Raw genomic sequence first — 64,918 nt, forward strand, 5'->3', positions numbered from 1 at the left:
AAACTTCGATACGGTTTCGATACTGTGCACCCCCAAACGGTTCGATACCGTTATTTCATGTATTTCGATACTGAGCTGTGCGACCGCACAGCTCAATATTGTAATACATGAATGTATGGGAGCGGAGTTGCGGCTGTGTAATACAGTCACGGCCCCGCTCTGGATTCCTGACATGTGCGCGCCGCCAGGATTATGTGATGCGGCCAGCACTGCACTAATGAGCGGCGGCACTGAAAACAGAACATGGCGGGCGCACTACAAAACACCCCCACATGTTCTGTCTTCAGTGCCTGAACCGCCGCTCATTAGTGCAGCGCCGCCCGCATCACCTCGTGCTGACCGCGTGCGGGGCGGGGCAATGGTTGTATTACACAGCCGCAGTCCCACCCTATAAAGGCAGAGATCAAAGAAACCTCTCATCTCCGCCGCTATTCTCCTGAATACTGCGCTCAAAGCCGACTGCAGCATTCAGGGGAAAATAAGAAGGGGGGATGCCCCTTGGATCACGTCACAGGAATCCCTGTGACGCAATTGAGGGACATACCATATATGGGCAGACAGCCCAAGGTCCAATGAAGGACCCCAGGGCTGTCTTACCATATTTCCTGTTAGGGCATACTCAGGTCTGTCCTAACAACTGCCTGTGTACTATCCGTATATAGATATATGCCAGTACATTAAAGTTTAAAAAAATAAAGTAAAAACATAAAGTAATGTTAAATTTTAAAAAAATACACATACACCTTTTTTACAAAACACATTAAAATAAGTCTCAATACATAAAATATACACATATTCAGTATTGGCGCGGCCGTAATAACCTGCACAACAATTTTTTTGCATCATTTATGATGTGTACGCTGTAAAAAATAAAATAAAAACTTCTTTCACTTAATAATGTGGGGCACGAGGTGTGATGAATTTAACCTCCACGTGCCTCACATTAATAGTAATTAACCCAATCATGTACCTTACACATTAACCCATTATAATTGAGGAACATGATGGGGTTAATTACTATTAATGTGAGGCACATGGAGGTTAAATTTACCATCACACCTCGCACCTCACATAAGAAATGGAAGAACTGTTTTGTTTTTTTATTACTGTTGGCAAAGTATCGCTTTGTTATCGAAATCGCAATACTACACAAAGCATCGGTACCGAAGTCCAAATTATGGTATCGTGACATCCATCCACTGGAGGAGGCATTATACAATGGGGGGGGGTAATAATTGGGTGAAAAGTGATGATATCTGAAGGGAGGGGAGAAATTATACATGGGGAGGGGTAGAGGAAGGAGAGAGTATACCTGGGTAGGGGGAGAAAGCTTATACCGGAGGCATAGTTAGCAACAGTCCTGAATTTGCAGGAACTGTCCTGAATCTACAGAGGCAGTCCCGGCAAATTACTGTCCCAGACGTGTCTCAGCCACTGCCATATTCAATTGTATCTGCGTCCACAGGATGCAGATACAATTGAATACTATAGCAGAGCAGGAAAGTATCAGCTTCCTGCTCTGCCATTCACCCATCCAGGAGCGGAATCCCCGGCCAGAGAGTTGCCGACATTCTGGCCGGGGATTCCTCTCCTAGAGGTAGCCCCTGAGGTCACGGTCCATATATGGACAGTGAGGTCAGGGTCTCCTCCTGGACTGGAATCCCCTGTAGAAAGTGCCACACACTCCCCTGTAGTTAGCGCCGAACATACCCCCTGTAGATAGCGCCACACACACACACTCCCCTGTAGATAGTGACACACACTGCCCCCTGTAGATAGCACCACACAATCCCATGTAGATAGTGCCACACCCACCCTGTAGATAGCGCCACACACCCCCCTGTAGATAGCGCCACACACAGCCCCCTGTAGATAGCGCCACACACAGCCCCCTGTAGATAGCGCCACACACAGCCCTGTACATAGCGCCACACACACCCGCCTGTACATAGCGCCAAACACACCCCAGTACATATTGCCACACACACCCCTGTAGATAGTGCCACACACCCCCTGTAGATAGTGCCACACACCACCCCTGTAGATAGCGCCACACACCACCCCTGTAGATATCGCCACACACAGCCCCCTGTAGATAGCGCCACACACAACCCCTGTAAATAGCGCTCCACACCCCCTGTAGATAGCGCCACACACACCCCCCTGTAGATAGCGCCCCACACCCCCCTGTAGATAGCGCCCCACACCCCCCCTGTAGATAGCGCCACACACCCCCCCCCCTGTAGATAGTGCCACACACACCCCCCTGTAGATAGTGCCACACACACCCCCCTGTAGATAGTGCCACACACACCCCCTGTAGATAGTGCCACACACACCCCCTGTAGATAGTGCCACACACACCCCCCTGTAGATAGTGCCACACACCCCCCTCTGTAGATAGTGCCACACACAACCCCCTGTAAATAGCTCCACACACAACCCCCTGTAAATAGCTCCACACAGCCCCCCTGTAAATAGCTCCACACACTGCCCCCTGTAGATAGCGCCACACACACTCCCCTGTAGATAAAAGTCTAAATGCTAAACTCTGGCCACAGGTAGGGGTCTGGTGGAAAGGTGTCTGAATTACCTAACAGGTCTGGTCTAGGATCTGAATTTTTTTCTGGTTTGGTGTCTGAATTAATGTTGTTGTGTGTTTTTTACACAGATAACGTGTGTGCAGCGTGTGAAGAGAATGCAAAAGCCTCATCCAGACATGCCCGTGGCGGTGGGAGATCTTAGGGACTACATTTTGGTGAGTGACTCTGCTGTGTATAGGGCTTCAGTGCAATGATTTTTGTTTATATTGCCCTCCTACACCCTGACAGATTCTATACACACACATATACACACACACACACACACACACACACACACACACACACACACACACTCACTTTCCCTTTTTGCCCCCCACAGAGCCGCTGTCTCTTGTCTCTTCCCTGTCACTCCACAGAGCCCCTGTGAGGTTGCGTCTCCCCCCTGGCTACCACTGCTACCTTCAGTTCTCCCAGCCCTGGCACTTAGTCTCTCCACTTTGCCCTCCGACACCCACCTCCTGTCTCTGCCCTGCTCCTCCAAAGAGTTTTCTTTTTAATGTGCCCTACCTCCTGCCCCTTTACATTTCACCCCCCCTCCTAATAACGAGGGGGGCGGGGGCCCAGACTCATTGGCAGTATGGGGCCCAGAAATTCCTGATGGCAGCCCTGCACACATATACACCGACATACACCAACACACACACACACACACACACACACACACACATATATATATATTCAGGGGCGCTGTGTATAGTACTATTATATTCAGGGGCACAGTGTATAGTACTATATCCAAAAAAGAGAACGTGAAGCAGCACTCAAATAAAGTGAATTTATTCATCCAACATGGAACCACAACGTTTCACCTCCTCTATGAAGGCATTTTCAAGTTTTGTGTGTTAGGAATACATACGTGTATATATAAGGGGTACAACCCAAACCAGTCAGTGCAATCAATCAGTATACAATAATACAATAAAAGGATTTTTTGTCATCATACAATGATATAAAGTGACTAGTGACATAAGTATCAATGGTGCAAAAGATAAAACATGATATAACATATTGCTTTTCATAAAGTGTAATATCCTCGTGTTACAAAAAGTGTTAAAAAGTTAATTAAATATAAGCAATGTAATTATTAAAAACATCAACAGCTGGCACTCACCAATCTAGAAAGAGAGGAATCATTGTAAGTGTATAGTACTATTATATTCAGGAGCGCAGTGTATAGTGCTATTATATTCAGGGGTGCAGTGTATAGTACTATTATATTCAGGGGCGCCGTGTATAGTACTATTATATTCAGGGGCACAGTGTATAGTACTATTATATTCAGGGGCGCAGTGTATATTACTATTAGGCTGGGTTCACACGACCTATTTTCAGGCGTAAACGAGGCGTTTTACGCCTCGAATTACGCCTGAAAAGACGGCTTCAATACGTCGGCAAACATCTGCCCATTGCTTTCAATGGGTTTGCCGACGTACTGTGCCGACGAACTTTAATTTTACGCGTCGCTGTCAAAAGACGACGCGTAAAATGACTGCCTCGGCAAAGAAGTGCAGGACAATTCTTGGGGTGTAATTTGAGCCGTTTTTCATTGAATTCAATGAAGAACAGCTCCAAATTACGTCCGAAATTGACGCCTTGCAAAACGCGAGCACGAGCAATTACGTCTGAAATGCAGGAGCTGTTTTCTCCTGAAAACAGCTCCATAAGTTCAGACGTAATGGTCGTTATCGTGTGCACAGACCCTTATATTCAGGAGTACAGTGTATTGTATTATTATATTCAGGAGTACAGTGTATAGTACTATTATATTCAGGGGCGCAGTGTATAATACATCATAGTATCATACAATGAATATAATAGTACTATACACTGTACTCCTGAATATAATTCAGGAGTACAGTGTATAGTACTATTATATTCATTGTATGATACTATGATATTTAGAGGCATAGAGTGTGGCATCACGAGAATTTTATCTTCGTTTACAGGTGCGGAAATTTTGGAAAAGTGAGGAGCCGAAGACATCTGAGCTGTGAACTGCATAAATGGACCGTGCCCGAGAGAAGTCATCATAGAGGTCTGGACCGGATGGACAAGAAAAGAGCAAAAGAACGAAAAAGAATCTGAGACATCACCTGTGAGTCACTCAATGTAAATGTTTATTCTCCCTGTGACTGATCAGTATTGTAGTCACTCTATGATCTGCAGCGAGATGACGGATGTTAGCATTCTTTTTTGGTAAACAGCAACTCCCAGCATATCCTAACCATTGCTCAATCTATACTGGGAGTTGTCGTTTTATGTCGTACAAATTTATACAGCAGGGGTTAAACTGAATTTTCAAATGATCTCTGTACTGAACTGTATTTGTTTTGGTGCTATATATACACTGCCGGTCAAAAGTTTACGGTCACTTAGAAATTTCCTTATTTTTTAAAGAAAAACACAGTTTTTTTCAATGAAGATAACATTAAACTAATCAGAAATACACTCTATACATTGTTAATGTGCTAAATTACTATTCTAGCTGCAAACGTCTGGTTTTTAATGCAATATCTACATAGGTGTATAGAGGCCCATTTCCAGCAACCATCACTCCAGTGTTCTAATGGTACATTGTGTTTGCTAACTGTGCTAGAAGGCTAATAGATGATTAGAAAACACTTGAAACCCTTGTGCAATTATGTTAGCACCGCTGTAAACAGTTTTGCTGTTTAGAGGAGCTATAAAACTGACCTTCCTTTGAGCTAGTTGAGAATCTGGAGCATTACATTTGTGGGTTCGATTAAACTCTCAAAATGTCTAGAAAAAGAGAGCTTTCATGTGAAACTTGACAGTCTATTCTTGTTCTTAGAAATTAAGGCTATTCCATGCGAGAAATTTCCAAGAAACTGAAGATTTCCTACAACGGTGTGTACTACTCCCTTCAGAGGACAGCACAAACAGGCTCTGACCAGAGTAGAAAGAGAAGTGGGAGGCCCCGCTGCACAACTGAGCAACAAGACAAGTACATTAGAGTCTCTAGTTTGAGAAATAGACGCCTCACAGGTCCTCAACTGGCAGCTTCATTAAATAGTACCCGCTAATAAAAGGAAAAGATTAATATGGGGAAAAGCACACAGACATTGGACAGAGGAAGATTGGAAAAAAGTATTATGGACAGACGAATCGAAGTTTGAGGTGTTTGGATCACACAGAAGAACATTTGTGAGATGCAGAACAACTGAAAAGATGCTGGAAGAGTGCCTGACGCCATCTGTCAAGCATGGTGGAGGTAATCTGATGGTCTGGGGTTGCTTTGGTGCTGGTAAAGTGGGAGATTTGTACAAGGTAAAAGGGAATTAGAATAAGGAAGGCTATCACTCCATTTTGCAACGCCATGCCATACCCTCTGGACAGCGCTTGATTGGAGCCAATTTCATCCTAAAACAGGACAATGACCCAAAGCACACCTCCAAATTATGCAAGAACTATTTAGGGAAGAAGCAAGCAGCTGGTATTCTATCTATAATGGAGTGGCGAGCGCAGTCACCAGATCTCAACCCCATAGAGTTGTTGTGGGAGCAGCTTGACCGTATGGTACGCAAGAAGTGCCCATCAAGCCAATCCAACCTGTGGGAGGGGCTTCTGGAAGCATGGGGTGGTATTTCTCCCGATTACCTCAGCAAATTAACAGCTAGAGTGCCAAAGGTCTGCAATGCTGTAATTGCTGCAAATGGAGCATTCTTTGACGAAAGCAAAGTTTGAAGGAGAAAATTATTATTTAAAATAAAAATTATTGTTTCTAACGTTGTCAATGTCTTGACTATATTTTCTAGTCATTTTGCAACTCATTTGATAAATATAAGTGTGAGTTTTCATGGAAAACACAAAATTGTCGGGGTGACCCCAAACTTTTGAACGGTAGTGTATGTACTGAGCTTGGTTCTGGTGATGTATATATATATATATATATATATATATATATATATACTGAGCTTGGTTCTGGAGTTATATATATGTACTGAGCTTGTTTCTGGGGATGTATATATGTACTGAGCTTGGTTCTGGTGCTGTATATATATATATATATATATATATATACTGAGCTTGGTTCTGGAGTTATATATATGTACTGAGATTGGTTCTGGCAATGTATTGTGAGGGTTTAGCATCAGGAGAGGTTGGTACAGCGGTTTCTTAGTAGCCAGAGACAGGGACACCGTGCATTAAAGTTCATAACAGGGCTTTGCCTGTGTTTTATTCTTGTCAAAGAAACAGCCTCTTGTACAACAAGGCAAAATACAAAATAAATCCTGCTCGTCTGAGCACTAACTAAACAAGATATTATCTAACTATACCAAGTGCCTTCCTACCAGGCACTGGACACAAAGTAACACAGGTCTTTACTCACATAGAATACAGGCTACTCCAGACTTAGTAGTCTCCGGTCTGAGTCAGGGGTGAGACTCTCACACACTGTGTCTGCACCTTTTTATACACAGGCTGCAGGTGCAGCTAATTGAGCAGCAGCCTTGTCCTACAAACAGAGATGGACTAGGGATTGGGGAACCCGCCCTGCTCTTCCCCAATCCAACTCCAGGCCCTTTTTCTGGCTTTTCCTTAAGCCGAGATTGGAAAGCTAGAGCTTTCTATTGCAAAAAATACTCATTCCCTGGAGCCTAGGATACATATGACAGGATTCTAGGGGAAATGTACCTTCCCTCAATGACTTTACCTGTCACTGTCTCACATACCCTCTTCCTCTGTTCGAGCCCGTGGGATCGGACACATTTAGCTACAAGGCAGTGTGTCCTAGACAAAGCGTCAGCATTGCCCTGCAGTTTTCCTGCTCTGTGTTCCACAGTATATTTGAAGTTCTGCAAAGTAAGAAACCACCGTGTAACTCTTGAATTTCTCTCTTTAGCTTGACACATCCACGTAAGAGGAGAGTGGTCTGTAACCAACCTAAACTGACGACCCAATAAATAATATCTCAGGGACTCAAGTGCCCACTTAATTGCCAAGCACTCCCGTTCAACTATGCTATAGTTTTTCTCAGCCAGGGTAAGTTTTCTGCTCAAATAGGTCACAGGATGTTCCTCACCACCCACCTCTTGTGACAGAACTGCTCCGAGCCCCACATCAGAAGCATCAGTTTGGACAACAAACTTTTTTTTGAAGTCAGGAGTGACTAAGACTGGTTGGTTACACAGGGCCAGTTTTGGATAGCCTCAACTTTGTTGACCTGTGGCTTTATCACCCCTCTCCCAATTATGTACCCCAGATACCGTGCTTCCTCCAAGCCTAAGGAACATTTCTTTGGGTTTGCTGTTAACCCCGCGGCTCTGAGGGAGTTTAGTACTGCTTGTACTTTTGGTAAGTGGCTTTCCCAGTCATCACTAAAGATTATAATGTCGTCCAGATATGCCGAAGCATACCGACGATCGGGTTTGAGGACTATGTCCTTTAACCTTTGAAAGGTCGCTGGAGCCCCATGTAGCCCAAATGGTAAACAAATATATTGAAACAGACTATCCGGGGTGATGACCACAGTTTTCTCTTTGGCGCCCTCCGTGAGGGGTACTTGCCAATAGCCTTTGGTTAAATCAAGTGTTGAAAAATACCTTGAATGGCCCAGTCTCTCTATTAACTCGTCAACTCTTGGCATTGGGTATGCGTCAAACTTTGACATCTCATTTAACTTGCGGAAGTCATTACAGAAACGTAATGACCCATCTGGTTTCGGAATCAATACAATGGGACTTGACCATTCACTTTTTGACTCTTCAATAATCCCAAGGTCTAGCATTTTCTTGACCTCCTCAGATATGGCTTGTCTACGGGCTTCAGGGACCCTGTAGGGTTTCAAGTAGACCCGAACCTGAGGCTCGGTCACAATGTCATGTTTTATTATACTAGTCTGTCCTGGCAGTTCTGAAAACACGTCTGTGTTTCTCTGCACAAACTCTTTTGTCTCCTGTTTCTGTGGCTTTGCGAGGGATTCTGACACATACACATCTGGGTTAAGACTATAGGGGGTACTTACTGCCACGAGGGTCTCTCTTTCTTTCCATGGCTTAATTAAGTTTACATGGTATAACTGCACTGTCTTCCTTTTACCTGGTTGGTAAACTTTATAATTTACATCCCCCACCTTTTCAATTATCTCATACGGCCCTTGCCATCTAGCAAGAAATTTGCTTTCTACGGTCGGCACTAAGACCAACACTCGAACACCAGAGTTAAAATTTCTAACTTTAGCAGTTCGGTTATACACCCTGCTCTGAGCATCCTGAGCTTGCTCCAAGTGTTCTTTAACTAACGGCATGACCGCAACGATTCGGTCTTGCATCAACGTGACATGCTCAATTACACTCCTATAAGGTGTGGACTCTTGCTCCCAGGTTTCCTTGGCTATGTCCAGGAGACCACGGGGTTGTCTGCCGTATACAAGTTCAAAAGGAGAAAACCCTGTGGATGATTGAGGAACTTCACGTACAGCGAACATCAAATAGGGCAGAAGACAGTCCCAATCCTTACTAACCACCTTCCTCAACATGCCTTTTAATGTCTTATTGAATCTTTCGACAAGACCATCAGTTTGAGGGTGATATATAGAGGTACGCAGGTGTTTAATTTTCAGCAGTTTACATAATTCCTTGGTGATTTTGGACATAAAGGGAGTTCCCTGATCGGTAAGGATTTCCTTAGGTAAACCAGTACGGGAAAACATGTAAAACAACTGTCTTGCAATGGCTTTTGAAGAGGAATTTCGCAAAGGGACTACCTCAGGGTAGCGTGTGGCATAGTCCAACACCACTAGGATATATTAATGTCCTCTAGAGGATTTGACTAAAGGGCCGACCAGATCCATGGCAATTCTTTCAAAAGGGATCCCAATGATAGGCAAAGGCACCAGCGGACTCCTAAAATGTGGCATAGGAGCCGTTATCTGATACTCCGGGCAGGACTCGCAAAACCTCTGAACTTCCCGATATAAACTCATGGCCAGAAGAATCGTTGTAAGATACGCTCTCTGGTCTTTTCGCAACCTAGAGGTCCACCCAGCACGTGTTTATGAGCCAGGTCCAACACCGTTCTACGATACGGTTGGGGTATCACCAGCTGTTCAACAACCTCCCCACGTACGTTATCTATCCGATACAGCAAATCCTGTTTAACCGCCATGTGTGGAAACACCTTATCAGCCCCTGGATGTTGAGGCACTCCATTTAATACCTTAGTATTTTCCCTGGCTTTTACCAATGTGGGATCGCTAAGTTGAGCAGTCTTAAAATTGTTACGTGATACATTTAACTCTGGTATATCAGACATTTCCTCCTGCTCATCTGTTTCACCAGCAAAAACAGCCAGAGGAAATTTATCAGGCTCAGTGGTCAGCCCTACTGCTGGCACCTCAGCATCCTCGTTAAAGGGTTCTGGGCTAATCACAGCACACACATTAATACCATCATTAACATTTACAGTGGGGGTTACATCTTTCTTCCTCCACAAGTCCCAGAACACTGGGAAGTCTCTCCCCAGGATCACACTGTGCATCAGGGACTTGACCACACCCACTTCATGGCGAGTGGTTCCACAGGAAATCTCTAGAGTGACCAAAGCGGTGGGGTATTCTTTAGTGTCCCCATGTATGCACAGGACCCCTATACTATGTCCTCTGAATGTTCCAGGGTCTATCAGGCTGGCATGCACCAGGGTAACCAGACTCCCAGAATCCAGCAAGGCACTCACAGTACACCCTTCCACTTTTACGACACACATTTGTTTTTCAGTCTCGTAAACCGTCTCAGCAGAACAAACAGGACGTGCAAACAAGGATATTCGCCTTGCTGCATCACACTCCATTGGCTCAGTAGTCAGGGGACAATTGGCAGCAATATGCCCAGGTCCATAACACCGCCAGCACTGTATGCGGTCCCCAACTTGAGACCCTGGTCTGGCCTTCAGTGTCTCTCTGGGATTTCTTCCCTCCGTCTGCTCCCCTTCTGAGCCACCTCCCTTAAAGACATTTCTCACCCCTCTAGTAAATGGAACAGTCTTACCGGGTGCTCCGCACGATTTGCTGTTCCTGGGGTTAGAACATCCAGGCGGTACTTCTTGGAGTAGATCCTGAAGTACCTTTCAATCAGGTTCACCAGCTGTTCCGCATCTGTAGGATCTCCTTGACCGACCCAACGCTGAACCTTCGGTGGTAAGGAGCGGATGTATTTGTCAAGCACCACTCTCTCCACGATCTGCGCAGGGGTTGATTCCTCTGGCTGTAGCCATTTCCTTGCAAGATGGACAAGATCATACATTTGTGATCGTGCAGGTAGGTGTTCCACAAAAGTCCAGTTGTGCACCCGTCGAGCACGCACATTCATATTAACACCCAGACGGGCAAGGATCTCACCCTTCAGCTTGGAGTAATCCTTGGCATCCTGCTCATTGAGATCAAAGTACGCCTTTTGCGGCTCTCCGGTTAGAAAAGGTGCCACCACTGCTGCCCACTGATCTGAAGATAACTTCTCTCGTTCTGCCACTCGCTCAAACACCATGAGATAGGCCTCAACATCGTCGGTGGGTGTCATATTCTGCAGAGATGTCTGTACCGCTGCACGAGTGGTTTGGCGCAAACCATGAGGCCCCGCTGACCTCTCCACTGAGGCCTGAATTTGGTCTTGCAAATGGCGATTAATTTGCTGCTGTTCTTTTAAGGCCAGTCTGTGGGCTTCACGCAGCAGAATATTGGTTTCAGCCTGTGCACGCATGGCTTCCTCATGCACCATTCGCTGAGTCGCGCTGACTTCTTGCAGAGCTGTGCTTATCTTCCCCTGGTTGATATTAGGCTGAATCAGCTGTTTAAGTATTTCATCCATTTTAACAGTCTCTTTTTCTAGCTCTGTTGCCGCCTTCACCCAAGACATACACTTCCAAGCACTCTCGGGGAGAAATAAATTGTGTTGTTGCCCCTAGCAACGATTTTCCGCTTGGAGCAGCAAAAGTCCTTTTAAATAGGTGTATGTCTCTTTAAGACCGTGCCCGCATCTGCCACCATATGTGAGGGTTTAGCATCAGTAGAGGTTGGTACAGCGGTTTCTTAGTAGCCAGAGACAGGGACACCGTGCATTAAAGTTCATAACAGGGCTTTGCCTGTGTTTTATTCTTGTCAAAGAAACAGCCTCTTGTACAACAAGGCAAAATACAAAATAAATCCTGCTCGTCTGAGCACTAACTAAACAAGATATTATCTAACTATACCAAGTGCCTTTCTACCAGGCACTGGACACAAAGTAACACAGGTCTTTACTCACATAGAATACAGGCTACTCCAGATTTAGTAGTCTCCGGTCTGAGTCAGGGGTGAGACTCTCACACACTGTGTCTGCACATTTTTATACACAGGCTGCAGGTGCAGCTAATTGAGCAGCAGCCTTGTCCTACAAACAGAGATGGACTAGGGATTGGGGAACCCGCCCTGCTCTTCCCCAATCCAACTCCAGGCCCTTTTTCCGGCTTTTCTTTAAGCCGAGATTGGAAAGCTAGAGCTTTCTATTGCAAAAAATACTCATTCCCTGGAGCCTAGGATACATATGACAGGATTCTAGGGGAAATGTACCTTCCCTCAATGACTTTACCTGTCACTGTCTCACAGTATATATGTACTGAGCTTGGTTCTAGTGCTGTATATATGTACTGAGCTTGGTTCTGATGCTGTATTTATGTACTGAGCTTGGTTCTGGAGTTGTATTTATGGATTGAGCTTGGTTCTAGTGCTGTATATATGTACTGAGCTTTGTTCTGGTGTTGTATATATATACTGAGCTTGGTTCTGGGGCTGTATATATGTGCTGAGCTTGGTTCTGGGTCTGTATATATTTACCTTCTCTTAAGGTAAAAGTATATGTTAAATCTACTTTTACCTTAAGAGATGGTAAATACATACAGTAAAAACTAAACCCAAAAAACCATGGAGGAATCTCAGTTTTTTCCAATTCACCCATCATATGGTACTTTACATGGTGCCAATAAAAACTATAACTCCTACCGCAAAAAAATAATCCTTCACACACGACTCCATTGACGTAAAAATTAAAAAGTTGTAGAGCTCCTGACCACTTCAGTGTCTCAAAGTATTCTGCTTTCTCTCTTCTGTATGGCTCACTCTGCTTTTACAGCTAAATTAAAACCAGGCCAGATCTGTGGCCGCCTAAACAGAAATCTGCAAATATATACGGTACAGCGTCTCCAGAGTTGGGGGGGGGGCAGACCTGAAAAAGTGCCCGGGGCCCATGGTACCCTTAATCCGCCCCTGGTCCCAGCACTGAACCCTGGGGTAACGACTTATAACCGGGGACCATTCAGAGTAGAAATCATTGACTACAACTCTCTGGATACGGTTCTTGAGCCAATTTCCTAATCCAATGACAAACGATACTTTCTAAACCTAAAGTCCTTAATTTACCCATTAGACGTCTATGTTGGTTTGACAATTATTGTCCTTTGTAAACCTGTGCTGGTTGTCATTTATAATACTTTTTTTGCCACATACTTCTGTAAACAGTCCCTTAAGAGCCCCTAAAACATTTTCCCCACAATGGATATTAAGCTTACTGGTCTGTAATAACCCCGGGAAGAACTAGAGCACTTTTTAAAAATAGACACCACATTTGCCCTACACCAGTCCCTTGACACTATAACAGGCAAATAATCAGCAGAATACAGTTTGTACATTGTAGAAATGTTAGCCCAGTCTGGCTCTAGGAACGCAAACCCTTCTCCTTTACACCATGACTTCAGCCATGCATTTAACCCCCTGAGATTCTGCTGTCTTTCCATGCGCATGGCACAGGCAGTATTCCAGAGGATACAACCGTGGAGGTAATTCCCTTCAGTTTGTAGCCTAGTTCTTTAAAATTATTCTTAAGACTTCTCCACCTAATACAATGTAATTTGTCGTTGGTTCCCATATGAGACATAAAGTGGCTTATATTATGTATCTATAGATAAGTTTGTATGGTCCCGATTGCAGGTGGTTGCTATACTTGTGCTCCTCCTGTAACACCTTTGTCTTTGTTTAGATTTGATGGAGGGTCTCAATAAATTATCTGCTCCATATCCTAGACATCCTTAATCTGGCCCAGCCCAGACTAAACCCCCTAAATAAAAACCTCAGACTAGATCACCTAAATAAATACAGACACTAGGCCCCCTAAAATAATATAGACCTCAGATCAGAAATCCAGAAACTCACCTCTCCCCGTTCCTGCAGTCATGTTCTCTCTTGGGAGAGGTGAGTATATTTTAAAGCAGAGGCTGTACCTAGGAGACTTGCCTGCTCCTTCAGTAGGTCTTGTCTTTTTCAAGGAGTCTCCCGGAGATTCCAGGAAAGTATGGCAAATATGCCATTGTGTCATCTCCCTCAATATTTTAGAAAGAAAAACTACATTCCAGCTGTCAAGCAAACTTGGTAAAAAAAAGTTATTTTTATTTCTTCACATTAAAGATGAAAACATTGAAAATTTGCTGATGCATTTCGGGAAAGGTCCTTTCTCATTATATAAGAAAACATGGTCTATACTCTACTTAAGCTACACTTAATGATATTAGTAAAATCCCCCTGTGAGAAAAAGTTTATGGTAATGTAATATTATATTACATAGTTATAGTTTATGGTAAAAAAATAAAAATTTACAGTGCTCTTAGATCCTCGGGTACAGAACATTTGTGGAGTTTTTTTTTTCCTTCAAAGCTCAGCCGTTGTGCTGCAAATCACATATTCTTCCTCCTAATTTATTGTCAGGAATTTGTTACAATTGTCTGCTACATCACAGATCCAGTGGAGACACAGTCCAGTCCCCAGTCACTGTTTCTACAAGCCTGGTAGCTAACATTACACCTGCTACTCCCCTGTTACTACAATACTCTGCTGGAATCAGTGCTGATGCTGCTGTGATCACAGGACTTTATTATCTAGGAGTCCATTTTTCTACTGAAACACAGACAGCATGTCATTCCCTAAATACCTATATATAATAAAACCTACAATAAGCTCCTATATCCTCTATAGGCCAACAATAACACAAAAATTGCTGATCATCCAAATATCTTTTTATTAAACTTGGACACAACCATTACACACGTTTATGGCCGGCCTTAGCTATGTATGACACGTGCGGTCGCACAGGGCGCCGGCCGCCATGCTGTAAGTGGGGCGCCAGTGGGTACGAGCCGAAGAGAGGAAAAATGTTCCTTCCTCTCCACTGCTGTGTGAAGTGAGCGCTGATTGGAGGAGCAGCAGAGGCCTCTCTCTGCTCCACCAATCAGCACAGCCTGTACTGCACAGTCACACAGACTCAGCACCTCACGAAGCTCCTTCCTGCTGTGCTGCTGCTACAGTGAAGACTCCTCCACGGAGCTCCGGAGTCTGGTAAGAGCAGCAGCTTTAGGTTAATCTATGTTTATTTATGTGCTGTGTGAGGGAGGAGGAAAGAGGGAGCTTTAATTGATGTGTAACAGGATGTTGTTTTTGCAAAGATCGATTTTGTGGGGGAGGGGGAGACTAGGTTATAGGTGCTTTGTGTGTGTGTATTTTTTACAGATCGATTTTGAGGGTGAGGGGACATTGCCCCAAATGCTATAGGAGTGTGGGGGGAATCTTTATAAATGTATTTTGTGGGGAGGTGACTTCTGTATACAGGGTGGGCCATTTATATGGATACACATAAATAAAATGGGAATGGTTGGTGATATTAACTTCTTGTTTGTGGCACATTAGTATATGGGAGGGGTGAAACTTTTCAAGTTGGTTGTTGACCATGGCGGCCATTTTGAAGTTGGCCATTTTGTATCCAACTTTAGTTTTTTCAATGGGAAGAGGGTCATGTGACACATCAAACTTATCAAGAATTTCACAAGAAAAACAATGGTGTGCTTGGTTTTAACGTTACTTTATTCTTTCATGAGTTATTTACAAGTTTCTGACCACTTATAAAATGTATTCAAAGTGCTGCCCATTGTGTTGGATTGTCAATGCAACCCTCTTCTCCCACTCTTCACACACTGATAGCAACACCGCAGAAGAAATGCTAGAAAAGGCTTCCAGTATCCGTAGTTTCAGTTGCTGCACATCTCGTATCTTCACAGCATAGACAATTGCCTTCAGATGACCCCAAAGATAAAAGTCTAAGGGGGTCAGATCGGGAGACCTAGGGGGCCATTCAACTGGCCCACGACGACCAATCCACTTTCCAGGAAACTGTTCATCTAGGAATGCTCGGACCTGACACCCATAATGTGGTGGTGCACCATCTTGCTGGGAAAACTCAGGGAACGTGCCAGCTTCAGTGCATAAAGAGGGAAACACATCATCATTTAGCAATTTCAGATATCCCGTGGCCTTGAGGTTTCCATTGATGAAGAATGGCCCCACTATCTTTGTACCCTATATACCACACCAGACCATCAATTTTTGTGTTCCAACTGTCTTGGAGGGATCTACCCAATGTGGGTTAGTGTCAGACCAATAGCGGTGGTTTTGTTTGTTAACTTCACCGTTCACATAAAAGTTTGCCCCATCACTGAACAAAATGTTCTGTGTAAACTGAGGGTCCTGTTCCAATTTTTGATTTGCCCATTCTGCAAATTCAGTGCGCCGATCTGGGTCATCATCCTCGTTGAGATGCTGTAGCAGCTGGAGTTTGTAAGGGTGCCATTTGTGAGTAGCTAATATCCGCCAAAGGGATGTTCGACTGATGCCACTCTCCAGTGACATGCGGCGAGTGCTACGCTGTGGGCTCTTGAATGAAGCTAGGACAGCCACTGATGTTTCTTCATTAGTAACAGTTTTCATGCGTCCACATTTGGGCAAATCCAACACTGAACCAGTTTCACGAAACTTGGCAAGCAGTTTACAAACTAGCATGGGAGATGGGTGGTCTCGTAGGGTGTCTTGCATTGAAATCTGCTGCAATTACCCGGGTACTGCATTCACCAGACATCAACACAATTTCTATCCGCTCCTCACGTGTTAACCTCTGCGACATGTCAATGGCTGTAAACAAAGAGAAGCTTGTAAATAACTCATGAAAGAATAAAGTAACGTTAAAACCAAGCACACCATTGTTTTTCTTGTGAAGTTCTCGATAAGTTTGATGTGTCACACGACCCTCTTCCCATTGAAAAAACTAAAGTTGGATACAAAATGGCCAACTTCAAAATGGCCGCCATGGTCAACAACCAACTTGAAAAGTTTCCCCCCTCCCATATACTAATGTGCCACAAACAGGACGTTAATATTACCAACCATTCCCATTTTATTTAGGTGTATCCAAATAAATGGCCCACCCTGTAGTTTATTTTGTGGTATAGGAGCTTATTATGAATCATGGGGAGGGGAACTTGGCGTTATGTATGAGGAGAAAGGATTCTTTTGACGCGGGTAAACCGTCCCTTTATCTGCAAAATCGTGCGGCCATGAATTAATACACCCTTTATGGCCGCACAATTTTGCAAATTACAACAGCTTACCCCCTATCCATTCTCTATGGGAGCGCCGGAAAAAGCCGAACACTGCACTCGGCTATCTCCGGAGCTCACATGGAGAATGAATGGAGCGGCAGTGCGCATGCGAATGTAACTGGATTACGTGCAGCCACTAACAGGCTGTTTGACAGCCGCACTGAACATGGTGACGGCGTGGTTGTTAGCTGCGTTGCGACCGTGTCAGGGCCACTCCGTGTGGCCTTACCCTTAGAGATAATATTTGTGTGGGAGAGCAACTTGATTATAAGGGTAGGAACACACAGGGCGGATACGTAAAACTACACAGTGTATACGTTCTGAGAACCGCAGGGAATATCACCTGAAAAACTGCACCAAATTTTGGTGCAGTTTTTTGGGCGGAAAGACTGCAGAAATAAATGTAAAAAAAAAAGCGAATACTCCAGCCTTAGTCCCTCTCTCTCTCTCTGAGCGTAGCCCGGCCTCCTGCGATGACGCTGTAGTCCATGTGACCGCTGCAGCCTTTGATTGGCCTTTGATTGGCTGCAGCTGTCACATGGGATGCATCGTCATCCCTGGAGGCCGGGCTACGCTCAGAACAGAATATGCATCGCTATGACTACGGCCGGGTGTATTTACCTTTTTTTTTTCTCATTTGAGATTAACGATAAGCAAAGTTTTTATCATTGATCTTCCCCTTTGTTAACACTGACCAAATATCATTATAATTAGTCAGAAACTAGCGAATCATAATGATAATTGGCTAAACTAAATAGGCCTGTAATGGGGGTATATTCAGACTGCATGTACTAATGTTATCCCCATATTAAGTGTCGCTGATGCATCATTACCCAATTTAATAAACAAATAAAGCAACGAAACCTGTTTCTTGGAGGATGTGGGAATGGCCACAGCTTTATTTAACACAACCAAACATTTTTGTATCACATGGCCCTGAAGTAACCACTTAATTTATTCACATCTCCTGTGATGCCGCCCACTGTGAAGCGGCGCGCATGTAGGTTCTTCTCCGGATTTTACTCTTCAGAGCCTATCTCCGCCAAGGAGGATACCGCGAACACCTACGCGGTACTCCGACCACCCCCACCACACAATGCCAAACCAGCCTCCACTCCATCTTGCAGACCCGACAGCATGATGTCGATCCCAATGTCATTTAAATGAACGCCGTCAGATAACAATAAGTCCCCATTGTCACCTTCCAACATCAAATGACGAATTGCTACCCCCCCAATGGAACGAACAAACCTGGAAATACGAACATTCAATAGCCGTCTTGACCGCTCGATGGCCACAGCACTTCTAGCTCCTCGCCAATGAATTCGTGCAATCGCCTCGGACCAAACAATCACACAATCAGAAAAAAGCTGTTTGAAATGACCCAAATCAGCCTTGATAAGGGACAACAACTCAGACAATTTCACATTCCCCAAATCATTTCCCCCAACATGTATAACGAGCACAATTGGACCGCGGCATTCCCGACTAACTTCAACTATTAACGGCAACAGCTGAACCCACCTCAGCCCTCTGATACCTTTCCAGTGCACCTCGGCCGATGACACCCCAAGACTGAGGCCTAAAGGCCGATACTCAGCCCGACGAGCTGCCCAGAAAATAAAAGAATGGCCAATTATCCATACTTGCGGCCGATGTTCTGAAATGACAAGGAAAGAATCAAAACAACACCAGATCAGGACGCACATAGGACCTATAACAAGTTGAACTCCACCTACCCAGACGTTTAATATCTTCCTCCCCCATACCTAAAGCATTAGCCTCCGTGGCTGCCCCTATTCTAAACGAATGAGTCCCAAACTCAGAAGGATCAACGCCCAAATGCTCCAAACAAGACTTAAGAACGGCTCCAAATTGAAATCGAGTAAGCGGCAAAGAATTAGAATGTATCAAGAAAGGAACCCCATCAGCTCGAAAAGACAAAAACTCACGCACCAAACGAACTGGACAGAATTCACCACCCAATGAATTCACACACAACCAAACACCAACGCCCATCTGATCAGTCTTGGACCGTCTCACACATACCCGAACCACTTTTTCCTCCAATAAAACATCCGCAAACAGAAGACCCCCAAACCGCTTTGCACTCGGTGACACCAATTCACTCACCCGCAATGCTGCGAAAAAGGCCAAAGAAAAAGCAGTACGCAGCAAAACAGACTCATAAGGATCAAAGCAAACTGCCGGAACAACCGTCAGAATCCTTAGTAATAAAGCATACGTAATTGGCCTCCTAGCATCCTTCACAATATGCTCCTTCTTCCACCCCTTCAATGCCTGTCTAATAACAAACATTTTAGTCACATCAGTAACACCCCACAACTTCAACATAAACGCAATACCAGTCAAACCTTTTGAAACCGTGTACACCGAAGAACCATTAGTACGCATCCGAGACAAATACTCCAACGTAACCTCATAATGCTGCTCATCATTTGTAGGAAAAACCCTGCCAGATAATTCCAACCACTCCGCCCAAGACTTATTATGGCTCCGCCATGTACCTGGTACCACAGAACCTTGAACTAGCCGGGCAAGTTCCCCTCGACCAGGGCCCATAAGTGATCCGGGCAACGCTCCCCTTCCAGCCGTGCTCTCGGGTGAAGCTCCCGAAAGACCCCCATCTGCAAACGAGATAAGGCATCTGCGATTTTATTCTCAACACCCGGCACATGTGTGGCCCGAAACCAAATGTTCCATTGCATGCAACGTAGAACTAGATGCCTAAGTAACGCCAAAACCGGCAATGATCCAGAAGACAAATTGTTAACAGCCTGCACCACTGCCATATTGTCCGTCCAAAAACGTATGCGACTATTCAACATCTTTGAACCCCACAATTCTACTGCAACCACAATGGGAAAGAGTTCTAAAAGTGTCAAATTCAATGTCAGACCCATACTACTCCAGCCCACAGGCAAATGTGCAAAACACCACTCCGCTCCAAAAACCGCACCAAAACCAACACTGCCAGCAGCATCTGTGAACAGCTGTAACTCAAAACTGGAAACCTCCTCAGACGGACAAATCGCCCTACCATTAAAAGATTGCAAAAAAGTCTGCCACACACGCAAATCATCTTTCATATGCCTAGTGACACGAATGAAATGATGTGACCGCTAAATACCCCTAGTCGCCAATGATAGGCGTCTAGAGAAAACGCGACACATGGGAACGATCCTGCAAGCAAAAAACAACAACCCTAACAGTGACTGAAGATGCTTCAGGGTAACCTTTTTTGATAAAACAAATTCGTCAATGGTAGAAAGCAAACGCGCAAGCTTGTCATCAGGTAATTTGAAAACCATCTCTTGCGTATCAATTTCAATACCCAGAAACGACAAAATCGTGGCCGGACCAACCGTCTTGTCCTCCGCTATCGGGACACCAAATTCTGACATTAAAACTCGAAAGTTTTTCAGCAAATAACCACATATTCCTGAATCACTTGGACCTACAAATAAAAAGTCGTCTAAATAATGAATGGCTGAAGAAATACCTGTCTTGAAACGAACTGTCCATTCCAGAAAGGAACCAAAAACTTCAAAATAGTAACATGAGATGGCACAACCCATAGGCAAACACATGTCTACAAAAAACTGCTCATCTAGACGACATCCCAACAAATGGAAACAGGCAGGATCCACAGGCAACAAACTAAAAGCTGACTCTATGTCCGATTTAGCAAGCAAGGCACCTACGCCTGCCTCCCGTACCAACCGCACAGCCACATCAAAAGACGTGTAAGACACTGCAGCCTCATCTCTGGAGATCCCATCGTTGACCGAATCCCCACGAGGGAAGGAAAGGTGATGAATCAACCTAAACTTCCCCGGTTCCTTTTTGGGGACCAAGCCAAGAGGAGAAACCTGTAAATTCATATAAGGTGGCTCCCCAAAGGGGCCCGCCATCCTGCCTAAAGACACTTCATTCAGCACTTTTTCCCGTGCCAAACACATGTTTTCTTTCACCGATTTTAAATTATCTGACAACATCAAAACCGAAGAAAAAACATGCGGAATGAAAAAACCTTCACTGAAGCCCCGACCTAACAGGTCTGCTTCCTGTCTCTTGGGATACCTGGCGAGCCACGGCTCCATTGCGAGAGCGCTCACTGGAGCTCTCCGCTGCACCGGCAGGACCCAATTTGGAAGGTTGTTTTGCCCGTCGGAAACAGCGAAGCGCGGAATGGGCACCCCCGCAGATGGAGCACTCATGACGAAACTTGCAGGAAGAATAGAACCTGCAATGTCCCTCATTGTAGAGCCAACATGCTCCTGTTGGGCGCTGCGCCGCAATACCGGGTGCTGAACCCGAAACTGTGGCTCCTGCCTGAAAGGGCCGAGCCTGCTTTTGAGCCAAAATTAGCTGTAACCACACATTCGTCGCCTTTGACGCCCAACCAATGTCAGGCGTCAAAGCCAACCGACGGCGAAATTCCTCGTCATATCTCCACCAAGCTGCACCTCCGTGCAATTTGTGGGCACTGAATATAGTGTCTACATACACAAACAGTTCGGCCCCTTTTTCCGGAAAACGTTGACAAATGACATGAGCCAAGGTAGAAAAACCCTGGAGCCAATTGCCAAAAGTTTTCGCAACTTTTACCTTTTTCTCCGAACCTCTTTCAAAAACACGCTCCTTATCTATCGTCACATGATCGACCGACACCAAGGACCAAACATCCACAAAGTCATGTGCCCATATCTTGTCCTTGATCTCGGCCGACAGGTGAGTACCTAAAGGAGCAACACCACAAAACAGCGAATCACGGAATGTCAAGCCAGACATACTGGCCGCCCGCTCAGGCGGAGGCTGAGCCCCCCCTGGCGAAACCAACGGAACCGAAGCTCCACCTTTTGTACACAAACCATCCAACAAGCTTTTTAATGCAGAAACTAAATCAATAGCAGATAAATCACCGTTAGGTAGCCATGCATTCCCACATGGAGACTCACCGGAAAAGGGCGTCCTCGTCACTTCCGAGGGTGCATCAACTCTCCCAGACACCGGAACCACAGACAGATCCCCACCAGGTGGACAGGCTGAGGCGACTTCTGGAACTGGAACCAGCGAAGACGAATGACGATCCCTGTGCTCCCGACGACGACTCCTCGTGTATCTCCTTCCCGTGCGGCTGGGTGTACTGGCTCCCGACGACGACTGGGACGGCGAAGAAGATGCTGTACTGGAAGACACACTCCTACTCCGGGAACGGCGACGTCTCTCAACCTGATGGCGTGGACGCCCGTGACCACCACGACGATGTCCTCTCCCATGCCGTCTCCTTCGCCGTCTGCGTCTCGCCGACACCGCACCTGGAAGAGAAAACTCCGAAAGAGAAACTGGCAAATCACGTTGCTCCGCAGACTGCCCGCACGGCAACAGATCACTGCTACCGCACGACAATCCACCCAGCGAACTCCTCTCATTCACAGTGCCTGTGCCTGGTAACCACAGGCCACTCACCAGTTCTCTCCCCAGCTCTGTGTCATTTCCAGAACCACCAGCAGGTGGCAGCAACTGCACACTTAACCTGCTGGTGCCTGAGGCCTGCGTCTCTGCTCTCCTGAGACCGCCCCCTCCAGCTCCCCTCTCAACCACGGCCTGCTGTGAGAGGGAGAAAGCTGTCGGGCCGGGAAGAAGAACCAGCGGTGCACTAATAACGGCCCTGGCTTCTGCGGCTGCTTGCGGCCTTGCACTGCCTGCAGCCCGGATGGGGAGAACTGCAGAAGCTCCCCCAGCCAGGGGAGTGGGTGGCACGACGTCGGGACCAGGTGAAGGGGAGAGCAGGCGACGGCGCCTCCGTCCCGCTCCTGAAGAGCGAACGGTGCCGGCCCGCATCTGGGTGGCTGAAGGTGGACTGGGGCTCAAACGGTGAGGAGGCCGAGAAACCCGGCGCGGCCTACCTCTAACTGCTGACACCGACAGGACTCCATCGCTGCTGACACCGACGACTGCCGCAGGTAACACCTCCTGCCTGCGATCCCCTGCCAGGAACACCTCCAGCCAGTTTGTACCCTCCGTGGCAACCCGCTGTGCCACCTGCCTCATCAGCTCATCCGCCATCTGCACTCCGGAAAACGCCCTGGACCGCAGAGGAAGATCTCTCACAGGACCAGACGTCTGACGTTTGCAGCTCCAGCAGATAAGATGGTGAACTGCCCTTGACCTCAACTATTTATCTGCTCCTAACCCCTCCTCCATCCCCTTGTCCCACCAATCCCTGCTCCTGATTTTTCCCGCACTTTTCCCCCCCTTCTTTCCCCCTATCACATACAGTCCCAGGCACTTTCTCTATTTGATTTAGTGCCTCAAGGCTTAGTGCCTAGGCCAGCGTGAGTTGTAAATACGGCCCTGCTAAAGACGCAGATACTATTCAACACTATAGCGGAGCAGGGAGGTATCTCCCTTCTCTGTGATCCACTAGGCTGGTAGTTCCCAACATGAGGTTCCCATGAGAATCCTCCAGGGGTGCCGCGACACTCCTCTGGACAACTGCCACGGACGTGCTTTCTCTCCTCCTCCTCATAGCGCGAAGTGGATGTGAGGAGGAGGAGATTTTTTGCAGAACCCCTGTAGATAGCACCCCCCGACTAAATGGACAGAGACGTCAGGGGCTACTCCTGGAGTGGAATCCTCGGTCACAGCGTCTGCAACGCTGTGGACAGGGATTCCGCTTCAGGAGTTAGTTGCCCCTGATGTCACTGTTCATATATGGACAGAGACTTCAAGCACTCCGTCAAGGAGCAGAATCCCCAGCCACAGGGAGCTACAGTGGCGCTATCTACAGGAAGGGAGTGCTACCTACAAGGGGGTGTGTGGCACTAAAAGGGATCTGTGTGGCTCTACCTACAATGGGGCTGTGTGGCAAGGGGGGATTTGTGGCACTACTTACTAGGGATGCACAATGCATCGAAACTTCGATACTGTTTCGACACTCTGCATCCCCAAATGGTTCAATACCATTGTTTCATGTATTTCGATACTAAGCTGTGCGGCCACACAGCTAAGTATAGTAATACATGATGAATGAGAGCGGGGCTGCGGCTGTGTAATACAGCCATTGCCGCACTCCTTAGTCCTGATAACAAGTGCGCACCGTCAGGATGATGCGATGTGGCCAGCGCTGCACTACTGAGTGGTGGCACTGAAGACAGAACATGGCGGCCGCACTGCAAAACACCCCCATGTTCTGTCTTCGATGTCTGCGCCGCCGCTCATTAGTGCAGCGCCGGCCACATCACGTATTACACATCCGCAGCCCCGCTCTGTAACGGCGGAGATCAGAGAAATCTCTTATCTCTGCCGCTATTCTCCTTAATGCTGCGATCAAAGCTGACTGCAGCATTCAGGGGAAAGTGAGGAGGGGGGATGCCCCTAGATTGCGTCACAGGGAATTCCTGTGACGCGATCGAGGGTCATACCATATATGGGCAGACAGCCCAGGGTATATTTCCTGTTTTTAGGGCATACTTAGGTATGTCGTAACAACTGCCTGTGTACTATCCGTCCACAGGCTAATGTACTGGCATATATCTGATATATGCCAGTATATTAAAGTTTAAAAATAAAGTAATATTAAATTTTAAAAAATGCACATACGGCTTTTTTTTACAATAAACATTAAAATAAGTCTCAATGCATAAAACATACACATTTGGTATTGGCGCGGCCGTAATAACCTGCAGGACAATTTTTTTGCATCATTTATGATGTGTGCGCTGTAAAAAAAATACAATAAAAACTTCTTTCACTTATTAATGTGAGGCACAAGGTGTGATGAATTTAACCTCCATGTGCCTCACATTAATAGTAATTAACCCCATCATGTACCTCACACATTAACCCATTATGACTGAGAAACATGATGGGGTTAATTACTATTAATGTGAGGCAAATGGAGGTTAAATTCAGCATCACACCTCGCGCCTCACATCAGAAAATGGAAGAACTTTTTTTTTTTATTACTGTTGGCAAAGTATCGTTTCGGTATCGAAATCGCAATACTACACGAAGTATCGGTATCGAAGTCCAAATTCAGGTATCGTGACATCCCTACTACCTACAAAGGGGCTGTGTTGCACGACCTACAGGGGGCTGTGTGGCACGACCTACAAGAGGGCTGTGTGGCACTACCTACAAGGGGGCCTTGTGGCACTACCTACAAGAGGGCTGTGTGTCACTACCTACAAGAGGGCTGTGTGGCACTACCTACAGGGGGCTGTGTGGCACTACCTACAAGGGGGCTGTGCAGCAAGGGGGGATTTTATGGCACTACCTACAAGGGGGCTGTGTGGCATGACCTACAGGGGGCTGTGTGGCACGACCTACAGGGGGTTGTGTGGCACGACCTACAAGAGGGCTGTGTGGCACTACCTACAAGGGGGCCTTGTGGCACTACCTACAAGAGGGCTGTGTGTCACTACCTACAAGAGGGCTGTGTGGCACTACCTACAGGGGGCTGTGTGGCACTACCTACAAGGGGGCTGTGCAGCAAGGGGGGATTTTATGGCACTACCTACAAGGGGGCTGTGTGGCGTGACCTACAGGGGGCTGTGTGGCACGACCTACAGGGGGCTGTGTGGCACAACCTACAGGGGGCTGTGTGGCATGACCTACAAGGGGGCTGTGTGGCACGACCTACAAGGGGACTGTGTGGCACGACCTACAAGGGGGCTGTGTGGCACGACCTACAAGGGGGCTGTGTGGTACTATCTACAGGGGGCATCTGTGAGTGGCGGGCTGATGGTAATTTTCCTGTGAGTGGGGGGTTGATGGTCGTTTTACTGTGAGTGGGGGACTGATGGTTGTTTTACTGTGAGTGGGGGCTAATGGTCATTTTACTGTGAGTGGAGGGGCTGATGGTTATTTCACTGTGAGTGGGGGGGGGGGCTGATGGTCTTCAAGTGGTTTCCACCTCTGACCTCCAATTGAAATTAATAGTGGGAAGAAAATAGCTTTGGCGCTCTTTTGGAGCTTTTTTTGCTGCGTCTATTGCATTCGCTTCAACGGCTTAAGAAAAAACGCAAAAAAAAACCCCATCAAATAACGCTGTCAATTCAAAAGCAGATTTTTTTTCTGCCTTACAAAAAACGCTGTGTGAACATACCCTAAGAATGTAGTGCTTATTTTTAGCTATTTTCTGTCTTTCTCTAAACAATTTTTGGTAGGGGGGCCCTGAGGAATTTTTTTTTTTCCCAGGGGGCCTCAAGTCCGGAAAGGTTGGGAAACTCTGTACCAGGCTACAGAGGCGCCTGCAGCCTATGAGGCGCAGGGACAGGATCCCTGCGCAGTCGGCGCGATGACATCTCTGGATCAAGCCGGCCTACGCAAGGTTCCTGTCATCGGCATTGTGGATCAGCTCCATTCGTCGTGGGAACGGGGCCTAGATGACTAAACATTTTTTTGTTTGGGGGGCACTGTCTACAAAGGAGAGGTGGGGGCTGTATGGCACCGTCTACAAGGGGGAGGTGGGGGCACTTTGTACAAGAGGGAGGTGGGGCTGTTTGACACTCTACAAGGAAGTGGGGGCTGTATGGCACTGTCTACAAGGGGGAGGTGCGGGGCTGTATGGCACTGTCTACAAGGTAGTGGGGGGGCAGTATGGCACAGTCTACAAGGAGGATGTGGGGGCTGTATGTCACTCTCTACAAGGGGGAGGTGGGTGCTGTATGACACTGTCTACAAGGGGGCGGTGGGGGCTGTATGACATTGTCTACAAGGGGGAGGTGGGGGGCACTGTGTACAAGAGGCAGGTGGGGGCTGTATGGCACTGTCTACAAGGAGGAGGTGGGGGATTATGGCACTGTCTACAGGGAGGCTGTACGGCACAATCTACAGAGGGCACTTTCTACAAGGGGGGCTGTGGGGGCATTATACTCTGTGGAGGCCACTAAGCGGACATCATACTGTGTAGGGGCACTACAGGGGGCAATATAATGTGTGTGGCACTTAGGGGGCATAACACTGTGTGGGCACAATTAGAGGACAAAATACTGTGTCCTTCAAGGCGTTATTATATATTACATTATTAAATATTATTATTATACTGTGTGTGGGGCACTAAAGGGGCATTACACTATGTGGGGGCACTGCATAGGGCATTATACTGTGGGGAGGAATTATGCTTTTTTATGGAGCATTTTTTATAGTGGCGTGGGGCGCCAAAAGATCATTTTGCACGGGGCGCCATCTACCTTAAGGCCGGCCCTGCACACGTTTAAACACTCATAAAACCATGTGCCACATGTGTGCAATAGTAATGTTAATTTTTCTATTTAACAATAAAATATTTGTATGATCAATAATTATTGTGTTAGTGTTGGACTCAGGCTTTTTGTAGGTTTTGCTAACATGTAATTCCCTGTCTGGGTAAGATATTCAAGTTAATTAAGCTATCTATCTATCTATCTATCTATCTATCTATCTATCTATCTATCTATCTATCTATCTATCTATCTATCTCATATCTATCTATCTATCTATCTATCTATCTATCTATCTATCTATCTATCTATCTATCTATCTATCTATCTATCTATCTATCTATCTATCTGTCTGTCTGTCTGTCTGTCTGTCTGTCTGTCTGTCTATCTATCTATCTATCTATCTATCTATCTATCTATCTATCTATCTATCTATCTATCTATCTATCTATCTATCTATCTATCTATCTATCTATCTATCTATCTATCTATCATCTCTCTGCTCATCCAGCTAACATCAGCAGGGAGGAAGTAAATGGCTGCAGTTTAATGTCTCTTTCTACACTATCCCATATTAAAATAAATGGATAAATGGAGAGCGCAGCCTGCAAGTAAACAAAGCTACCAAACATCATAAAGCTCTTGAATTTACACACTAAAAAGCAGAACCTAAGAGGTTTTTAAGTGGATCGCTGGAGGTGTGCTTTAATACAGGTGTAGACAGCAAAGCATAATACCTACAGTACAATGCATAACCAAAAGTGAAAATATATATAAAAAGAGCAACTCTAATTTATTGGTTTATTTTCAAGAGTATTTCAACAGTAAACCAAGATCAGTATGATATATCATTAATCTCTGATAGGCTGGGGTCCCAGCTCTAGGAGAAAGTATGTCCTATGATGTCCGTTAGCCAAGCAAATGGGTCAAGAGAAGGAGGAGAAAAGGAGAGAGTACAGTAGGTCAAGCATTCACCCTGCTCTCTTAATTACAGTCTATGGGAGTAATATAATCAATTTATTGTTCTTTACTTGTGGTTTACTAAAAAAAGAAACTGTATTTTCCATAACAGACGTCACAGACACACCATGTCCTAGGTGCGAGATATGGCACAGATTTCAAAAGGTTTGGGGGAATTTGTAATCCCCAGTGCAGGAGTAAGGTCCAGTTTAGCTCCAGGCAGCGCCTTGAATGTGAAATGTTGCAAAAGTGATGTGAAAAACAGAAAAAGCTCCATTTTAGCCAATATCTCACCAGCACAACTTCTTCTACCTAAAAATAATGAAATATAAGAGGAACAACATAGAAATATAAATGAATAAAAGATATAATAAACATATTATAATTCTACTTGCTAATCGCGCTTTTGTTTGATAACTTTAACATTTAATACGTTTCAGCAATATTTGGGCTATACATGGGGTGTAAATGAACCCATACTGTGGTATAGACCTTCATTTGCACCTGACATCCCAAGCAGTTACATAATTTGAAGTTTGTGGGCCCTGATGCAAAAAAATCTATAAAAAGGCCCTCCAACTATTACACATCTATAATATTACTGGTCTCCTCAGGCTTTAGTGCCTGGTTCACTGTTCCCCTCATGCTGCCTGGCTCCGCCTGCACGCAGCTTGGAAACTACCCGTCTCAGGGAAAATCTGCTCCTGTGCAGACTCACTGAGCTCTCCTCTCTAAAATCGGATAGATCGTTTATGAAAGAAACACTTTGCCCGATCATAGAGAAAACTGTGCGGTTCCATCCTCTCTATTCCCTCCCTGCTCTCATCTTTGTGATCAGTGCACGTAGGAAACAGGAAGTTGAACAATCAGTGATCAGCTTCCTGTGACCTCCGGGACAACACTGAAGCCTGGGAGGTGAGCAACTCATGGGACACAAGCTATAAAGGATTAACCCCTAAACCGCCCTAGATCACCCTAGACCACCAGGGATACTGGCATTAACCCCTTCTCTGCCCTAGACCTACAGGAATTTTGCCATTAACTCTTTCTGTGCCCTAGCCCAACAGGGATATTAGCATTAACCCTTTATTTGCTCTAGACCACCCGAGTTTTTTTTACATTAACCTTTTCTCTGCACTAGACTACCAGGGATTTTGACATTAACTGCTTCACTTCCCTAGATCCCCAGGATTGCAAACATTAACCCCTTATTTGACCTATACCCCAGTTACCATGAACCCATTAACTACCTAGCTAACTATTGGGCGCTATACTGAAGTATTTATTTGCTGCTGCTTTGAGGGAAACTCACATCAACACTCCCCCACAAAGAGTTGTTCTCCACTCATTGGTTGTCCTTATTCTATCCTGATTAGTTATGTCTTTAGATGTAGTAATCTTGGCACCTAATTGAAGAGAGTGGCCCTTAAATTGATAGTTGTTTTGAGGAGGCAGGAATTTGAGGTGAGGTTTGGATTTCTGGTTTTAGTCAAAAGTCCTAAATCCAATTTTCAAATATTTAAAAAAGAAGGACAACAAGGACGGGTTACACACAGATAGAGGGGATCAAAATGAAACAAATGAAAATGAACAAAATGCCTTACATGACACCTATTCAACCCCCCATACCAGAAGTGGAAGTTCTTGACATACCTTGATATCCATTGCTTAATGGTTCGGATGGTATGGATTTTATCAATTAAAATTCAACTTAGTTAGCCGGAAATCAGGGCTTCTCTTTGCTTAATTGCAAATTAGTTATATTATGTGCTATTCTAATGCCTGCTGGCTACTAGGGAAGAGGTGTAGCTGGGTTCTCCTGCACACGGGGCAAAGATTCAGCTTGGCGCCCCCCCCCCCCCCCAACTCTTTCCCGACATCTCCTTCCCACTCACCATGTTTGTTTTCTCAACCAATCAATGAGGTGTAACTTTTTTTTTCACTTTTATTTTAATGTAACTGAAGCATAAAGCCATTTGTACATTTTACAAGCAGTATAGTTCTATGTGCGGTCCTTGTTTTGTGGATCTGTGATATGCAGCCGTATAAATGGCAATGGATATGTGCTTGAGGCCTTAGGCCTCATGCCCACTTCAGTTTTTTCGTCAGGGTGCTATCCGTTGTTTGAACTGATAGCACCCTGACAAATTTATTTCAATGGGTCCATGCACACATCCGTTGTTTTAACAGAACCGTGCCGCCGTTCCATCAAAAATAGGGCAGGTCCTACTCCTGTCCGTTTTTGACGGAACAGTTTCGGCATTTGCATTGATTTGGTCCGTGAAACAACAGACTGCACTTGGAAGCCATCCGTGTGAGGTCCGTGATTCACGGAACCGTCATTAGCGGCAGTACAACGGCCGACGGAAGTGTGCACGAGGCCATACAGTCAAATCCTTCCTCCCCACTAAAACAATTTATACAGAATCCCCTCACCCCACACATAATATTTACAGTCAGATCCCCCCTCCCACACAAAACCGATTTATAAACACACACACTGTATACACACACACAATGTGTATACACACACACACACACACACACACACACACACACACTGTATACACACACACACTGTGTATATACACACACACACACACACACACATCTCCACCCACACACACACCTACACACATACACACACACACACACACACACACACCACCACACACACCTCCACACACACACACACACACCCCTCCCCCTACTTGCGCATACACAGATGTACTTATCAGTCTGGAGCTCCGTGGAGGGATCTTCATGATATGAGGGGTCACACGTTGCAGGTAGGAGGAGAGCTGTGTGTAAGACTGCTCCTCCCCAGCCCTCTCTTCCTCCATCCTCCCTGCCTGTCTGCTAGCTGGGGCTGAACACTTCAATGGTGTGACATATAATGCAGCCGCCCGGACCACACACGCTCTGGCTGTGCAGGAGAACATCGTGCATACATTACACAGCTCCCGCTCCTGTCCCATGCGCTACCCATGGCACTAAATGTCTATGGGGTACCGGCCCGGAGGGCACACGCCTCCACTCCCCAGGTCGTTACCCCCCCCCTTCCTTCCCTTGTAGTTGCACCTGGGGCACATGCCCTGCCTGCCCCCACCCCCCCCCCCCCCTAGCTACACCCCTGTACTAGGGTCTTCTATTGCTCTGGTTATGGTAGTAGTCCCAGTAGACTTTTTTTTAAACCATTGATTGACAAGATTGATATCAGGGTGTCCTGCTGCTGGCACCACTAGCAATCAGTAATCTATATATTCAGTATGAATGTTACCTATTGAGAATGGTATAAAGGCCTCAGTCTTTTTAAAATTTCCTTCTGAGTCGAGAAAGTGCTCTGGATAAAACTCATCTGGTTTCTCAAAGTATTCTTTGTCTTTGTGAATCGAATTTAGCACTGGGAGGATAAAAGTTCCTTGGGGTGGTAGAAACAGTCACAAAGCGCATTTTATTAACAAATAATATATGTTATTTATCTCACAAATAGTAAATTTGTTATACCACTGGTTACCTATACCAGGTAAACCTACTTAACTTACTGAAACAAGTTGTAATAGATGATTAGATTAGATTAGAAAATAAGGTCTGCTATTTTACAGAAACAGCGACACTACTTGTCCTTTGTCTGGTACTGCAACTTGTTGCCATTCCCCTAAATGAGAGCTGAGCTTCAAATTGCGACACAAGCCATAGAGAAAAGTGTCACTGTTTCTGAATAACAAAATAAGACAACATTTTTTAATCTTCTTAAGAGAGAGGCCATCAATATTTGATTGGTGGGGGGTCCGACTCCTGACACCTTTGCTGATCAGCTAAATAAAGGGGCCACGCAAATAAGTTCCATCCGTACGCATGGGTGTTGCATTATTTGGTACTGCACTCGAATGGGACTGAGCTGCAGTGAGCTGCTGTAAGAGATGTGGGCAGATTATATCATACTTACTCCGATACTCTGGATAGTGTGGCCGCGGCGGATGAAGAGGGAAAGTGAGATGGACGCCAGTTTGGGTGACGAAGGAGGAAGGGGCTGAGAGGTCAGGTGGATGTACACAGGGCCTCTTGAGTGTTGCCGACAGTAGGGGAGAGAGTGTGGTCACGGATTGGAGCTTGGTGGGACCGGAGCTGGTGGGGGGGCGGCTTCTTTGATGTAGTTGTGGCTAGAGAATTGAAGGGGGCAGTTCCAGTTGGGATTGGCGCCTATGATGCGACAGAGCATAGTGAGGCAGAGGGGCCGGACCATAGTAAGGGCGGAACCTTGTCATAAGAACAGGAAGATAGGGAAGGAGGCAGTAGGATGTCAGGTGGAGGGACAAAAGGGGGGAGAAGATAAGAGCGGGAAGCGTAAAAGAGAGAGAGGAAAGAGAAATATAAATTAGAGAAGTGCTTCGCTGAGGGATCAGCAAGTGTAGTAGAGGTTTGGACACAATCAAAATCGACAACATCGGAAGAGGAAATAAAAAGTATTGTGAACAACAATATCACCCCTCTTGTACAAATGTAACGCCTTTTCTGGAAATTAAACAAATAGGAGAAAATTGCCAATTTTTTTGAGAAAATTGTATTCCAGTTATAAAAGGGGCAAATCCCTTAGTCAAATTTGGTGGCCCACAATAGTGTCTAGAAGAGATATTCTAATATATCCCCAGGAAATTGAAGTCCATCACAGAATAATAAATCCCATTATTCAACCGGTAAATTGGGGTCAAATCGTCCCACAGTATATTGCACAAAAGGTCTGTGTGGCATCAGCATATGGTGCGCGGCTGCGTGATTTTCGCGCAGCCGGCATCATTATGACACTCTGTTTTTATGTTTACAAACAGAAAAGCATGTGGTGCTTTTCTGTTTTCATTTATTGTTTTTACTACTGTTGCGCGAATCACACGCGGCACCCAGAAGTGCTTCCGTGTGCCGAACGCGATTTGCAAGCACCCATTGACTTCAATGGGTGCGTGCTGCGCGAAACACGGGCAAGTATAGGACATGTCATGAGTTTTACGCAGCGCACATACGCTGTGAGAAATTCACTGACAGTCCGAACGGCCCCATTCACTAACATAGGTCCGTGCGACGCACGTGAAAATCACGCGCCTATCATGTACGTATAACACGTTCGTGTGAATAAGGCCTAATATATATATATTTATTACTATTGGATTACAATTGTAAACGCATCAGTGGATTACAATTATATACATATTTGTTTTCGTTGGATAAAAGAAAAGAGACTTATTATTAGTGGATTACAATTTAAGAACCTTTATTGTATTTTGAGTATATTAATTTACTCAGAAGGCAAGTTATAGATGAAAGAACGGCTGAGTATAAGAAGTTACAGAACGCCATTAGGAATAGATATCGTAAAGCAGCAGAAAATAGGAAACAGCACACTGTATAATGTCACTTAATGAATCTGTTATCAATATCTCCTTGTGTGAATACATTGTCAATTATTTATAACATTTGTGTGGTCACTACACTGCAGTGCCAGGCACAGCCACATCTAGGTAAATGGCGCTGTGCCTAGGTAAATAATGAAGGGGATATGGCGCTTACCTTTGGAATAAAATACCCTCTGAATGTAACATCTTGAGAAGCTTCATGTGGCACAGTAGTTGGTGCAATATCCCCAAAGCGTTGAATTTCATGAATAACGGCATCTGTATATGGCATTTGTTTCCTGTGCTCCATTTGAGGTTGAGCTGATCCAATCACTTTATCAATTTCATTTTGCACTTTAACTGTCAAGAGAGAGATAGTGATTTCAATTTATTTAATAAGCAAACTCTTGTCCATAGGCCGTGTCTGGTATTGCAGCTCTGTTACTTTTAATCAAATAGGTGAGCTACAGTATTTCTGGGGGGAACAAACAGACCTTTTTTTCTAACTTCGGACTACCTACACTATAACTGTTTTCTCAGGCTGCAGCTAACAATGAGGGAGGCAGTAGGTAAGGGTCGAAGCTGTTTATTCCGTTGTGTAGTGGAGACAGGTTATTGCAGGGTGTAAGCTTTTCTGTAAAGCTGAATTTTTAGGTTGCTTTTAAAGCTTGGATGGTGAGGGAGAGTCTGATATATTGGAGTGAGTTCAACAGAATAGAGAAAGCCGCATCTATCCAAACATTCCTACAGCAGCGACCAAGTGTAGCATTACATGCCGACCATTCAGATTAATGGCCGACCATGTAATGCATGGATGGGGTGGGCCCATCACAGCAGAATTTGGAGCTCCCCTTCTATGACATCCATATGCTTTAATAGTGCCTATGGATAGGGGTTGTTATCCTGAGACCCCTTTAACTGATTGACTATTTAGGCATATGTCTTACTTTGAATTGCTGGGTGTTTTATCATTAGCAGAAGACTCCATCTTAAAGTGGTTGACGTGGTTTCCATTCCAGCACCAAACAAATCTCCGACCAGTACAGTCAGGTTCTCATTGTGGTAGTACTGAGTCGACTCTAGTGTTCCCTGTGCAAAATAAAAGTTAGATATAAATATATAGATATGCCATGTAATATCCATAGACAACATTGCTAGTAGTGTGGGTTGTACTTGAAGAGCTCAGTGACTTTAAACATATCACTGTCACAGGATGCCATCTTTGCGATTAAGTCAGTTCATGAAATGTCTGATCTTCTAGATCTTCCCCGGTCATCTGTAAGTGCTAATATTATCTGCTAGATCTGCCCTTGTCACCTGTAAGTGATATTATTATCTACTAGATCTGCTCCGGTCATCTGTAAGTGCTATTATTATCTACTAGATCTGCCCCAGTCACCTGTAAGTGATATTATTATCTACTAGATCTGCCCATGTCACCTGTAAGTGATATTATTATCTACTAGATCTGCCCCTGTCACCTGTAAGTGATATTATTATCTACTAGATCTGCCCCGGTCATCTGTAAGTGCTATTAATTCTACTAGATCTGCCCAAGTCATCTGTAAGTTATATTATTATCTACTAGATCTGCCCCAGTCATATGTAAGTGCTATTATCTACTAGATCTGCCCCAGTCATCTGTAAGTGATATTATTATCTGCTAGATCTGCCCTTGCCACGTGCGAGTGCTATTATTATCTACTAACTCTGCCCAGTCATATGTAAGTGTTATTATTGTCTACTAGACCTACCCTGGTCACCTGTAAGTGTTATTATTATCTACTAGCTCTGCCCCAGTCATATGTAAGTGCTATTATTGTCTACTAGACCTACCCTGGTCACCTGTAAGTGTTATTATTATCTACTAAATCTGCCATGGTCATCTGTAAGTGCTTTTATTATTTGCTAGATCTGCTCTGGTCACTTGTAAGTGCTGTTATTATCTGCTAGATCTGCCCTGGTAACCTGTAAGTGATATTATTATCTGCTAGATCTGCCCTGGTCACCTGTAAGTGCTGTTATTATCTACTAAATCTGCCCTGATCATCTGTAAGTGCATTTATTATTTGCTAAATCTGCTCTGGTCACTTGTAAGTGATATTATTAACTATTTGAGCTGCCCAGTCACCTGTAAGTTCTATTGTTGTAAAGTGGAATCATCTAGGAGTAAAAACTGCCCAGCCACAAAGCGGTAGACAACACAAATTCACCACTGGACTCTGGAGCAGCATGTTCTCTGGAGTGATGAATCTCGTCTCACTATCTGGCAATTTGATGGAGGAATTTAATTTTTATGGATGCCAAGAGGACACCACCTACCGGAATGTATAGCTCTACTGTAACATGTGGTGGAGGAGAGCTACTAGTCTGGGACTAGTTTTTCAACATGTGGTCCCTTATTTCCAGTGAAGGGTAATGTTAATACTACAACATACAAATTGTTGCTTCTAAAAGTTTTGGTTCTGGCCCTTTTCTTGTTCCAACATGACTGCTCCCACGTGTACACATAAAGACATGGGGTAAGGATTTTAGTGTAGAGGAAACTCAAATCACTGCACAACCTGACCTCAACCCCATCCAACACCTTTGGTATGAATTTAAATGCCAATTGTGAGCCAAACCTTCTCGTCTATCAGTGCCTGACCTCACAAATGCTCATTTGGCTGAATGGGGACAATTTCGCAAAAACAAACTCTTGTAGAAAGCCTTTCGAGAAAAGTGGAGACTGCAAAATGGGGCCCATGTTTTTTGAATGTGATGTCCATCAAGCGCATATAAGTGTGATGGTCACATACTTTGGCTATGTAGTGTAATTACTTGGGTTGGTCCATGACCCATTTTGAAGACAATTAACCTGCCAATATGATTTTTGCTACGGAAGTTTATATATTAGTGGTACAATAAGTCAGTATGGACCAAAAATTTAAGATCTTGACATTAATGTATATTGCCACTGATTTAAGTGGTAAAATTTATTTCATACCTCTTGTTGCTTGGCTAAGAAGGCATCAATAAGGTTCCTCTGATCATTAATATCCAGTTCTTTTTTATATTTTGTGAATGTCACTCTTATAAAGCTTTGAAGTTCTGTGAGGTTTCCAAAAATAGTTTTGTGAGCTCCTGGCAGCCAGTCCATTAGGGTTGAAAAACTGGTGTACAGCTAAATGGAATAAAAAAACAAAAATCGAAAGTATTTTTAAAACATTGAAACCAATGAAAATTAATTTGTTTCAATTAAATTACAGAAAAATTTAGAAAATACTTTGACATACAAACAAATTCATTTAAATAATTAACTATATCTAAAAAATAATAAATATCAACTAAAAAGTATGATCAAATTCAGTCAATTGTAATTACTGACAGTTAAAATAAATGTTAAAACTGGAAGCCAGTAGTCTTACTGGTATCTTATTTTTGAAAGTTTGTTTGTTTGAAGCCTCGGTGCTCACGTGCAGTGCATGTTAGCAACATGTGGCCAGTGGTTCATTAAAAAAAAAAAAAAAAACGGTTACAAAAAAAACCATTGAATGTGGACTTTTAATTCAGTGAGCAATACTTAGTACCAAGTTTCTTGTATAATAGAAAATTGTGTATTATTTGGATTGAGATATCCCCCACTTTGGCCTTATACAGAAATATATATTGATGATACGCTATTGCACATAGTGCTAAGAAGAAGACGACTGGGGAGAAAGATTACTACTATAATACTGCCCCCTATGTACAAGAATATAACTACTATAATAATGCCCCTATATACAAGATTATAACTACTATAATACTGCTCCCTATAAACAAGAATATAACTACTATAATCCTGCCTTATATACAAGAATATAACTACTATAATACTGCCCCTATATACAAGAATATAACAACTATATTACTGCCCCCTATGTACAAGACTATAACTACTATAATACTGCCCCTATATACAAGAATCTAACTACTATAATACTGCCCCTATATACAAGAATATAACTACTATAATACTGCACCTATGTACAAGAATATAACTACTATAATACTGCCCCTATATACAAGAATCTAACTACTATAATACTGCTCCTATATACAAGAATATAACTACTATAATACTGCCCTCTATATACAAGAATATAACTACTATAATACTGCTCCTATGTACAAGAATATAACTACTATAATACTGCCCTCTATATACAAGAATATAACTACTATAATACTGCTTCTATGTACAAGAATATAACTACAATAATACTGCTCCCATGTACAAGAATATAACTACTATAATACTGCCCCTATATACAAGAATATAACTACAATAATACTGCTCCCATGTACAAGAATATAACTACTATAATACTGCCCCTATATACAAGAATATAACTACTATAATACTGCCCCTATATACAAGAATATAACTACTATAATACTGCCCCTATATACAAGAATATAACTACTATAATACTGCTCCTATACACAAGAATATAACTACTATAATACTGCCCCTATATACAAGATTATAACTACTATAATACTGCTCCCTATGAACAAGAATATAACTACTATAATACTGCCCCTATATACAAGAATATAACTACTATAATACTGCCCCTATGTACAAGAATATAACTACTATAATACTGCTCCTATGTACAAGAATATAACTACTATAATACTGCCCCTATATACAAGATTATAACTACTATAATACTGCTCCCTATGAACAAGAATATAACTACTATAATACTGCCCCTATATACAAGAATATAACTACTATAATACTGCCCCTATATACAAGAATATAACTACTAGAATACTGCACCTATATACAAGAATATAACTACTATAATACTGCCCCTATATACAAGAATATAACTACTATAATACTGCCCCTATATACAAGAATATAACTACTATATTACTGCCCCTATATACAAGACTATAACTACTGTAATACTGCCCCTATATACAAGAATATAACTACTATAATACTGCACCTATATACAAGAATATAACTACTATAATACTGCCCCTATATACAAGAATATAACAACTATATTACTGCCCCCTATGTACAAGACTATAACTACTATAATACTGCCCCTATATACAAGAATCTAACTACTATAATACTGCCCCTATATACAAGAATATAACTACTATAATACTGCACCTATGTACAAGAATATAACTACTATAATACTGCCCCTATGCACAAGAATATAACTACTATAATACTGCTCCTATATACAAGAATATAACTACTATAATACTGCCCTCTATATACAAGAATATAACTACTATAATACTGCTCCTATGTACAAGAATATAACTACTATAATACTGCCCTCTATATACAAGAATATAACTACTATAATACTGCTTCTATGTACAAGAATATAACTACAATAATACTGCTCCCATGTACAAGAATATAACTACTATAATACTGCCCCTATATACAAGAATATAACTACTATAATACTGCCCCTATATACAAGAATATAACTACTATAATACTGCCCCTATATACAAGAATATAACTACTATAATACTGCTCCTATATACAAGAATATAACTACTATAATACTGCCCCCTATATACAAGAATATAGTTACTATAATACTGCCCCCTATATAACAGAATATACCTACTATAATACTGCCCCTTATATACAAGAATATATTATATATATTTTCGAAAGTTTGTTTGTTTGAAGCCGAATTTTTCATTGGTTTAAAATCAGGGAGTAGCTATTTTTGATTGGACATTGAACAAAGTTTGCCTCCTTTTGCGATCCTGTTTTTAACATCAGCAAAGGTACTGGTGTGGCAAATGTCCTGCAAGAATGTTTGATGATTGTCTGGTATGAATGCACGAAATAGTGAGCTTTACCCTATCTATACCGTAAGTCAACCTCCCGAGCAACGTCGGGTATAAAAGTTAGTGGAAAATAATCTACAAAAACAGGAACAAATTATAAATTTTTTGGCAAATTTTGCTTGTTGGATGTTTAGAAAAAATATGGATATTGTAATTTCTCACCTTGAAATTCTGTATATTTTAATTAATAAAGAAATTAAAAGGGGCGTGGCCTGGACGCTGGCAGGAGCAGACATGCCGGAGGAGAGCTCCACCAGTGCCTAGTGTAATCGTCCGTCTTCCTCTCTCCAGTCGTTTATTGTCATCTGGGGATACACACGGAGGTGATCCCCTGAGGTGCTCCTACCCTCCGAGGGCCTGCTGACACCATTGGTTGGTAATACGAGGTCGGGGCCTACTCCCTGGAGCGGATCCCCGGCCTAAAGTCGAAACCAGAAGTGCGCGGGCCGCACTTCTGGTCCGGAACACGGTGACCCAGTGGAGCCAAATTTTGCTCTCTGAAGGAGTGCTTTGCTCTGGGACGCTGTCCCTCCATATCCTCCACGGTGCCCACCATCTCTTCTATACAGGACCCACCTCATAAAATTTTCTGCCGGCGGTACTGGCCGTAATTTTGGATACACCAATTCCGACTATCTGTGGGACTACATCTCCATCTCTGAGCTTCAGTGTGTGGCCAGCCTATACTGCAATAATCACTCTTCTGGAGGGAATTCTTATTTTACTGGGGACACCCTCATGCTTCTGCTGAATATGTAACTGTGATGTAGCGACTGGAGGATTCCTCCCCTTCCCTACGCACATATTAATGTGGCCTATACTCCTGGCACACTAGCCTCAGTACAATATCTGGACTGACGTAAATAGCTGCTCTGTATTCTATCAGTAATGGCGCCTTCCAAGCAGTTCAAAATTATTGACAAAATGGAGAAATTGGCGGGTGCTGCGACCGGCTCGCATATGTCATGGCCTTTAGAGGCCGCTAAGTCTTCTGCTACCCAAACTGACACTCCCGCTGAACCATCTATGTTGGATGTTCTAAAAGCCATCACTGAATCCCATATCGTGTTAACGGAAAAGATAGATGCTCTCCAGATGGACTTTGGCCTCCGTATGCTCCATGCACATGACCATGCCCGTAATTACGACCCGTAATTACGGGCACGGATGACCGCGGACAGCCGGCTGTATTTACGGGCCGTGCTCCCGTTATAAAGTATAGGAGCATGGCCTGTAAAATAAAAAAATAGGGCATGTCCTATTTTTTTCGACAAGTATCTCGAGTTTAAAATTGGACTTCATCGTATATTAGACTCTAAAGTCTGCTTCCTCCTTCTGCTGGAAGACCTTATTCCCAATGTTGCTTCCAGATCCCTTATGACATTGTTACTGTTTTATGCAAAAAAGTTTATTCTTCTGAATTGGAAGCACCCTATGGTCCCTACGCTACAAGCATGGACTGCACTAATTAATTCCGCTCTTCCTCTTTACATACTTACTTACGAAGCCCGTGGTTGCCCGAATAGGTTTATGAAAATATGGCAACCCTGGATAGCCAATCCACATACTTCCTAAAACACATTGTTACTGGGGGAGTGTCTCCTGGGATTTACCGGCTCCTTCGCTGAATATTCTTTATATGATGCATTTCATTTACCATTCTGTGAATCAATGGAAAGCTGTTTTGTTCTGTATTTTGTTTGCTTTATGTTATTAATATAAAATGCTGTATATCTAAGTATAGGTGTGGACACCATTGCATTAATGTATATGCTATGCTTGTCTTTTCTGTGGTGCCTATGTTGACATCCTTGTGCCTTCAAAAAAATTAGACTTAAAAAAAAAAGATAATAAAAGTAACCAACAAGTTCTCTCACCCTCTATAATTGTTGTGTATCCAAATCCAAATGTATTTCTAAATTCTAAATATTTTAGATTTTTTTTTTTTCAATAATTCATTAAAATATCAATTACTACTTGTATAAACAATAAAATATGACTTACCCTGGCCCATGGGCTTGCTAGAAGTTTTAAGTTCTCACTAACTAAACTCATAAGTTTCAGTATGGTCGGATCCTCATAATCAAATATTTTACTGAGCAATAGGGCCACAATTATATTGGTTACAGCAGCATTTAAACTGTTAAAATTACCAAAGGGCCTTCCTGAAAAAAAAAAAAAGATTTTGAGATGAAAATGTATTTTATTATCTATTTATAATGAAAAATAATATTATGTAATATATTTTTATGTAGTGAGAACTTTAGTTTTTTAAAACAAAGTTTCACCTTCCCATAAAACTATGTATGTTCATATTGTGATTAACTCAGTAGAGACGGTTTGAGGCCTACCAAAAGGGCTCTAACAATGCTTGTTGGGACATTATATTTATTTATATAAAAAAATTATTTTTATATATATATATATATATATATATATATATATATATATATATATACTGTATATACACTACCGTTCAAAAGTTTAGGGTCACTTAGAAATTTACTTATTTTTGAAAGAAAATCACAGTTTTTTTCAATGAAGATAACATTAAATTAATCAGAAATACACTCTATACATTGTTAATGTGCTAAATGACTATTCTAGCTGCAAACGTCTGGTTTTTAATGCAATATCTACATAGGTGTATAGAGGCCCATTTCCAGCAACCATCACTCCAGTGTTCTAATGGTACATTGTGTTTGCTAACTGTGTTAGAAGGCTAATGGATGATTAGAAAACACCTGAAAACCCTTGTGCAATTATGATAGCACCGCTGTAAACAGTTTTGCTGTTTAGAGGAGCTATAAAACTGACCTTCCTTTGAGCTAGTTGAGAATCTGGAGCATTACATTTGTGGGTTCGATTAAACTCTGCCAAGAAACTGAAGATTTCCTACAACGGTGTGTACTACTCCCTTCAGAGGACAGCACAAACAGGCTCGAACCAGAGTAGAAAGAGAAGTGGGAGGCCCCGCTGCACAACTGAGCAACAAGACAAGTACATTAGAGTCTCTAGTTTGAGAAATAGACGCTTCACAGGTCCTCAACTGGCAGCTTCATTAAATAGTACCCGCAAAACGCTAGTGTCAACGTCTACAGTGAAGAGGCGACTCCGGGATGCTGGCTTTCAGGGCAGAGTGGCAAAGAAAAAGCCATATCTGAGACTAGCTAATAAAAGGAAAAGATTAATATGGGCAAAAGCACACAGACATTGGACAGAGGAAGATTGGAAAAAAGTGTTATGGACAGACGAATCGAAGTTTGAGGTGTTTGGATCACACAGAAGAACATGTGTGAGACGCAGAACAACTGAAAAGATGCTGGAAGAGTGCCTGACGCCATCTGTCAAGCATGGTGGAGGTAATCTGATGGTCTGGGGTTGCTTTGGTGCTGGTAAAGTGGGAGATTTGTACATTGGTAAAAGGGATTTTGAATAAGGAAGGCTATCACTCCATTTTGCAACGCCATGCCATACCCTGTGGACAGCGCTTGATTGGAGCCAATTTCATCCTACAACAGGACAATGACCCAAAGCACACCTCCAAATTATGCAAGAACTATTTAGGGGAGAAGCAGGCAGCTGGTATTCTATCTGTAATGGAGTGGCCAGCGCAGTCACCAGATCTCAACCCCATAGAGCTGTTGTGGGAGCAGCTTGACCGTACGGTACGCAAGAAGTGTCCATCAAGCCAATCCAACTTGTGGGAGGGCCTTCTGGAAGCATGGGGTGAAATTTCTCCCGATTACCTCAGCAAATTAACAGCTAGAATGCCAAAGGTCTGCAATGCTGTAATTGCTGCAAATGGAGCATTCTTTGACGAAAGCAAAGTTTGAAGGAGAAAATTATTATTTCAAATAAAAATCATTATTTCTAACCTTGTCAATGTCTTGAATATATTTTCTAGTCATTTTGCAACTCATTTGATAAATATAAGTGTGAGTTTTCATGGAAAACACAAAATTGTCTGGGTGACCCCAAACTTTTAAACGGTAGTGTATATATATATATATTTATATACAGTGTTCACCAAAAGTTCTGGAACACCCTCATAACTTTTGAACGGCTCGAGGTGGAGGGTTGAAATTTGGTGGGATTAAATGGGGTCATAAAATCTAGCATTTAACGCAAAAAAAAAAAACACCACCACCGCCCCCAAGGGCGTGGGCAGCAAAATCTTAAAATGTCTCGGGGGTGATTTGAAAGCTCTTTGCAATACTAAAACAATGCCGCAATTGATTTTAAGATAGGATTTTTTTTTCGTTGAGATATTTATCTTCAAAGTTATCATCTTCATTATCGGATACCGCCGGTGTTAGCATTACCCAAAATGTTCCGCGCGTGTAAAATCCTAAATGTGTGTATGTGTGAGCTTGGGAATGTCACATCAAGGTGACTTAAAATTACGTATTATTACAATCAGCCTTGGCGATACAAAATGGACCTTGTCTACGACTAACATGATTTCATGTGTACACATTTCGGTAGTCGCTTGTGTATTTCAGAGAGAGCTAATTCGAAGAGTAATTTTCATTTTTATACATTTCTATTGTCATATCACAAAATGCATTTTGACCGAAAAGGAAAGGATCACTTTACTGATGATGAGAGGGTATGGCGAAGAAAAAATAAGATCCTATCGAGAAGTAACGGCTTTATTCAATGCCACTTATCCTATCCGTGATCCAATTTCATTGTCAACTGTTAAAATAACTGTTCATCGTTTCCAAATAACCTGTTCAATTAAAGACACACCAAGATCCGGTAGTCCCAAACATGCGAGTAATGATGAAAAAGCTTTAGATGTTCTGCTCACAGTACATGATAATCCTCATACATCTGTCTTGAGTGGAGCACAACAAAATGATATCAGCACCACATCAGTCCGTCAAATTTTGAAGAGGCATCATTATCATCCTTATAAAATACGTCTAGTTCAGGAGCTATCCGAAGATGATTATGACAGAAGAGTGGAATTTTGCGATGCAATGATGACACGATTTGATGGTAATCATCAGATTTTCAACTGGACCTGTTTTTCGGATGAAGCTACGTTTGAACTAAATGGTTCTGTAAATCGACAGAACATGAGGTATTGGGCGGACGAAAATCCACATTGGATGAGAGACAGTCATACCCGGTATCCTCAGAAGGTTAACATATTGCTCAATCATATTGTTGGACTGTTTTTCATTGAAGGAAACATAAATGCAGAAAACCAAGTGATACCGACTATTCAAAATATTGCTGGAGAAGCTTTCCGCAATGTTTGGTATCAGCAGGATGGAGTTCTGCCTCATTTTTCTCTGCGAGCTCGAAATCTTCTGAACGATAATTTTCCTGATCAATGGATTGGTAGATGAGGCCCGACAGAATGGCCACCGAGATCACTAGATGTAACTGTAATGGCAGGAAGGAGGTGAAGGGAAAGTGAGCCCTAATCTACCCACCGCCCTGTCCCTGCCTACTTGCAACGACCCGCCCTAGGCGACGAGGTACAACTGGGCGGCGGTCCCTACGCTGGCTAAGTGCACAGGAAGACAAACAGGGAACACGCAAGGGAAGGGGCAGTAGCCACGGAACGCCACGAGGAAACGGGGCGGCGAACGAACAGTCAGGACCAGGACGAAGTGAGTACAACCGAGCAGGCACGGAGACAGAAGCAAGCCAGGGCAAGCAAGCAGGTCAAGCAGAACTGCAGCAAGGCAGAAGCACGGCAGAAGCAGGCTGGAGCAAGCAGCAGTGGGGCCAGGAATCCAAAAGAATTACAAGCACTGAGGGAGAGCACAGGGCAGGTAATAAAGGGCAGGGGGCGCAGCTAACTCCGAGAGACCAGGCCGCGATAGGCTCTCCCACTCCTGAGCCTGCCACCCTGGTTGGTGGGAGATGGTGTCAGTCGAGCAGGTCTGGCCTCAGGTGTGGATTGATTAATCCCAGGAGTATAGCTAGATGAAGTACCTGGCAGATCCCTAACAGTACTCCCCCTTTTATGAGGGGCCACCGGACCCTTACTAAGGGGACCCGGTTTAGTGGGGAAGAGGAGGTGGAACCTCCTGATCAATACCCCAGCGTGAACATCACGGGCAGGTACCCAAGTCCTCTCCTCCGGCCCGTATCCTCTCCAATGGACCAGGTACTGGAGGGAGCCCTGGACCATCCTACTGTCCATAATCTTGGCCACCTCGAATTCCACCCCCTCAGGGGTGAGAACGGGAACAGGAGGTATCCTCGAGGGGGACCAGGACGGGGAGCAGCGTTTAAGGAGGGAGGCATGGAAGACGTCATGTATGCGAAAGGATGGGGGGAGCTCCAGACGGAAGGATACAGGGTTGAGGACTTCAATGATCTTATAAGGTCCAATAAATCGGGGAGCAAACTTCCTGGACGGGACCTTAAGGCGCAAGTTCCTGGACGACAACCAGACCAAATCCCCGACGACAAACCGGGGGTTAGCAGAACGTCTACTATCCGCCTGAATCTTTTGTGCGCTCTGGGACGCCTCTAGGTTCTTCTGAACCTGGGCCCAGACAGTGCACAGTTCCCGATGAACCTCCTCTACCTCAGGATTATTGGAACAACCAGGGGAGACGGAGGAGAACCTTGGGTTAAACCCGAAATTACAGAAAAACGGGGAGACCCCTGACGAGTTACTGACCCGGTTATTCAGGGAAAATTCAGCAAGGGGAAGGAATGAGACCCAATCGAATTGACAGTCAGAGATGAAACACCTTAAATATTGTTCCAGGGATTGGTTGGTCCTTTCCGTTTGGCCATTAGTTTCGGGATGGAAGGCGGAGGAGAAGGACAGATCAATCTCCAACTTTTTACAAAAAGCTCTCCAAAATAAGTAAAAACAAATTGTACCCCTCTGTCAGAAACGATATTGACTGGGGCCCCATGGAGACGCAGGATGTGTTTCACAAACAAAGAAGCTAACGTCTTGGCGTTAGGTAGCTTCTTAAGGGGCACAAAGTGGCACATCTTGCTGAAGCGGTCGACTACCACCCACACCACCGACTTGCCCTGAGATGGAGGCAAATCGGTGATAAAATCCATGGAGATATGGGTCCAAGGTCTCTGGGGAATGGGCAAGGAACGTAGTAGGCCCGCAGGTCGGGACCTAGGGGTTTTGGACCTAGCGCAAACCTCACAAGCGGCGACGTAAGCCCTAACATCTTTAGGCAACCCAGGCCACCAATAGTTTCTGGTAATGAGGTGTTTGGTGCCCAAGATGCCAGGATGACCAGATAGAGCGGAGTCATGGTTTTCCCTGAGTACCCTCAGCCGGTATTGCAGGGGAACAAACAGTTTGTCCCCAGGGACGTTCCCGGGAGCTGCACCCTGATCAGCCGCGATATCAGAAGCTAAATCAGAATCCGTGGCAGAGACGATTATACCAGGGGGTAAAATACAAGCGGGATCCTTCTCGGAAGGAGGATTGGCCATGAAACTACGTGACAGAGCGTCAGCCTTAATATTCTTGGACCCAGCCCTATAGGTAACCAAGAAATTAAATCTGGTAAAGAATAGTGCCCACCGAGCTTGTCTAGGATTAAGCCTCCGGGCCGATTCTAGGAAAACCAGATTCTTGTGATCCGTAAGGACCGTTACCTGGTGTCTGGCCCCCTCCCGGAAGTGCCGCCACTCCTCAAAAGCCCATTTAATGGCTAGAAGTTCGCGGTTACCAATATCATAGTTACTCTCCGTGGGCGAAAACTTCCTAGAGAAGTAAGCACAGGGGCGGAGATGGGTGAGGGAGCTGGTACCCTGGGACAAGACGGCCCCCACTCCCACCTCGGAAGCGTCAACCTCCACAATAAATGGCTCCTCTTGGTTGGGCTGAATCAGCACGGGGGCCGAGATAAAGCACTTCTTGAGAGTCTCAAAGGCCTGGACGGCCTCAGGGGGCCAATGGAGGACATCGGCACCCTTGCGGGTAAGGTCCGTAAGAGGCTTAGCGACGACCGAGAAGTTGGCAATAAATCTCCTGTAATAGTTGGCGAACCCTAAAAAACACTGTAACGCCTTAAGGGAGGCAGGTTGGACCCATTCCGCCACAGCTTGAACCTTGGCAGGGTCCATGCGGAATTCATGAGGAGTGAGGATTTGCCCTAAAAATGGTATCTCCTGTACCCCAAAGACACATTTTTCAGTCTTAGCAAACAGATTATTCTCCCGAAGGACCTGGAGCACCTTCCTGACATGCTCCACGTGGGAGGACCAGTCCTTGGAAAACACCAGTATGTCATCAAGGTACACAACAAGAAAATTACCCAGGTACTCTCTCAGGATTTCATTAATAAAATTCTGGAAGACAGCAGGGGCATTACACAACCCAAAGGGCATGACCAGGTATTCGAAATGACCCTCGGGTGTGTTGAACGCAGTTTTCCACTCATCCCCCTCTTTGATGCGGATAAGGTTATATGCCCCCCGTAGATCGAACTTAGAAAACCATTGGGCTCCCTGAACCTGATTAAAAAGATCCGGAATCAAAGGAAGTGGGTACTGGTTCCTTACGGTGACCTTATTCAGGTTACGATAATCAATGCACGGCCTAAGACCACCATCCTTCTTCCCCACGAAGAAGAAGCCAGCACCTACAGGAGAAGTCGAGGGGCGAATGAAACCCTTGGCCAGGCATTCTTGGATATACACCCTCATCGCTTCACGTTCAGGACATGAAAGATTAAATATCCTACCCTTAGGAAGCTTGGCACCAGGCACCAAATCGATAGCGCAATCGTAATCTCTATGGGGGGGCAACACCTCGGAGGCCTCCTTAGAAAACACATCGGCGAAGTCCTGAACAAACTCAGGAAGCGTGTTTACCTCCTCCCGGGGAGAAATAGAGTTAACAGAAAGACATGACATAAGACATTCATTACCCCATTTGGTGAGATCCCCAGTATTCCAATCAAATGTGGGATTATGCAACTGCAACCAGGGAAGACCTAATACCAGATCAGACGATAATCCCTGCATCACCAGTACAGAGCACTGCTCCAAATGCATGGAGCCAACCAGGAGTTCAAAAACAGGAGTATGCTGAGTAAAATAACCATTAGCAAGGGGGGTTGAGTCGATTCCTACTACAGGGATGGGATAAGGTAAATCAATACAAGGCATCTTTAGAGACATAGCAAAATCCACAGACATGATATTAGCAGATGAGCCAGAATCCACGAAAGCACTGCCCGTGGCAGACCGGCCAGCAAACGAGACCTGAAAGGGAAGCAAAATTTTATTGCGTTTCACATTAACGGGAAATACCTGTGCGCCCAAGTGACCTCCCCGATGATCACTTAGGCGCGGAAGTTTTCCGGCTTCTTATTCTTGCGCCTGGGACAGGTGTTCAGTAGATGCTTGTCGTCCCCACAGTAGAAGCAGAGACCATTCATTCTGCGAAACTCTCTACGTTGTCGAGGGGACATGGAGGCCCCGAGTTGCATAGGTACCTCCGAGTCCTCCGTGGAGGGGCGAGGAGACGGGACCTCGGGGGGAATCGCAGAAAAGTCAGAGGGGAGCACACTGAAGCGTTCTAGCTGACGTTCCCTGAGACGTCGGTCAAGTCGTACTGCTAGGGCCATAACCTGGTCAAGGGAGTCAGGCGAGGGGTAGCTAACCAGCAGATCCTTCAGGGCGTCAGATAATCCTAACCTAAACTGGCACCTTAGGGCCGGATCGTTCCACTGAGAAGCTACGCACCACTTCCTAAAATCAGAACAGTATTCCTCAACCGGTCTCCTACCCTGACGTAAGGTCACCAGCTGACTCTCGGCTAAAGCAGTCCTGTCAGTCTCGTCGTAAATGAGTCCGAGGGCAGAGAAAAAACGATCAACAGAGGAAAGTTCAGGGGCGTCAGGAGCCAAGGAGAAGGCCCACTCTTGGGGCCCTTCCTGGAGTCGGGATATGATGATACCCACCCGCTGGTTCTCGGAACCTGAGGAGTGGGGCTTTAGGCGGAAATACAGTCTGCAACTCTCCCGGAAGGAGAGAAACGTCTTACGGTCCCCTGAAAACCGGTCAGGTAACTTGAGGTCGGGTTCTAGAGGTGAGGTGAGGGGTACTACTAAAGCAGCGTCACCCTGATTGACCCTTTGGGCCAGGGCCTGGACCTGTAGGGAGAGGCCCTGCATCTGCTGGGTCAGGGTCTCAAGGGGGTCCATGATAGCATCAGCGTAGGAGAAATGGTAGACTAGGTAAGGGCTTGTAATTATGTAATGGCAGGAAGGAGGTGAAGGGAAAGTGAGCCCTAATCTACCCACCGCCCTGTCCCTGCCTACTTGCAACGACCCGCCCTAGGCGACGAGGTACAACTGGGCGGCGGTCCCTACGCTGGCTAAGTGCACAGGAAGACAAACAGGGAACACGCAAGGGAAGGGGCAGTAGCCACGGAACGCCACGAGGAAACGGGGCGGCGAACGAACAGTCAGGACCAGGACGAAGTGAGTACACCCGAGCAGGCACGGAGACAGAAGCAAGCCAGGGCAAGCAAGCAGGTCAAGCAGAACTGCAGCAAGGCAGAAGCACGGCAGAAGCAGGCTGGAGCAAGCAGCAGTGGGGCCAGGAATCCAAAAGAATTACAAGCACTGAGGGAGAGCACAGGGCAGGTAATAAAGGGCAGGGGGCGGAGCTAACTCCGAGAGACCAGGCCGCGATAGGCTCTCCCACTCCTGAGCCTGCCACCCTGGTTGGTGGGAGATGGTGTCAGTCGAGCAGGTCTGGCCTCAGGTGTGGATTGATTAATCCCAGGAGTATAGCTAGATGAAGTACCTGGCAGATCCCTAACAGTAACCCCATTAGACTTTTTTTATTGGGGGTATTTAAAAAGTACAGTCTATGTGACTAGGATCGCAAACTTAGACGAGCTGCGAGAAAGACTAGTGAACATTTCGAATTCAATCACACCTGATGTTATAAATAACGTTATCGACACGTTTTATGTTCGCTTAGGACACTGTCAAGTTGTTGAAGGGCATCAGTTCGAACATTTGATTTAAAACAGTAATTGTTATGTTTGTACTAATACACATAATACATGTCCTCGGTCTTGCTTTGGTTGGCCGGACAACAAACAAACACACACACACACAAAGCGCAGAGAAGGTTTAGAGTGGTTAAACACTGGGGAAATGACGAACCCCCTGGGTCCTTATCTCGGGCTGTGTACACAAACACACGCACGTGCGCGCACACACACACACAAGTGAGAGGCACCCCGATGAGATGTAAATCCGACCTTGCGATCTCCGTGCGGTACATTTTTGACAATGCTAACACCCGCGGTAGCCGATAATGAAGATGATAAATTTAACGTTAAATATCTCAGCGAAAAAAATCCTATTTCAAAATCATTTGCAGCATCATTTTTGTGTTGAAAATAGCTTTCAAATGAGCCCCTACTCGACCCTGCCATTTAAGATTTTGCTGCCCCCGCCAACACCACCGCTTTTTTTGCCGTTAACTATTAGATTTTATGACCCCATTAAATCCCACCAAATTTCAACCCTCTACCTCGAGCCGTTCAAAAGTTATGAGGGTGTTCCCGATCTTTTGGTGGCACTGTATATATATATATATATATAGAGAGAGAGAGAGAGAGAGAGAGAGAAAGAGAGATATGAACCGTAAAAGTTGGCTAATGGGACTTAAACCTACATATTATAAAAAATGACATAAAGTTAAGGCATAACATAAAAAAATGCAATATCCTCATAACAGTAATAACCTGTTAAACCAATGTAATGTGTCTTTTATGTTATGCCAGCAAGAGGGCACGCAGGAGAGCAGAGGGACCTTGGCATCTATGACCGCTGGGGAGAGGCAGCATGTCGGCGGTCACGGAACGCTGACACACAGCAACAGAATGCCGGCGGAGGAGGTAAGCAACCTGACCGCGGGGGCCGCCAGTTTGACCGCTGCCAGCATTACAGTACGAGGGGATCCTCCGGTGGATGTAGGCTCTAACACAATAATGGGTTTAATAAATCTAGGAGGAGACAACACCATTTTGAGTTGACTTTAGGACAATCACTTGTGACTATTCTTTTTCATATAGGGTGATTCCCAAATACCCTATTAGACCCTATTAAGGATATGTCCTGTATGTACATTGACAACAACAAAGATTACAAGTTAAAGTGAAAAATAAAACAAGTAAATGTGGACGTGCACATGTTCTGTATAAATGGAGAGTGGGCACCAAAATCATCTCCTCTGGTGGGCCCATACAGCCAAAGTCCGACACCGCCGCAGGCATTGATAACTAGTTTTCCCAAGTAAATGGGCAATGAAGATGAAGAAACAGAGAAGAAAACAACAAGCCGAGTTCGCCTACTATATTAATATAGAGTCATGAACTCTTCAGAAGTCCTGGTTCAAAATTGAAAAAGGAAGTACATTTATTCATATCTTGTGGTTTGATAGGGGTCATTTCATACCTCTTCAATGTCCTTCTTATCACAAACCTCAGATACAACCTGATAATGACTGTATCTCATCTGAGAAACAATGGACCCTAAAGTCAGGTAAATACCAATAGCAGAGGTAAGCAGATGAACTTAAAGAGGCTCTGTCACCAGATTTTGCAACCCCTATCTGCTATTGCAGCAGATCGGCGTTGCAATGTAGATTACAGTAAAGTTTTTATTTTTAAAAAACGAGCATTTTTGGCCAAGTTATGGCCATTTTTGTATTTATGCAAATGAGGCTTGCAAGAGTCCAAGTGGGTGTGTTTAAAAGTAAAAGTCCAAGTGGGCGTGTATTATGTGCGTACATCGGGGCGTGTTTACTACTTTTACTAGCTGGGCGTTCTGATGAGAAGTATCATCCACTTCTCTTCAGAACGCCCAGCTTCTGGCAGTGCAGATCTGTGACGTCACTTCCCCAGGTCCTGCATCGTGTCGGCCACATCGGCACCAGAGGTTACAGTTGATTCTGCAGCAGCATCAGCGTTTGCAGGTAAGTAGCTACATCGATTTACCTGCAAACGCCGATGCTGCTGCAGAATCATCTGTAGCCTCTGGTGCCGATGTGTCCTCGCTCGTCTGACACGATGCAGGACCTGGGGAAGTGACGTCACAGCGTGATCTCTCGAGAACACGGCTGTGTCTGCACTGCCAGAAGCTGGGCGTTCTGAAGAGAAGTGGATGATACTTCTATACACAACGCCCAGCTAGTAAAAGTAGTAAACACGCCCCGATGTACGCACATAATACACGCCCAGTTGTACTTTTACTTTTCAACGCGCCCAGTTGTACTTTTGCAAGCCTCATTTGCATAAATACAAAAATGGTCATAACTTGGCCAAAAATGCTCGTTTTTTTAAAATAAAAACGTTACTGTAATCTACATTGCAGCGCCGATTTGCTGCAATAGCAGATAGGGGTTCCAAAATCTGGTGACAGAGCCTCTTTAAGCTGCCCATACACTATCAATAGCTGTCAGTCGACAGCTATTCCTCTTGACAACACCATATACATGGCCACTTGGCTCAGCTGAGCGTGCATGTGTTTTCAATGGAGAGAAGAGAATAAGAGGTGGACGGCTCATCTACTGCGAGAATTTAGGATCGGGTATGTTGAAATCAGTGGGTTTGGCTGACTTTTATCTAATGTGTATATATAAACAAAACAAGACAAAACTTATCATTCTCAAAATATACAATGCAGGAGACATCCCACCACTCACCTCCATATGATTTCAACTTCTGTACTAAACACTCAGCCTCTTCAACAATACTGTTTTCTAGAGATCTCTTCCCCATTCCATAATCTCGTAAAGTTGCGAGTGTAAATCTTCTCATCACTTTCCAGTTCTCTCCATTGGCAAAAATAATACCTAAGTAGTAAAAGTAAAAGATGTTATGGTGGAGTGCTAATATACAGCACACTGAACTTCTCATAATGAAACGTATGTGATGTGTCTACAAGAAAGATATGAACACTTGGGAAGGATCATGATTAGGCATCCAACTCCATATTTCAATATCAACTGCTTCTAAGGTAAAAAAAAAAAATGCGGATATTTCTTAGAAATATAATTTATAAGAAAGTAAATCAGTTACCATGGTCCTTTATTGAATTGGTGAACAAAGGTGTATTGGGTCTGTCCGAGAATACTTCAGCATTGTTGACTAGGGCATCTTTAATGGTGTCGTAACCACATAGGATAACCATTTTTGTCATACCCATCTGGACACTGAAGACTGTGCCGTACTCTTTAGACAGCTGTGAACACAAAAAAGACATGGCTTAAGGATAATTAAACTTTTAAAAAGCTTTTGACATGTGATAGTGACAGGTCAGACATTTTGATCGGAGGGGCTCTGAGCACTGACATCCCCACGACTGCTAAAGCAAAGCAGGAAAAGTGCTTGGGTGACCTCTGTGCAGCTCAGATTCTGATTGTCTTACCTCAGAACGGTGTACGGGCTCAATTGAGAGTCTATGGGTTCGTACACCATTTGCTCAGTTTCCAGAGGAAAGCCGAAGCAGCACAGCGCTTCTCAGCGGTCTCAGTGCTCGTTCCCCCACCGATCAAATCTTCTGACGTCATTATGGCATGTCAAAAGTTTAGTGTGGAAAAATTTAAAGTTATGCATAGGGGTACTAATAATCTGCATGCGTCATATGTCCTAAGGGGACTTAAACTGGGAGAGTCACTTCATGAGAAGGATCTGGTTGTACTTGTAGATCATAAACTAAATAACAGCATGCAATGTCAGTCAGCTGCTTCTAAGGCCAGCAAGATATTGTCGTGTATTAAAAGAGGCATGGACTCGCGGGACAGGGATGTAATATTACCACTTTACAAAGCATTAATGAGGCCTCATCTAAAATATGCAGTTCAGTTCTGGGCTCCAGTTCATAGAAAGGATGCCCTGGAGTTGGAAAAAAAAAACAAAAAAACAACTAAACTAATAAAGGGCATGGAGAATCTAAGTTATGAGGAAATATTAAAAGAATTGAACCGATTTAGCCTTGAAAAGAGACGACTAAAGGGGGACATGATTAACTTATATTAATAAATGAATGGTCCATACAAGAAATATAGTTAAAATCTGTTCCACATAAAACCCCCTCAAAAAACAAGGGGGCACTCCCTTCGTCTGGAGAAAAAAAGGTTCAACCTGCAGAGGCGACAAGTCTTCTTTACTGTGAGAACTGTGAATCTATGGAAAAGTCACCGCAGGAGCCGTCACAGCAGGGACAGGAGATGCTGCAAAAAAAGGGTTTAAATAATTTCCTAGAATAAAAATATCAGCTACTATGTCAATGTGTAGAATTCTTGTTTGAATGTTGATGCAGGTGGATTGCCACTTGGGATCAGGAGGGTTTTTTTTTCTTCTTAGGGAAGATTGGTTAATGCCTTATGGATACATTTTTATATTTATTTTAACTTTTTTTTTTTCTTAAAATTCCTCTTGATCAATAAGGGTAAAACAAAGTTCTATATTTTCTCATATCCCTTGGTAAACTTAATGGACATGTGTCTTTTTTCAACCGTACTAACTATGTAACTATGTAGCTATGTACTTCGAAGTGGTTCAGACAGCACGAGGTCAGATGGGTGCACGAGTAAGGGCCCAACCCGATTCTGAAACAGAGGAAAAATACTCAGTACCCAAATTGAAGTAAAGTGTTCTTTCTTTATTATACCAGTGGCCATGGCCGGCCTTAGCTATGTTCGACCAGTGCGGTCGCACAGGGCGCCAGCTGCCACACGGCAAGAGGGGCGCCAGCGGGTGTGTGTATCCCCGCGCCGTTGCAACTACCAGTGGGGATACACACACTAACTGCAGTCGCACCCGGGCGCTTCCTCACTTAGTGGCCATCGCTACCGCTGTAGCAGCCATAGCGGCTGCTAGCGGTGACATCGGGCATGAGGGCGGTGGCACCGCTAGCAGCTGCTGTGGCTGCTATAGCGGTAGCAACGGCACCATAGCAGAGCAGGGAGGTATCTCCCTGCTCTGCTGTCTACTAGCGCCACTGTAGCTCCCTTCAGCTACAGCGGCGCTAGTAGACAGCAGAGCAGGGAGATACCTCCCTTGCTCTGCTATAGTGCCCCCCTGTAGATATCAACCCCCCCCCTTCCAGGATAGCGCCACCGTAGCTCCCTGAAGGGGCGGAATCCCCGTGTGGCCGGGGATTCCGGTACTGGAGCGCTGCTTGATGTTTCTGTCCATATATGGACAGTGACATCAGGGAAAACTCCTGAAGCGGAATCCCCGGTCACAGCATTGCAGACTCTATGATCGGGGATTCCACTCCAGGAGAAGCCAATGACGTCATGGACACAGACGTCAGGAGCTTCTCCTGGAGTGGAATCGACGGTCATAGCGTCTGCAACGCTGTGACCGGGGATTCCGCTTAAGGAGTTTTCCCTGATGTCACTGTCTATATATGGACCGAGGCATCAAGCAGTGCTCCAGGAGCGGAATCCCCGGCCACACAGGGATTCCACTCCTTCAGGGAGCTACTGTGGCGCTAGTAGACAGCAGAGCAGGGAGATACTTCCCTTGCACTGCTATAGTGCCCCCCTGTAGATATCAAACCCCCCCTTCAAGGATAGCGCCACCGTAACTCCCTGAAGGAGCGGAATCCCCGTGTGGCCGGGGATTCCGGTCCTGGAGCGCTGCTTGATGCCTCTGTCCATATATGGACAGTGACATCAGGGAAAACTCCTGAAGCGGAATCCCCGGTCACAGCATTGCAGACTCTATGATCGGGGATTCCACTACAGGAGAAGCCAATGACGTCATGGACAGAGATGTCAGGAGCTTCTCCTGGAGTGCAATCGACGGTCATAGCGTCTGCAACGCTGTGGACGGGGATTCCGCCTCAGTAGTTTTCCCTCATGTCACTGTCCATATATGGACAGAGGCATCAAGCAGCGCTCCAGGACCGGAATCCCCAGCCACGCGGGGATTCCGCTCCTTCAGGGAGCTACAGTGGCGCTATCTTTACTGGAAGGAGGGGGGGGTTGCTATCTACAGGGGGCTGTGGGCTGTGTGGCCCTACCTACAAAGGACAACTGTGCAGGAGCACACAAAATACCCAGCTTTCCCGGGTATCGAAAAAAAAGTGTGGAAATAAACTAAGATATAACTTTTATTTAATCTAGCTAAAAGGATTAATCCTTTACTCAGACTAAATAAAAATTATAACTTAGTTTATTTCCACACATTTATTTGATAGCTGGGAAAGCTAGGTATTCTGTGTGCTCCTGCACAGTTGTCCTTTTTTGAATGTCTATTGCCCGCCAGCTATCAGTCATTTCGTAGTCCTTGCACTACCTACAAGGGGGCTGTGGGCAGTGTGGCACTACCTACCAGGGGGCTGTGTGGCACTACCTACTAGGGGGCTGTATGGCACTACCTACCAGGGGGCTGTGGGCTGTTTGGCTCTACCAACCAGGGGGCTGTGGGCTGTGTGGCACTACCAACCAGTGGGCTGTGTGGCACTATCAACCAGGGAGCTGTGGGCTCTGTGGCACTACCAACCAAGGGGCTGTGGGCACTACCAACCAGGGGGCTGTGTGGCACTCCCTACCAGGGGGCTGTGTGGCACTCCCTACCAGGGGGCTGTGAGCTGTGTGGCACTCCCTACCAGGGGTCTTTGCGACACTCCCTACCAGGGGGCTGTGCGGCACTCTCTACAGGGGGCTGTGTGGCGCTATCTACAAGGGGGCTGTGTGGCGCTACCTACAAGGGGGCTGTGTGGCGCTACCTACAAGGGGGCTGTCTGGCGCTACCCACAAGTGGGCTGTGTGGCGCTACCCACAAGGGGCTGTGTGGCGCTATCTACAAGGGGGCTGTGTGGCGCTACCTACAAGGGGGCTGTGTGGCGCTACCTACAAGGGGGCTGTCTGGCGCTACCCACAAGTGGGCTGTGTGGCGCTACCCACAAGGGGCTGTGTGGCGCTACCTACAAGGGGGCTGTCTGGCGCTACCTACAAGGGGGCTGTCTGTCGCCACCCACAAGGGGGCTGTGTGGCGCTACCCACAAGGGGCTGTGTGGCGCTACCTACAAGGGGGCTATGTGGCGCTACCCACAAGGGGCTGTGTGGTGCTACCTACAAGGGGCTGTGTGGCGCTACCTACAAGGGGCTGTGTGGCGCTACCTACAGGGGGAATCTGTGAGTGGGGGTCTGATGGTCATTTTACTGAGTGGTGGGCTGATGGTCATTTTGCTGTGAGTGGGGGGTTGATGGTCATTTTTCTGTGAGTGGGGGGCTGATGGTCTTCAAGTGGTTTCCACCTCTGACCTCCAATTGAAATTAATAGGAGGCAGAAGATACCTGCGGCACTCGTTTGGAGGTTTTTTTCCTGTGTCTTTTGCATTCGCTTCAACAGCTTAAGAAAAAAACACAAAAAAAAGCTCACACAACGCTGACATTTGCTGAAGGAATTTTGAGGCAGATTTTTTTTGCCTTACAAAAAAAACGTGTGTGAACATGCCCTACGAGAGGAGTGCTTGTTCTTAGCCGTTTGCTGTCTTTCTCAAAAAATTTTTGGTAAGGGGGCCCTGAGGAAATTTTGTTTTTCCAGTGCTGCCTCGAGTCCGAAAAGGTTGGGAAACTCTGTACTAGGGTACCGTCATGGAGCAGCTCAGTTCGTCATGGGAACAGGGGCCTAGGTGAGTACAATTTTTGTTTTTGTTTGGGGGCACTGTCTACAAGGGGGAGGTGGGGGGCTGTATGGCACTGTCTACAAGGGGGAGGTGGGGGGCTGTATGGCACTGTCTACAAGGGGGAGGTGGGGGGCTGTATGGCACTGTCTACAAGGGGGAGGTGGGGGGCTGTATGGCACAATCTACAAGGGGGAGGTGGGGGACTGTATGGCACTGTCTACAAGGGGGAGGTGGGGGGCTGTATGGCACTGTCTACAAGGGGAAGTGGGGGGCTGTATGACACTGTCTACCAGGGGGAGGTGGGGGGCTGTATGGCACCATCTACAAGGGGGAGGTGGGGGGCTGTATGGCACTGTCTACAAGGGGGAGGTGGGGGGCTGTATGGCACTGTCTACAAGGGGGAGGTGGGGGGCTGTATGGCACTGTCTACAAGGGGGAGGTGTGGGGGGCTGTATGGCACGATCTATAAAAAGGAGGTGGGGGATTATGGCACTGTCTACAGGGAGGCTATATGGCAAAATCTACAGGGGGGCATTATACTGTGTGGGGGCCACTAAGCGGACATTATACTGTGTAGGGGTACTACAGGGGGCATAATACTTTGGGCACAATTAGAGGACAAAATACTGTGTCCTTGAAGGGGATGTAATATATTATATTATTAAATATTATTATTATACTGTATGGGGGCACTAAAGGGGCATTATAATATTTTATGGGGCATATTTTTTTAATGATGGGGTGGGGCGCCGAAAGATCATTTCGCACAGGGCGCCATCTATCCTAGGGCCGGCCCTGCCAGTGGCCAATGGCAACGTTTCAGTCTGAACCAGACCTTCATCAGGCAATAGGTCGTACTGGGAGACTGTTGCTTGGCTCTGTATGCGCTACCCCTGTAATGGCGGCTGACCACTGTATTGGCACCAATACAGGGCTTGAAGTCAAGATCAAACATACGTGTACAGCGCCAAATGTTATAGGAAATATGTGGTGAGAAAACAACGTAGCCAGAATCAGAATGGACAGAAGTCAATATTCAGTACAGAGGGGCACAAACTATAAACAAGGTGTAGACTTGGCAAGGTTAGTAAACAACTTTATTATATGTCCTCATATGTTATCATTTCCATTTTTAATTATTATTTCCATTACCTGGCAAAATGTTTTATAGGGTTTTGACATGTCCAACATGAGTATATTTCCAAGGATTGGTAACGGCTTTGGCCCAGGGGGGAAATTTTTGTATTTCCCTTGTTTTTTATTGCTAAAAACATGGATCAAGAAGAAGATGACAATGGTGGACAGAAGAATTGTGACGAGCTCCATGGAGGATGTGACTTCTGTTTAACTAAAGAGGAAAAAACATAAGTGACTTTGTTATGTACATAGATAAATAAGTGGTGTGAGCACTTTTTCAGTCATTTCATTAATGATCCAATGAAGCAACTTTACAAATAATCTTAATTTAAAATTTAAAAATGTCCTACCGTTTTGTGTATACAGCTCTTTGGAGAAATATGACATGTAGAAACAAACAATATGAAAATGCAAACGTTTCAGAAGGGCAGAGGGATTTGGGTGAAAAGTAGGGACAGTCTCTCCAAAAAAGAACTGATTCAAGAAATACCCAAAAATTGTGAAAGACCTTATCTGCACGGGAACCACTGCTGTACCTCATTAGCTAAGTTTTTGTAGGGCTTTTTTTACTGTATCCGCACCTGCTCCCCTGTTGGGCCAGTTTAACCCTTTACTGTAGAGGAGAAACAGAATTCCTGGGCCCTAAAGCAAAGTATGAAACAGCCCCCCACCCACCTACCATGTACTATTTATAGTACTGTCATCTTCGATGTCAGAGGGGCAATTGTGCCCTTTTAGCCACCAGGACTATGGTGCAACTGTCACCACTGACACCATATTGTTACACAACTACTCACTTAAACAGGTCATGGTACAATAATATACAGTCTCATAAAAAGATTAAGAACTTTGTTCTTACTTGAGGTTCTTTAGCTTGGAGAGTGCAGGGGATACAACGCACTGATCCAGTCTTCTCTCCTCGCAGAGGGAATCCTGGGCTTTTGCAATGTCACGCAAGCTGATATTTAACCTACAGGGCAGTCTGCTCCACCCAACAATTAACTCTTACATACACTGCAGAACATAGAAAACCTCACATCTACATCAATGTGATAGATAGATTATGTGATGCTTTTATGACGTTCCTCCAGTCACTGATATATTCCTCTTGTTTTTTCTCTTCTTGATTTCGGCTTTTGTGAGGTGTTGCTGAGTGATATTTTGTTCAGGCTGGGTTTGAGTTAATTATTCCAAGATGCCTTGTTTGCCTGGGACCCCTTAGAGTAACAAGACTTTATAGTGATATGAACTTTGCCCGCTGCTTCCCAGATCGGCCCAGAACGATAGCGCACTCTTCTGGATTGTGAGGTGTGGGAGTCTGAAAGTTTGTTTGGCTCGACAGGCATTATTTGAATTACTCCGATGGACTTGAAGAAGGTGTTTACAGAAATACAAGCGGAATAATTTTGTTCAGCTGGAATCCCACCTTGACCAGTCTGGGTATGTGTCCGGACCCCAGACTTCACTGCCATACTGGAGGATTGGGGCGATGATGCAGTCACAGATTTTAAGCCAGACCGTCACTGGTGGTTTGAGATGGTCCAGTTTTCTGCTAATGGCATAAAAAGCTTTGCACGCATTGTCTTTCAGCATCTCTATGGCTTGTTTAAAGCTTCCTGATTATTTTTTAAGCCAAGGTGGGTGTACCTGTCGGTCGCTTTAAGTGGGCCGTTGTTTAGCGTTTGGAAATCAGCCGTTCTTTTCCCATTTACATTTACGCTTCATCTATTCTCAGTATAGGAGCTTCTGATGACATCATAAGGCTTCCCTCCTGTTCCACACTCTTGCAGCTTTAGGAATAGGCCCGGGTGTCACATTAAGTTTAAGGTCTTTTTAAAGTCCACAGAACAGGCGTATATCTTTCCATGCTTATATTGTGGACGTGGCTCTTGATGTAGATGTGGTCAGTGGTGCGGTGGTTTGGCATGAACCCAGCTTGGCTTTGGTTGAGGACATTATGCTGGGTGAGGAAGATCTATTTAACGATCGATAGATAGATGGATGGATGGATGGATGGATGGATGGATGGATGGATGGATGGATAGATAGATAGATAGATAGATACAGGGGCATAACTAGGAAAGACTGGGCCCCATAGCAAACACTTGACTGGGCCCCCCAGGTGCCACATGCAGCCCCCCCCCCCCCCTTATAGATAGTGCCCCTGTACATTGTGCCATACATCCCCCTGTAGACAGTGCTATACAGCCCCGCCTGTAGACAGTGTCGCACCCCACTTGTAGATAGCGCCCCCAACCTCCCCCTTGTAGATTGTATCATACAGCCCCCTGTAGATATCGTCTTAAAGACCCCCTTAGTAGATAGTGCCACACAGCCCCCCCCTTAGTAGATAGTGCCACACACAGACCCCTGTAGATGTCTCCACAGCCTTCCCTCTTGTAAATAGTGCCATACAGCACCCTTAGTAGATAGTGCTACACATCCCCCCTAGTAGTGCCACACAGCCCCTTGTATATAGTGCCACACAACTCCCCATGCATTTAGTGCCAGAAAGCTCCCCCCTTGTGTATAGTGCCACACAGCCCCCCTTGTATATAGTGCCACACAGCCCCCCATGTAATACAAGGCAATTGCGCATCCAAGAAAGTTGTATCAGCCAGGGGGATGTCAGTCAAACATGGAAAGGTGGGTTTGGAGGCAGGACTATGTGACTCTTCAGGATAGTGGCACCGACCTATGATCCTTTATTGAGTAATTAGCATATAATGTGTGCCGTTTTAAAAGTTGATTTTATAGATTTTGCTGCATCTGAAAAAAACATACATTTGGAAATATTGTCATGTTATGTATTACCGCATGGTGGCAGTTCAAGGGGTTAAAACTACGAGACAGGTTCCCATTAAATATGCAATGAAATGAAAACAATTCCATCTGCCCTGCAATTTTGTTATTATAAATATATCCTATTTAATTACAGCTCCAGAACCAAGCTCATATATATATATATATATATATATATATATATATATACACAGTACCACAACTAGGCCCATACATATATACAGCACTAGAACCAAGCTCATAACATTACAGCACGAGAGCCAAGCTCAATACATATATACAGCACGAGAACCAACCTCAGTACATATATACAGCACCAGAATCAACTTCAGTACATAAATACAGCACTAGAACCAAGCTCGGTACATATATACAATACCAGAACCAAGATCAGTACATAAATACTGCCCCAGAACCAAGCTCAGTACATAAATACAGCATTAGAACCAAGATCAGTACATATATACAGCACCAGAACAAAGCTCAGTACATATATACAGTCCCAGAACCAAGCTCAGTACACATATACAACACCAAATACAGCTCAATTTAGTGCAAGCCCTTCAGTATAGGTTTGTACGGCTTTAAACTACAGCTCCCAGCATGTCCCGAACAATGGTAAGGATATGCTGGGAGATGCTGTTTCACAAAAAAAAAAAACATACCACCCATCAACTCGCTGCAGATCATACAGTGACTACAGTACTGATTATGGGCAAAATAAACATTTACATAAAGTGACTCACTGGTGACGTCTCAGATTCTAGTTATTTTTCTCTTTTCTTCTCCCTCCAGTCTAAACCTCTATGATAGATTTCTCACGGTTACGACCCATTTCTGCCGTTTTCTGCTCAGATGTCTTCAGCTTCTCACATTTAAAACATTTCTGCACCTATAAATGGAGATAAAATTCTCAACATATATCTCTAATATAATAGCGCCATACACTGCAACTCTAACTATAATAGCACCATACAATGTGTCCCTATAATAGTTCCATACACTGTATCCCACACACACACACACACACACCGTGCCCCCTGTAGATAGTGCCCCCATAGCCCCCCTGTAGATAGTGATCACCAAAGAGCCTCTATAGATAGTGCCGTACATAGAAGCCCCTGTAGATTGTGTCCCACATGCAGCCCTCTGTAGATAGTGCCCACATATGGACTCCAGAACTGCAAGGCAATAGTGCTAACCACTGAGCCACCGTGCTTCCCTACATATAGCTTCCCTTATAGATAGTGTTCCATGTATTACCCACCTCTGTAGATAGTGCCTCACATATAGCCCACCCCTGTAGACAGTGCCCTACATATAGCCCACCACTGTAGACAGTGCCCCACATATAGCTCCCCCTGTATATAGTATACCACATATAGCCCACCCCTGTAGACAGTGCCCTACATATAGCCCCCTGTAGGAAAATGCTTCCATGGAGGAAGTGAAACGTTGCTGTGTTGCGTGAATAAATTTCATTTTTTGCTATTGAGTGCTGCTTCTTTGCTCTATTTTTTTCATAGCCCCCTGTAGATATACAGGTAACCCACCCCTGTATATAATGTCCCACATATAGCCCACCCATATGGATAGTGCCCTACAAATAGCTCCCCCTGTATATAGTATACCACAGATAGCCCACCCCTGTAGACAGTGCCCTACATATAACCCCCTGTAGATATACAGGTAACCCACTCCTGTATATAATGTCCCACATATAGCCCACCCATATGGATAGTGCCCTACAAATAGCTCCCCTATAGACAGTGTCCTACATATAGCACCCTGTAGATAGTGCCCCACAGGTAACCCACCCTTGTATATAGTGTCCCACATATAGTCAACCCCTGTAGATAGAGCCCTACATATAGCTCCCCCTGTATGTAGTGCTCCACATCCCCAATTATAGACCCCCCTGTAGATAATGCCACTCACAGGGATGTAATATTACCACTTTACAAAGCATTAGTGAGGCCTCATCTAGAATATGCAGTTCAGTTCTGGGCTCCAGTTCATAGAAAGGATGCCCTGGAGTTGGAAAAAATACAAAGAAGAGCAACGAAGCTAATAAGGGGCATGGAGAATTTAAGTTATGAGGAAAGATTGAAAGAATTAAACCTATTTAGCCTTGAAAAAAGACGACTAAGGGGGGACATGATTAACTTATATAAATATATTAATGGCACATACAAAAAATATGGTGATATCCTGTTCCTTGTAAAACCCGCTCAAAAAACAAGGGGGCACTCCCTCCGTCTGGAGAAAAAAAGGTTCAAGCTGCAGAGGCGACAAGGCTTCTTTACAGTAAGAACGGTGAATTTATGGAATAGCCTACCGCAGGAGCTGGTCACAGCAGGGACAGTAGATGGCTTTAAAAAAGGGTTAGATAATTTCCTAGAACAAAAAAATATTAGCTCCTATGTGTAGAAATTGTTCCTTCCCTTTTCCCTTCCCTTGGTTGAACTTGATGGACATGTGTCTTTTTTCAGCCGTACTAACTATGTAACTATGTAACTATGTAACTATGTAACAGTATTAGTAGGAAAAAAAAACCTTTACATGCTCACCCTGATCCCGTTCCCGCGCCGTCCGGTGGCAATGCAGCTCTTCTCTATTTTGAGCAGTTCTGCTGGAGCTGAACGATGCAAGCGGCCCGTCGTTGAAAGGCGCTGATTGGCAAATCATTCTGCCCTGCCAATCAGTGTATTTCAACGGCGGGCTGCTTGCTATCAGTGCCACCGGGCATATGGGTTGGGCATGTTGGCGGGCGTCACGGAGCCCCTCATGCCACGGGCCCGTTACAGCAGCTACGGCTGCTTTAG

The 64,918-nt window shown here is 44.8% G+C and overlaps 1 protein-coding gene across 2 annotated transcripts; it reads right to left on the reverse strand.

Annotated features, from left to right (window-relative positions):
• Positions 1-28,087: 28,087 nt before the first annotated feature.
• LOC142759084 (cytochrome P450 2B19-like) lies at positions 28,088-60,730 on the reverse strand. Of its 2 annotated transcripts, XR_012883057.1 has the most exons (10): positions 60,151-60,730; positions 59,307-59,502; positions 53,588-53,750; positions 53,212-53,361; positions 41,524-41,684; positions 36,632-36,808; positions 34,593-34,734; positions 33,821-34,005; positions 32,208-32,518; positions 28,490-28,570 (listed from the first exon to the last, which is right to left on the reverse strand). XR_012883057.1 is itself a non-coding variant. In XM_075860932.1 (9 exons), exons 2-9 carry the CDS (start codon positions 59,478-59,480, stop codon positions 28,340-28,342), a joined length of 1,383 nt encoding a protein of 460 aa, XP_075717047.1. In that variant the 5' UTR covers positions 59,481-59,502; positions 60,151-60,730; the 3' UTR covers positions 28,088-28,339. The 2 variants fall into 2 exon arrangements, 1 of the variants encoding a protein (XP_075717047.1); XM_075860932.1 differs by lacking the exon at positions 32,208-32,518 and having other exon boundaries at positions 28,088-28,570.
• Between the last annotated feature and the right edge of the window lie 4,188 nt (positions 60,731-64,918).

Source organism: Rhinoderma darwinii, chromosome 4 (genome assembly GCF_050947455.1).
Source record: "Rhinoderma darwinii isolate aRhiDar2 chromosome 4, aRhiDar2.hap1, whole genome shotgun sequence".
In the NCBI taxonomy this organism is placed as follows: domain Eukaryota; kingdom Metazoa; phylum Chordata; class Amphibia; order Anura; family Rhinodermatidae; genus Rhinoderma; species Rhinoderma darwinii.

What these genes read in the sequence shown, in the direction of transcription:
- LOC142759084 (XM_075860932.1), bottom strand. Translation starts at nt 59,480, where the DNA reads ATGGAGCTCGTCACAATTCTTCTGTCCACCATTGTCATCTTCTTCTTG. An exon ending in CCTATAAAACATTTTGCCAG is followed by an intron (nt 53,751 to 59,306) that starts GTAATGGAAATA and finishes TTGTGTTCACAG; the next exon opens with CTGTCTAAAGAGTACGGCAC. An exon ending in TAGCAAGCCCATGGGCCAGG is followed by an intron (nt 36,809 to 41,523) that starts GTAAGTCATATT and finishes TATTCCATTTAG; the next exon opens with CTGTACACCAGTTTTTCAAC.